Here is a 72,089-nt window from a genome sequence, read left to right on the forward strand (position 1 = left end):
GACGACATCAACAAGGCATTTTCTTCCACACAACTGCCACTCACAAATCTTTTCTTTTTTGGACCATTCTCTGTAAACTCTAGAGATGGCTGTGTGTGAAGATCTCAGTTGATCAGCAGTTTCTGAAACACTCAGACCAGCCCATCTGGTACCAACAACCATGTCACGTTCAAAGTCACTTAAATCGTCTTTCTTCCCCATTCTGATGCTCAGTTTGAACTTCAGCAAGTCGTCTTCACCACGTCTAGATTCCTAAATGCATTGAGTTGCTGCAGTGTGATTGGCTGATTAACTATTTCTGTTAACAAGCAATTGAACAGGTGTACTGTTAGAGAAAAGTGGCCACTGAGTGTATAATTTACAGTAGTGTTCAGAATAATAGTAGTGCTATGTGACTAAAAAGATTAATCCAGGTTTTGAGTATATTTCTTATTGTTACATGGAGACAAGGTACCAGTAGATTCAGTAGATTCTCACAAATCCAACAAGACCAAGCATTCATGATATGCACACTCTTAAGGCTATGAAATTGGGCTATTAGTAAAAAAAAAAAAAAGTAGAAAAAGGGTGTTCACAATAATAGTAGTGTGACATTCAGTCAGTGAGTTTGTCAGTTTTGTGGAACAAACAGGTGTGAATCAGGTGTCCCCTATTTAAGGATGAAGCCAGCACCTGTTGAACATGCTTTTCTCTTTGAAAGCCTGAGGAAAATGGGACGTTCAAGACATTGTTCAGAAGAACAGCGTAGTTTGATTAAAAAGTTGATTGGAGAGGGGAAAACTTATATGCAGGTGCAAAAAATTATAGGCTGTTCATCTACAATGATCTCCAATGCTTTAAAATGGACAGAAAACCAGAGATGTGTGGAAGAAAACGGAAAACAACCATCAAAATGGATAGAAGAATAACCAGAATGGCAAAGGCTCACCCATTGATCAGCTCCAGGATGATCAAAGACAGTCTGGAGTTACCTGTAAGTGCTGTGACAGTTAGAAGACGCCTGTGTGAAGCTAATTTATTTGCAAGAATCCCCCACAAAGTCCCTCTGTTAAATAAAAGACGTGCAGAAGAGGTTACAATTACACACAATTACAATTACACATCAACTGGCCTAAAGAGAAATGGAGGAATATTTTGTGGACTGATGAGAGTAAAATTGTTCTTTTTGGGTCCAAGGGCCGCAGACAGTTTGTGAGACGACCCCCAAACTCTGAATTCAAGCCACAGTTCACAGTGAAGACAGTGAAGCATGGTGGTGCAAGCATCATGATATGGGCATGTTTCTCCTACTATGGTGTTGGGCCTATATATCGCATACCAGGTATCATGGATCAGTTTGGATATGTCAGAATACTTGAAGAGGTCATGTTTCCTTATGCTGAAGAGGACATGCCCTTGAAATGGGTGTTTCAACAAGACAATGACCCCAAGCACACTAGTAAACCAGCAAAATCTTGGTTCCAAACCAACAAAATTAATGCCTCGCAGATGTGAAGAAATCATGAAAAACTGTGGTTATACAACTAAATACTAGTTTAGTGATTCACAGGATTGTTAAAAAAGCAGTTTGAACATAATAGTTTTGAGTTTGTAGTGTCAACAGCAGATGTTACTATTATTGTGAACACCCCCTCTTCTACTTTTTTTTACTAATAGCCCAATTTCATAGCCTTAAAAGTGTGCATATCATGAATGCTTGGTCTTGTTGGATTTGTGATAATCTACTGAATCTACTGGTACCTTGTTTCCCATGTAACAATAAGAAATATACTCAAAACCTGGATTAATCTTTTTAGTCACATAGCACTACTATTATATGAGGTCTGTCAATAAAGTAACGGTCCTTTTTATTTTTTCAAAAACTATATGGATTTCATTCATATGTTTTTACGTCAGACATGCTTGAACCCTCATGCGCATGCGTGAGTTTTTCCACGCCTGTCGGTTACGTCATTCGCCTGTGAGCACACCTTGGGAAGGAGTGGTCCCGCCCCCTCGTCGGATTTTCATTGTCTGGAAATGGCGGAATGAAAAGGACTTTTTTTCCATCAGAATTTTTTCAGAAGCTGTTAGAGACAGGCACCTGGAAACCATTCGAAAAATTTAGCTGGCTTTCGGTGAAAATTTTACGGGCTTCACAGAGAATAAAGACTGTTACTACAGCTTTAAGGACGGCCGGCGCGCCGCGCTCCAAGCTGCGACGCCGTGGCACAAACCACCGGATCATTTCTAAACGGATGGCTCTGTGGATACGAGACCGTTGTGTGCTCTTTCTCTGGTTATCACAAGAGCTGGACATCAGCCATTTTCCGGCAGATTTCACTTTTAACAAGAGATTTTGTCATGGAAAGCTGCGCGGAGGCTTTGTGCGTAACGACCGATTCGCTGTGGAAGCGAGACAAAGGAACACCTCTGTTTCAGAGTCTCAGAGGACAAGTTTGGACATGCCCAGCTCTCCACAATTTCTCTGATACTTACTGGACTGGTAAGCATTGAAAGCCGAGATAGGCATGTCCAAACTTGTCCTGTGAGACTCCGAAACGGAGGTGTTCCTTTGTGGTGTGGATTTTTCCAGGTGTGGAAAAACTCACGCATGCGCACGAGGGTTCAAGCATGTCTGACGTAAAAACATATGAATGAAATCCATATAGTATTTGAAAAAATAAAAAGGACCGTTACTTTATTGACAGACCTTGTACTGAACACTACTGTATGAGTAGCATCTAAAAAAAGTTAAATCTTGCTAAAGTTGAATATTTTTTGTCAATTTAGAAAGTGAAAATGTAATATATTCTAGACTCATGACGTCTATCTATAAAGCAAGATGCATCTGTGTGTGTGTGTGTGTGTGTGGCTCGCATATCTGACAGTTTGTCAGATCGGCCTCAGCTTTCAGATATGGCTTGCACTTGGCACGATGATGTGCATCCTTTATTATGAAAACTTTTGGGATTAATTTACAAAACCTTTTATTTTGAAGTCATCATCATTATTGGCACAAGGCCGAACGTTCTCAGGCAGTAGCTTCGACAAAGATTGTCGACAAAGATGAGTCACTCTGCTTCAAAAAGATGCCTATCTCTAAGATGCAAGAAATAAATTAAAGAAATTAATAAATAATACACAAATAGCGCATGCGCATTTTGTTTTTTCCGTCAAAGTTTTTTTTTTATTAATTGTATTCAGTGTATTTATAGTCTAGTAAGTAAAACATTTTCTGTATTTTACGTTAGGAGCATAAATGTATGTATATGTATATTTTGCCTGTCGAAATAAGCTAACTCCAAGTTAAAAATACTTGTTGTTTTACAGTGAGTAGATTTTATACATTACTACGTTCGGATGAACAATTTATACATTTACTTGCCCATCAAAACAAGCGAACTTCATCAAGTAATTTTTTCAGTGCACACAAATGCAGTTACGCGAGGAACCTCATCTCAATGACGCACCTCATCTCGACAGAACACCGGTGTTCTGTCAAATTGTGCATCTCGTCGCATAAATCTACAGTTCTGCGTTCTGACAATATTGCGCAAAGTCGCAAAGTTGCGTCCTCCGCACACGGAGGACATGAATGATATTTGACAGGAATGACATCTTGTCAGAACACTAGTCAGGGTGTGGAGTAATACATCCAAATGTGAAATGGTCAAATATTTTGCCACCGTTACTCCGATATTCTACGGTCTGAAATCTCACACGATTAACCAATCAGATTCGTGGAAAAAAAATGTAATTGGATTAGAATATAGAATAACATATCTCAAAATATTAGAATATTTCGTTTCAAGTTTGAATAACTCACTGTTTATAGCGTATACATACCATGAATCTGTCAGTCCGGTTTCAGGACTCAACAACAGTGCTCAGAAAAAAAAAACGTCAAAAAACAGCAGATGCTTCATCGAGCCTCATTTTGCCGTCATTACTTGTGTAAAGGTGGACTTTACTGGATATCCCACAAATTTCTCAGGATGACCCACAGCTTTGCAAAAATCAACACAGGCTGCAGTGCCGACATCCAAATTAAATCATTAACTGAACTTGACAGCTTGAAATCAGTATTAGCTCCACTCATTTTCACAAGCTTTAGATGGAGTTTGAGCAGACGTGAGTCACATGACATTAAATGTTTTTGCAACCTTCATTTTCCAAGATCTTACACTGCCCAGTTCCTCAATAAATAAATAAAATTTAAATAAATAGATAAAGTGCAGCCAGAGCAGATGACTGGAGTCCTAAAATAATTCCTTTCCTCCACAGATCAGACCTCTGCAGATTCTTAAAGCAGTTTCCGATGCATTTGGAGCAGCAGATGAAATGTCACCGTGTCGGAGATACAGCAGCCACGCTCTTAAAGGTCTGCCAATCAGCTGTGCGCTCTCCCACAGCACCATGACTCACATTCAGCTCTGCAGTCGCTCAACAGAGCGCGTCGGCCTCCACCTTCGCAGGAAACGCATCATTATGCACGGCCGTCCGCTCAGCAACAATCCCAGCATCCCCGGCTCAGCCTCCCAAATATGAAAGTGGTGTGTGTGAAAAGCATGTTGACAGAAACAACTTTCTGCCACGGTGTTTGCACTTTAATGTGTTAATGATGCAGCCAAAGAAAAGAAAGGACCTCAAAGTAAATACAAGCATTTTATTCACTGCAACATGCAAATATAATATTGATAATACAAATACCGTGATTGCAGAAAAGGCCATTTAGAGCATTTACTGTACAAACACCTCATATGAAATGTTTCTTTATAGTGTAAAAAATAGTTATTTTTTTTAATTATTCATTTTGTAGATGTGTTTTGGTTTCACATTTAAAAAAAATAATCAATTCTCATTATTTTCTGTCTCTGTACTGAGACACAACCCTGATAAAAGTGGACTTTAGGTTTGTTTTGGACCAAACCATCAATAAAAAGCTGGCTGCAGTCAGTGATCATTGCTCACTTTATTATAAGTGACTTCATTCACATTAAAGGAATGTTAAAGCAGGATTTACTTAATTTAGAATGACAATGTAGGCAATTCAAAAATAATGAAGCCAAAGTGTGACATAACCACCAAAATTTAAAAGTGGTCTTTTTTGTGAACTGTTATTTTAGGTACGGTTATATATCAGAGTTTCAATATTTCTATTGGTCTCAGTTCTGTCATTGCTAGAAATGATCAGTGCATATATACTATAATGTGCTAGAGCGTAACGCTTGCAACAACAGTTGGAGGTATCTTCTTTAGTCTTCAGAAGCCTGAAACAAAGACATTCTGTCCATTAGTTCCTGGTGTTATTGAACAAGTAATATAATTATTCTACTGAAGCAGAGTAGGAGATATAGCTAAGGTTTTGACACAAATAAATCAAGGACTTATTCTCAGCATTACGCTTGCGACAGTTTTACCTTGCTTTAGAAACATGATGTTCTTTCTAGGAAATGACATTTCTACATTTACAAAAATGTATTACTGTGTAATACATTTTTGTAAATGTATTACACAGTAATACATTTTTGAAGCACAAACAAACAAACTGACAAAATACAAGGTTATTTCTGTCCATTAGTTCCTGGTGTTATTGAATAAGTAATATAATTATTCTATTGAAGCAGAGTAGGAGATATAGCTAAGGTTTTGACACAAATAAATCAAGGACTTATTCTCAGCGTCACACTTGCAACAGTTTTAGCTTGCTTTAGAAACATGATGTTTTTTCTAGGAAATGACATTTCTACCTTTGAAAAAATGTGTTACTGTCAGTATGAAGCACAAACAAACAAACTGATGAAATACAAGGTTATTTCTTTAACATTCAACTTTAAATGTTAATGCTAAATATCAATGCCACACAAAATTGATGAAAAAAGTGCTACTTTTGGGGTAAATTTTGTGCATATTTCTGGAACCGTGCAAAAATTTTTCCATGAAATTTTCAGTACCTGTCAGACTATGGGCAACTCACAGATAAATCTGGATGGTGCTAAATAAAATAATGGCTTGTTCATGACAAATGCAATGCAAATCAGCAGTTAGGCTTCATTATTTTTGAACTTGGCCTGTAAAGACGCTGCTAAACGCTGTATTTAGCCGTGATGCTTATCCCCACAGAGTTCATCAGACAATAAAAAAGAACAACATCCAGTGAAACCAGTGCAGACTTCACTGTCCCCTATTTAACTCAGACTGCTTTAAATTAGGGAATAACCCTGTTGTGTGATGATTTGCGGATGTTAATGCTGGATTTTACAGTCGCAAATTGAGTTTTACCAGCTCCGCTAATGTGTCGCTGGTAAAATGGATATTTGTGACGATAATCCAGCATTAATGTCCACAAATCATCACACACATGGGCATTATTCCCATTCTAATCCAATTCCATAGTTTGCACGATTTATTTTTCTGTAAGTAATGCGGTCGGCGAAGCCTACTGTGGCTACAGCATTGTTGTCGCTCCGCCAGTTTCTCTCGCTCTCTTCTTCTTCTTCGTGTTTAATGGCGGTTGGCAACCTCTTGCTGTCATCTGACAGCGCCATTATTGACATCTGCGTAGCGGGCGCGGAGTAATGCATCAAATGTGAAACAGCTGAATATTTTGCCACCGTCAATGCGATATTTTATGGTCGGAAATCTCACACGATTAACCAATCAGATTTGCAGAATAAATGTAACTGGATTAGAATAAACAAGCTACTCCCTTAACGTCAGCGTCGCACTACTTAGGCTGTATGCCTGCAAACAAAAGATCTGATTGGTCCAAAATTACACACACGGTAACTAACTAGCGAGTGGGAAAGGAGTCTTTGTTCAGAGTTGGAAATGGAGCTCTCAAAGCCAAACTGTTGCCTGGAGACCCAAATTGCAAGGCAATTATGAAGCCAGATTTCAGAGAGGAGCAAATTGGTGATGTTGTCAATGGAGCACAATTTTGCATGTGAGTGGGTGTGTGGCTGAATGACTCCAAGTGTGTGTGTGTTTTCGAGTCTGAGTGTGGACAAATACAGTGTGGACAAATGTCGATACATACCTGTTGGCGATTTAAAATAAAAATTTGATACAACCTCTTGTGTGCGTGAAGAACATTCTGAATGTTCCATACACATCTCACGCAGGTTTTGCACGAGATGTGCACAGAACATGCATGAGACATAATACACAACATGTTTTTGTACTAGAACTAGTCATAAAACTGATGCTGCTGCAAATGTAAACAAGAGCAAGCTGAGATTTCTGACGTCCACCAAGGGTTGACAAGGTCTCAAAATAACAGATATGTGATTCACATTGTGATCCGGACTTTACCTGGATCCGGATTCCACAATGATCCAGATCCTGAATAGGGATCGGGATCCAGAGCACCTCCAAAATTTAATGGAGTCTTCCCAGGCCTAACACCAATGTGTGGTGAAAATTTGGTGGTAATCTGTCAAGTAGTTTTGACATAATCCTTAAAATCAGACAAAGTGAAGCATACAAATTGGAATCCTGATGCAGAATCCAGATCTCTCTGTGGTGCAAATGTGGCGAGAATCCGTAAAGTAGTTTTCACATAATCCTTAATAGCCTATATAAAGTGAAATATTGATGCAGAATCCGGATTCGGATCACCTCCAAAATGTAATGGACTCTTCCAAGTCCTAACACCAATGTGTGGTGAAAATTTAGTGAAAATCCATGCAGTAATTTTGACATAATCCTGCTAACAGTCATACAGACAGACTGACAAATAAATAAACACAGATGATTTTATTACATCCTTGTTGGACATTAAAATAAGTAATAAATACTGTAAATACAACAAGATCAAAATACGAGATGCTAAAAATGATAAGTCATGAAGGTTTTTGCAGTCGCTCTAAGTCCTTTGTCGAGATTTTTCTTTTAATTATTACCAATAAATTCTTACACAAGCTGTGGGCAACGTCTTTGACATTTACTTGATGCACCTCAAGGTGTGTCAGTTGCAGTGAGGTCCATATTTTTGTTCTGAAATTGCAATACTTGTCGAATCGTATTTCTTATATATTGTATCGTGATACGTATCGTATTGGGAGATAACTGTATCGTCCAGCCCTACTGTGTGCACAACTTTTGCTTAGCTGAATATTTTTTGCACAGTACTGTATATCAAACCAGAATGTACTTGGTTGAAGTAGCCCGTCTCTGTCTTATAAAACGTTCTAACAGAAATGACTAAATATGTCTCATTTGACTGGTTTTTCGATGGACATTTCACTGGTCTTGTACGATATAATAAAGTTCATAAACGAGCTGGATGCTCTCCACTCGGGACGGTGCAACATTTTCATCTAACTTTGGAGTCTTTGTGACGTTATATCCTCTGCACCTTGAACCCAGCTACCTGATTCCCTTCTAAACCCCCCCACCCCACCCCACTCCCCCTTTCAGGTTGGACCTGGGTAGCATCCAAACGACAATCCCCATCACTGCCAGGACCAAGCCGAGGCAGGAGAGCCCGATCCCAGCAGCGGTGCTGACACACAGACCCCTGTTGAAGGTGATGGCCTGAGAATCTACAAAGAACAGATCTCCTTCTCCAAACGATTCGATCTTATAGGGAGTGGAGTAACCAATGGACAGGCTGGTGACACCTGCCATCAGGACCACAAGACCCAACACCAAGGATGCCTCGAGTGGAGGAGAAAGAAACATGAAGTCATCATGGTTTTTAACTCCTCATTAGGAAAGATCTTTATATTTATCTATATAATGCTGAATTTTTTTTTTTAATATTTTTGCAGAATAGAGTTCCTTTACCTTCCAAACTGTGGTGTTCCACCGGGGCGTTGACCTCTGACTCTGAAGAAACTCCTCCGTGTCTGGTTCCCGCATGGAAGAGGAGCACTCGTCGTAGAAATGGTGGAGATATGAACGAACCCCAAACTGAAGGCAGCTCGACCCAGTCTGGAACAGTGATGTACATAAATTACAAATCGAAACAAGTCACACAGCAGAATTTGGTCCTGAAAGATGTCCTCTTTACTCAAAAGTAGTGTTAAAGTGTTTCTGCTTTCATCCATGTTACCCATGTTTAAGATAACTATTTAGTGTGTGTTTGTTTTATTCACCTAAAATCTGATTCAATTTCTCTAAATATGTTTTTCAGTATATACAACATTCACCTCTGGCGAGCGTCAAGCTATCTCCGAAGCTAATCACATAGAAATCATTTATTCATTCTGACCTATAGTCTGAATGGCTGGAGGTTCAGCCACCAGAATTCCCACTGATGAATTATACATACATTTTCCCTTAAGTACTGGACGGAGTATTTAACATAAGACTACTTCAGCCTAGGACATTTTGACCTTGTGCTAATATAACGTTAGGGTAAGGCATTCAAATACACTAAAAACCCAAATAACTAATTTTTATTATTCAACTATGGTCACCTCTGTTGATAAATCCACTCTAATGTAGTTGGAATTCTCCAAAATGAAAATGCTTAAAATGTATGTTTTAGTAAATTTATTAAATTAGTGAAAGGAACCAGTTGAGCTGGTTGGGGCATCTAGTTAGAATACCCCTTGATCATCTCACTAAGGAGGTCCAGGCACGTCCAACTGGGTGGACGCTCCGGGGAATACCCAGGACATGCTAGAGGGATTATATCTCCCAGTTGTCTTGGGAACACCTTTGGATCCCCCCGGAAGAGTTACTAGATTTGGATGAGGATAGGGAAGTGTCAACTGAGCTGCTTGGTTATGGTCCCCTTATTTTAATTAAGTTAAAGTCTTTATATATTATGTTATATAATTGGCTTGGCACTAGTTTCAGTGTTAAGGCATTGATATTGCACCCAACATTAGCTGATCATCTCCACTGTGAGCAACAGGACTTATAACCTGCTTATAAAAAATACAATCATACATAATATGGTGGTGGCCAAGTGGTTAATGCGCTTGGTTTCAGTTCAGAAGGTTCCGGGTTCAAATCACACCCCTGCCACATTTCTCCATGTAATGTGGAGTTGCGTCAGGAAGGGCATCCGGCATAAAACTTGTGCCAATTCAACATGCAGATCCACCTTGGATTTGCTGTGGCGACCCCGAGTGCAAACAAGGGAGCAGCTGAAGGGACTTTACTTTACATAATACATAATACATGCCACCATTGCGATAAATACATACATGCAAATATTAGCATGAAAACTCACTAACGGGTTATAGTTAGCATTAAAACTTGCTAACACCACATAACACAATGTTAACTGCCTATAGTGAGCGTTAAAGCTCTCTATCATCACATAACATGATGCTAAGCGGATATAGTTAGCATTAAAACTCTCTAGCATCACATAACATGATGCTAAGAGGATACAGTTACCATTAAAACTCTCTAGCATCACATAACATGATGCTAAGAGGCTACAGTTACCATTAAAACTCTAGCATTACATAACGTGATGCTAAGAGGCTATAGTTCGCATAGAAACTCTCTAGCATCACATAAAATGATGAGAGGAGGTTATAGTTAGCATTAAAACTCTAGCATCACATAACATGATGCTAAGAGGGTACAGTTACCATTGAAACTCTTGAGCATTACATAATGTGATGCTAAGAGGCTATAGTTCGCATAGAAACTCTCTAGCATCACATAACATGATGCTAAGAGGATATAGTTAGCATTAAAACTCTCTAGCATCATATAACATGATGCTAAGAGGGTACAGTTACCATTAAAACTTTCTAGCATCACATAATGTGATGCAAGAGGCTATAGTTCGCATAGAAACTCTCTAGCATCACATAAATTGACAAGAGGAGGTTATAGTTAGCATTAAAACTCTGTAACATCACATAACATGATGCTAAGAGGGTACAGTTACCATTAAAATTCCTCGGCCTCTTTTAGCAGTAACGGTACATGTAATAAGTGCAGCTTATTCGTAGCTTTGGAGGCCAGGCTGGGCGAATTGGAGGCTCGGCTCCGCACCGTGGAAAATTCTACAGCTAGCCAGGCCCCTGTAGTCGGTGCGGACCAAGGTAGCTTAGCCGCCGTTAGTTCCCCCCTGGCAGACCCCGTGCAGTCGGGAAGGCAGGCTGACTGGGTGACTGTGAGGAGGAAGCGTAGCCCTAAACAGAAGCCCCGTGTACACCGTCAACCCGTTCACATCTCTAACCGTTTTTCCCCACTCGACGATACACTTGCCGAGGATCAAACTCTGGTTATTGGCGACTCTGTTTTGAGAAATGTGAAGTTAGCGACACCAGCAACCATTGTCAATTGTCTTCCGGGGGCCAGAGCAGGCGACATCGAAGGACATTTGAAATTGCTGGCTAAGGCTAAGCGTAAATTTGGTAAGATTGTAATTCACGTCGGCAGTAATGACACTCGGTTACGCCAATCGGAGGTCACTAAAATTAACATTGAATCGGTGTGTAACTTTGCAAAAACAATGTCGGACTCTGTTGTTTTCTCTGGGCCCCTCCCCAATCGGACCGGGAGTGACATGTTTAGCCGCATGTTCTCCTTGAATTGCTGGCTGTCTGAGTGGTGTCCAAAAAATGAGGTGGGCTTCATTGATAATTGGCAAAGCTTCTGGGGAAAACCTGGTCTTGTTAGGAGAGACGGCATCCATCCCACTTTAGAGGGAGCAGCTCTCATTTCTAGAAATCTGGCCAATTTTTTGGGATCCTCCAAACTGTGACTGTCTAGCGTTGGGACCAGGAGGCAGAGCTGTGGTCTTATACACCTCTCTGCAGCTTCTCTCCCCCTGCCATCCCCCTATTACCCCATCCCCGTAGAGACGGTGCCTGCTCCCAGACCACCAATAACTAGCAAAAATCTATTTAAGCATAAAAATTCAAAAAGAAAAAATAATATAGCACCTTCAATTGCACCACAGACTAAAACAGTTAAATGTGGTCTATTAAACATTAGGTCTCTTTCTTCTAAGTCCCTGTTGGTAAATGATATAATAATTGATCAACGTATTGATTTATTCTGCCTAACAGAAACCTGGTTACAGCAGGATGAATATGTTAGTTTAAATGAGTCAACACCCCCGAGTCACACTAACTGTCAGAATGCTCGTAGCACGGGCCGGGGCGGAGGATTAGCAGCAATCTTCCATTCCAGCTTATTAATTAATCAAAAACCTAGACAGAGCTTTAATTCATTTGAAAGCTTGTCTCTTAGTCTTGTCCATCCAAATTGGAAGTCCCAAAAACCAGTTTTATTTGTTATTATCTATTGTCCACCTGGTCGTTACTGTGAGTTTCTCTGTGAATTTTCAGACCTTTTGTCTGACTTAGTGCTTAGCTCAGATAAGATAATTATAGTGGGCGATTTTAACATCCACACAGATGCTGAGAATGACAGCCTCAACACTGCATTTAATCTATTATTAGACTCTATCGGCTTTGCTCAAAAAGTAAATGAGTCCACCCACCACTTTAATCATATTTTAGATCTTGTTCTGACTTATGGTATGGAAATAGAAGACTTAACAGTATTCCCTGAAAACTCCCTTTTGTCTGATCATTTTTTAATAACATTTACATTTACCCTGATGGACTACCCTGCAGTGGGGAATAAGTTTCATTACACTAGAAGTCTTTCAGAAAGCGCTGTAACTAGGTTTAAGGATATGATTCCTTCTTTATGTTCTCTAATGTCATATACCAACACAGAGCAGAGTAGCTACCTAAACTCTGTAAGGGAGTTAGAGTATCTTGTCAATAGTTTTACATCCTCATTGAAGACAACTTTGGATGCTGTAGCTCCTCTGAAAAAGAGAGCTTTAAATCAGAAGTGTCTGACTCCGTGGTATAACTCACAAACTCGTAGCTTAAAGCAGATAACCCGTAAGTTGGAGAGGAAATGGCGTCTCACTAATTTAGAAGATCTTCACTTAGCCTGGAAAAAGAGTTTGTTGCTCTATAAGAAAGCCCTTCGTGAAGCTAGGACATCTTTCTACTCATCACTAATTGAAGAAAATAAGAACAACCCCAGGTTTCTTTTCAGCACTGTAGCCAGGCTGACAAAGAGTCAGAGCTCTATTGAGCTGAGTATTCCATTAACTTTAACTAGTAATGACTTCATGACTTTCTTTGCTAACAAAATTTTGACTATTAGAGAAAAAATTACTCATAACCATCCCAAAGATGTATCGTTATCTTTGGCTGCTTTCAGTGATGCCGGTATTTGGTTAGACTCTTTCTCTCCGATTGTTCTGTCTGAGTTATTTTCATTAGTTACTTCATCCAAACCATCAACATGCTTATTAGACCCCATTCCTGCCAGGCTGCTCAAGGAAGTCCTACCATTATTTAATGCTTCAATCTTAAATATGATCAATCTATCTTTGTTAGTTGGTTATGTACCACAGGCCTTTAAGGTGGCAGTAATTAAACCATTACTTAAAAAGCCATCACTTGACCCAGCTATCTTAGCTAATTATAGGCCAATCTCCAACCTTCCTTTTCTCTCAAAGATTCTTGAGAGGGTAGTTGTAAAACAGCTAACTGATCACCTGCAGAGGAATGGTCTATTTGAAGAGTTTCAGTCAGGTTTTAGAATTCATCATAGTACAGAAACAGCATTAGTGAAGGTTACAAATGATCTTCTTATGGCTTCGGACAGTGGACTTATCTCTGTGCTTGTTCTGTTGGACCTCAGTGCTGCTTTTGATACTGTTGACCATAAAATTTTATTACAGAGATTAGAGCATGTCATAGGTATTAAAGGCATTGCGCTGCGGTGGTTTGAATCATATTTGTCTAATAGATTACAGTTTGTTCATGTAAATGGGGAATCTTCTTCACAGACTAAAGTTAATTATGGAGTTCCACAAGGTTCTGTGCTAGGACCAATTTTATTCACTTTATACATGCTTCCCTTGGGCAGTATTATTAGACGGTATTGCTTAAATTTTCATTGTTACGCAGATGATACCCAGCTTTATCTATCCATGAAGCCAGAGGATACGCACCAATTAGCTAAACTGCAGGATTGTCTTACAGACATAAAGACATGGATGACCTCTAATTTCCTGCTTTTAAACTCAGATAAAACTGAAGTTATTGTACTTGGCCCCACAAATCTTAGAAGCATGGTGTCTAACCAGATCGTTACTCTGGATGGCATTTCCCTGATCTCTAGTAATACTGTGAGAAATCTTGGAGTTATTTTGATCAGGATATGTCATTCAAAGCGCATATTAAACAAATATGTAGGACTGCCTTTTTGCATTTACGCAATATCTCTAAAATCAGAAAGGTCTTGTCTCAGAGTGATGCTGAAAAACTAATTCATGCATTTGTTTCCTCTAGGCTGGACTATTGTAATTCATTATTATCAGGTTGTCCTAAAAGTTCCCTAAAAAGCCTTCAGTTGGTTCAGAATGCTGCAGCTAGAGTACTGACGGGGACTAGCAGGAGAGAGCATATCTCACCCGTGTTGGCCTCCCTTCATTGGCTTCCTGTTAATGCTAGGATAGAATTTAAAATTCTTCTTCTTACTTATAAGGTTTTGAATAATCAGGTCCCATCTTATCTTAGGGACCTCGTAGTACCATATTACCCCATTAGAGCGCTTCGCTCTCAGACTGCGGGCTTACTTGTAGTTCCTAGGGTTTGTAAGAGTAGAATGGGAGGCAGAGCCTTCAGCTTTCAGGCTCCTCTCCTGTGGAACCAGCTCCCAATTCAGATCAGGGAGACAGATACCCTCTCTACTTTTAAGATTAGGCTTAAAACTTTCCTTTTCGCTAAGGCTTATAGTTAGGGCTGGATCGGGTGACCCTGGACCATCCCTTGGTTATGTTGCTTTAGACGTAGACTGTGTTTCACAATTATTGTATGGCCTTGCCTTGCAATGTGGAGCGCCTTGGGGCAACTGTTTGTTGTGATTTGGCGCTATACAAGAAAAAAGTTGATTGATTGATTGATTGATTAAAACTCTCGAGCATTACATAATGTGATGCTAAGAGGCTATAGAGGGTTTTCAATCACGTGACCGATTTGCTGCAGGACAGGTGCCGTCTCCATTCTGGATTACAAGGAGGCTGGCGCGTGATAGAAAAATGGAGAGAATGTCCGGTTATTACGATGCTTTAAATCCTTGAGATAAAGCTATTTATCGTGATAGATGTGTAGCAGTTCGTTCAGTGGATCCGTATCTTATACCAGATAGTGAATTTAGTGGTGATGTAACGAACTGGCCGACAGTGTCACACTGCAATATTGTGAACTAGGAAGCTGGTGACCAGGTCAGCATCGCCGGCCTCCTGCAGAGCATCACAGCAGAGCTCTGAAAGCGGAGGTCAGTCTTGAAGTCCTGAGCGATTTCTCTCACCAGGCGCTGGAAGGGCAGCTTGCAGATCAGCAGCTCGGCGCTTGCGGACCACAATGTATATAAGCATCCGTATTGAAAGCGTTCTTGTGTTATCCTCTGCAGTATTTTTATGTATTCTTATATAATTTTATGGCCGAATAAAATAAAATAAAATTCTGGGAGCAGTGGATTTCTGGTAGCAGCGGATCTCTCTCAGCGCCACGGTTCCGTGAGGCTTCTTCACACCGACGTTGAAGCTTCTGCAATTGTTCGCCAAATGCACGTAGAGTAACACAGCGGCCACCGCATGGTAATCCAGAATGGCCACGGGACACAAAATGACGTGACCAATACATCACATGAAAACCCTCTATAGTTCGCATAGAAACTCTCTAGCACCACATAACATGATGCTAAGAGGATATAGTTAGCATTAAAACTCTCTATCATCACATAACATGATGCTAAGAGGCTACAGTTAGCATTAAAACTCTAGCATTACATAATGTGATGCTAAGAGGCTAATGTTAGCATTTAAACTCTCTAGCATCACATAACATGATGCTAAGAGGTTAAAGTTAGTGTGACCGCAGGACCTTTGTGGCCGGGACGGCGGTGGGATCGAACCCAGACGGCTCGCACTAAAGACCATTCCTCTACCAGGTCAGCCAAAGGGGAAATCCCCATTAGCCAAGCTAGCGGGAACGTCTTTTCAGTCAGGACCCGGGACCTTCATCCCGCTACATATCTCCCCACCATTTTTGACTTCGTCCCGAAGTCACAGGTGCATTTAAGCATGTTCTCTAACTACCCACATCGTGTTTGTGACACCAGATTGTGACCGCAGGACCTTTGTGGCTGGGACGGCGGTGGGATCGAACCCAGACGGCTCGCACTAAAGACCATTCCTCTACCAGGTCAGCCAAAGGGGAAATCCCTGTTAGCCAAGCTAGCGGGAACGTCTTTTCAATCAGGACCCGGGACCTTCATCCCGCTACAGTTAGTATGAACTGCCTCCACTGTGAGCAATGAGATTCATAAAGTACTTAAAAACATACTTTGTTACAATTTTGCTTCTAAAATTCTTACTTCACATCTTCAGGTAATTTTACATGTTTCCTGATAAAAAATGATGATGTAACTATTTGTGGTTTTTGAGTTTTTAATCGGACAGACTAACTAACAGACACACTGATCTGAGAGATTTATAGTCTAGATGCTTATAGTAAACTACATTTTTATTTCTGTTTAAACAGAGGGTATAGCATTACAGCTAATTAAGCAAATGAAAGATAATTTCTGGTCAAAACATCCACGTTATGGCATGTTTTTGAGGGAAATGTACTAGGTTGGAACATCCTAGGCAGGAATGTCATAGCCCGAAACGCCCCTGGCCAAAACGTCCAACACTCCACACACAGAGGAGCACACAAACACACACGGCCGTTCACAACGCCCTGTTCCAATCCTCCAGCAGTGATCTACGGGCGTATGATCACCACTCAGGGATACTGAAGCTCACCTCACTTCCAGACGATTCTCCGGCTGAGCTCGAACCACCGGCCTCAGAGCACAGCGCCATCGCAGCTCACACACCTAAAAACACACTGTAAGTACAACAAAAAACAGACACCTGTAAGAAAATACACTTGCGTCTCCGAGCTGCACTACATACTGCAGCTGCTGAAGGCTGCTGTGGTCCTGAGATGACTCTGTTATCTCCTACGGATGAGTCACCTAATTTGAAAAAACATGCACATAATAGTATTCCACATCCTGTACACAAGCAGCAGTACACACAAATCCTTCTCTTGTTATTCATGAGGAGTTGACTTTTTCTGTTTGACTGCTTATCTTCAGCAGTTCTACAAAGGTTTGTCTCATTCTGTAAGAAAAATTTTACTTATTTTCTACTGAACTACAAACAAACAATGTCCACATCCACCAAATTTAAAATTTTAATTACAGGACACTCATTCTGTTTAGTTTAAATGATAAATAAATGACACTTCTGAGTCTTTTACTACATGTTCTTGAGGTCAGGCTTTACCTGAGCGTCCTCTAGGGGCCGTTTTTTTGTCGGTGAAAACATTGCTGAACTCAGTACAAATATATGTAATTTTGGGGGTCAAACTCATCAATAAAGCCAATTTAACAATGAAAGATATCAGCTGGCTGACAGAAACAAGTCAGAGACAAAACCAAACTGGCTGATTTCAATAGAACAGCATACAGACCAAGCTAGAGGTGGGCGATACCGGGAATTTTGGTATTGAGCCGATACCAAGTAAATACAGGCCCAGTATTGCCGATATCGATACCAATAGTTTTTCATATTTAAGCTTCATAGATCCAAAGGATCCAAAAGACCTAGGATAAAATTTCGCCAAACATTGTAACAACAAAATACTTTATTATCACAATCAACATTTTTGTTTAAAAAAAATATCACTCAACACAACTTAAAACAAAATCTCCTGAGGTAGAGAGCTGACAAACCACAATACAAGGGTGCGGTGCTCTGTGTTGTGTGACACAGCGCTGCTCTTACAGACAGAGAGTAGGCTTTGATGAATCTGCGTGCACAGCAGTAAGTGCATGCGGGAGAGAAAAAGCTTGAGTATCGATCTTTTTACACGAGGATTGTTCAATATCAATACCAGCGTTGGTATCAATATCATCGATATTAGGATTGATCCGCCCACCTCTAGACCAAGCATGTTCTCACCGAGCGGCCAGTCACGGAAGTACGAATTCTTGCCTTCGGATTGGCGACTTCACCGAAAGTGAGGTGGTGCCAATCTCGAGAATACTATGACTCTTAAGTGGAATAAACGACATAGAGCCCATGTCTCGGGGGTTGGACTAGGGGGACACCCGAAAAACCCTCAACACATGCCCCTGAGTTTCCCCTCAACCCCCTGCCCCCCTCTGATACTTGCCCCACTCAGCCCCCATCAAAGCATTTCGTACTCACAAACCTGGCGGGACTCTGTTTATTAACATTACCTAGAAAACAGAAGGAAATCAGCCTCAGCAGATCTCAATTGTGGAGTCCCACAGGGCTCAGTTTTGAGATTCTTATCAATCTCCATTTTCATCTTTCTTTTCTGACTGCTTTGATTCTTACAAGAATTTTTTAAATATATTAATTTTGCACACATTTTCTTTTGGTGTACATCTTACTAAAGCACAGCATGAAAATATTACTATTAAAATGATTAGAACCTTACTGTAGATTATATTATTGCACACCTTTGAAGGCTCTAAAGTGTCCATCATATGCAAATGTGACAGTGTGCTTAAAACGAGCGCTGCCTTCAATGACTGGCAATCCTGTGGAAGCAGTAGCTCTCATTAAAGGCACACCTCATACAGGAATAATGTTCAAAATAACAACCCCCCCCCCCACCCACCCACTCTCTCGCTTTCTCACCCACACACATGCACGACAATCCACAATTGCATCCTGCCAATATGTGTTCTGTAAATATTTCAGTGTTTCCAGAAGATGCATTATTTATGCAGACTGTCATAACAGATCCCAAATGAAAAGAAAACAAATACTGTCATTTTCACATATTTATCCGAGCTGTGTGAAAAGCACATTTCATACTCTGTATGTATGTGTGTGTGTGTGTGTGCTCCTCTGTATCCGATCATATTTGTTATTGAGACACAGTACGATGAACTATAAAAGGCAGGATAATGCTGTTTCCAAGGTGCCCTGGTGAGAGAAAGACATGAAAAACACATGCACACGCTTTGTATGACCACGCTGTGGTCTATCAGTAAATTTCCATGGTTACGACTCCAGCAAGGTCAGAAACAGGAACTCAGTGCTGCATGTTGATTGGCTGGTGGATAATTACAGTTCCCTTTAAGATGATGTGCAAACAGGGCTTTTTTTTTTTTTTAATCTACTCTATTTAAATTAGGTTGTAAGGCGCTATCAGTCATTTCAGCTACATTCTTTGCTGGCTGCCCTTAATTTTGCCTTTTTTTCCCATTGGCTTGGGAGGGTTGTCCTCTTGGTGTAATAAATTATGCATTGTGCTGGCTGGCATCTTTAAAAAAAAAATCCTGTGAATTTAACCCACATCATGCAAAATCATCAATTAACCCGGTTGCAATCAGGGTTAATAATATTGAAATTGAACGAGTGTATGAAAATAAGTTTCTTGGAGTGACAATCGATCATAAGCTTTGTTGGAAACCTCATATAAACAATGTAAAATCTAAAATGTCAAAAACTATTGCTATACTTTATAAAGTAAAGGATGTCCTTAACAAAAAGTCAATATACATACTTTATTGTTCATTACTACTTCCATATATTACTTATTGTCTAGAGATATGGGGTAACACATATAAAACTAACACTCTTCCTATTTTTAAGATGCAAAAAAAGCTATACGAATTATTAATGGATCACATTATAGGGAATCAACTAAGGCTTTATTTATTGACAGTAATGCCCTCAAATTTTATGATTTAGTGGAATTTAAAATGGCACAGATAATGTATAAAGTACACAATAATTTACTTTGCCACAATATTCAGAAGCTGTTTGAAATCAGAGACAATCAATATGATTTGAAGGGAACAAGTATTTACAAAAAAAATGTAAGATACGAACAAATATAAAGCAAAGATGTTTCTGTAAGAGGTGTTAATTTATGGAATAGCTGTGACAATGAATTAAAAAGGTGTACTTCATTTTCAATATTTAAAAACTAAAATATTACAGAACTACATAAATCAAGTATGAAGAATGATAATGTAATTAATGTAACTTTTGGTTATATTATTATTATGAAATTGTATTTATTTATATATTTTTTCTATAGTGCTTCAGGTTTTTTCTTTGTTGCTCTTATATTTCATATTATCTTGTTGAATTTGTTTTTGTAAAAAAGGTTAGGCATAATAAGCTTGAGCTTCAGCCTATACCTTTTTGATTAGCGTCATCCCTTGTTGAAATGTTTTTTGTTGAATAAGAGGTCTGTGATAAAAGTAACGGACCTTATTATTTTTTTCAAAAACCATATGGATTTGAATCACGTGTGATTACATCAGACATGCTTGAACCCTCGTGGGCATGCAAGAGTTTTTTCACGCCTGTCTGTTACGTCATTCGTCTGTGGGCAGTCTTTGAGTGAGGAGTCGCCCACCCTCTTGTCATTTTTTCATTCTTTAGGAATGGCTCAGAGACTGCTGCTTTGTTTGATCAAAATTTTTTCAAAACTGTAAGGCACAACTGAGTGGACACCATTCGATAAATTCAGCTGGTTTTCGGTAAAAATGTTAACGGCCGATGAGAGATTTTTGTCTGGTAGTGTCGCCGTAAGGACGGCCCACGGTGCCTGATGGTGATCTGCGCTTTGAGGCGGCAGCGTCTCGCTGTTTCAAGTTGAAAACTTCCACATTTCAGGCTCTGTTGACCCAGGAAGTCGTCAGAGAACAGAGAACTTTCAGAAGAAGTCGGCATGAGGAGTTTATTCGGACATTCCATTGTTAACGGACATTTTGTAATAAAAGAACGTGCGGGCAGAGTCGCATGTCGGGCCGGACCCGACCGCGGGGGGTTGCGACAGGAAAAACACCTCTGTTGGAAACCTTAAAGGGCAAGTTGGAACATGCCCAAGCTGTTAAACAATTTCTCAGTTACTCACTTGTTGAAAGCCATCAAAAGCCGCCTGAATTTTACAAATGGTTTTCAACACGGAGGTGTTTTTCCTGTCGCGGCGCACACAGATTCGCCGAGTCGTCACGGAAACAACTCGCCGAATTTGCGCGCACGTCTTTCATTAAAAAATGTCCTTAAACAGTGGAATGTCCGCATAAAGTCCTCATGCCGGCCTCTTCTGAATCTTCTCTGTTCTCTCACGACGTCCTGGGTGAATTAAGTCTTAAATTAGAATGTTTTCAGCTCGAAACAGGCCGACGACGGCGCCTGGAAGCGCTGTGTGACGTCCCACTCCGTGGGAAGTCCTTACACCGACAGAAACACCCCATAATCTCTCATCAGCCGTTAAACTTTTCACCGAAAACCATCTTAATTTCTCGAATAGTGTCCACTCGGATATTCCTCACAGGTCCAGAAAAAATGTTGATAAAGCAACGCGCGCCGTCCGCAGTGGCTATTCAGACAAAGAGATTCCGACGGGCGGGATGGAGCACTCCTCACTCAAGGCCTGCCCACAGGCGAATGACGTCACCGACACGCGTGAAAAAACTCACGCATGCGCACGAGGGTTCAAGCTTGTCTGACGTAAAAAATATGAATCAAATCCATTTATTTTTTGAAAAAAATAAAAAGGAACGCTTTTTTCATCACAGACCTCATATGTGTATGTATGTATGTAATTGTATTTCATTTGGGGGGTTGAATGCTAATCAAATAAAAAGTTTTCATCATCATCATCATATCAAATCAAATAAAGTAGGTCATGTTGAGAAACTCAAAGCAATTGTGTTAATTTGTTGCTTGCAAAGTAACCCCTCTTGATCGTGTATGTCCCTGTTGAGATGCGCAATGGCCTTTGAGATCGGGAGGCATCTGGGAAGATCATCTGGAGTCAAGAGGTTGCTTGACAGAGGTGTTTGGTGAAGCCGATGTCTTTGCAGGTGAACAGAAAGTTGTGCTAAATGGTTGTGAGACATGGACACTAGTGACCCAATACTTTGGTACTTGGTGTCTCTGGATGATCCTTGGGTACCACTGGAATGACTTTGTATCAAACGAGCAGTTACTAAGAGAGACGAGGATGAGGTGTATCACGTGTATTGTGTGGGAGAATCAGTTTCAACATTTTGGCCATGTGGCCCGTTTCTTTGTGCAGGATCCAGCATACAGGTGCCTGACTGTGGAGGAACCCAGCAGCTGGAGAAGACCAAGGGGACGCCCACATTTCACCTGGCTGCCGTGGATAGATGGTTATTTTAGAGATGTGGGAGTGGATGTATGAGTGGGGTGGTTGCCATCCAGGACCCAAAGTGGTTTTATTGTGTTGTGGATGCAGCTTGACTTGACTTGAACCCCCCTCCCTCCCCCCCAAAAAACAAACAAACAAGCAAACAAACTCAAAATCCTTTCATTTATTGGCTCATGGGATAGAAACGATGCTGTATACCCAAAATATCATTCATTTTCTCAGAAGTGAAAATTTCTGGTGGAATTTCTCCCCTTGACAAGAAATATAACACTAAAGTTGATGGCGTGTTCACATATGTGGTGCACGTGGGATGCTCACATGACGAATGAAAACAACCTCTATGGCAAAAGCAGAAGTTCAAACCTCAGGTGAGGTAGAAGAGTTAATCTGCCCATACATGATGAGATGATGCGATATGATGCCGCCGCATCATAGATGCATTAATGTAATGCAGAAGCTGATTGTAGAAGAACTGCACAATAACAGCATACTTGTTATGGTGTTTGTTTCCGTACCTGCTCTGTGCAGCAAAAGAACAAATGGCAGTTGAGCAGCAGGTTCTGGTTCCAATTGTGGTGGATGTGGAGCTCCAGAGTGATAAAGATAGAAAAATAAAATAAGGCCATGAGTTACTATATAGAGCATTCAAAATACTACATATAACCTGTTTACACAGTTTGAGTAATTAATCCAGTGCTGTTGAATGCACATAGAATGTGCTAAACTGAGAGAGCCAACAAGTGACAGACATAATTATTGCATTTTTGTGCAGATAATAACAAACACAAAAATACATTTATTGAGCACAGAAGAGATTTTGTTTGCCAAGAGTGACAGCTGCATGCAGATGAAGGAATTAATGTGTTGGGCATGTGTATTAGCAAGATTTTTTATTTATCTCATAAGGATGCTTTCATCAAACCCTGCAAATAGATTGTTATGCATTCGCAATAGCATTTTGAGACCTGCACAATTTATTTCTATTTTTTTTTCCTTTCTAAGACCACTCCAAGGCTCCTGTATCACATGCAAAGGTGTAGTGTGTCATGACCTATGTAGCCCTGTCTCTCTTCATTCATGGCATTATCACCGAAAACACCATAACCTGTCGTCATGTAATTTTAAGTCCAGTGGGAATTTTACACAAAAGACCTACATTTCAGTGAAAACAAACCCATATTATTTTTTCATGTAACTCAAGAATGCTCATCATTGCTCTACTGTGCCGCTCATGAAATGAATATCAAGCCAATTCAATTAATTTATACAACAATAAATCATAGCATAAGCAACCCAAAGGTGTTTCACACGAGTAGGATTTAACCTTATCCACCTCTCCAAGCAAGCACAATGACAACAGTGGTCAGGAACATGTCTGTTTTTTTTGTTGTTTTTTTTTAAATTAGAGGAAGAAACCTTGAGCAGACCAGACTCAGTGAGGTGAGCATCTGCTTTGGCCATACTACCAATTACAAAATAACAAATAAAGCACAACAAAATGTTATCACAGTGAGTGACCAATGGCTCAGAAAACATCCAAATGGTGAAGAGTAGAGTCTCAGAAGGAATATTCTCCAGAATTCCTCCATAAGATGCTTCCAGAAGTCCTTGGTATGCTCTGGATTTCCACAGTTCCCTGTACAGTACAGCCCTACGTGGGACTAATTTCTCCATCCCGCTCCCGCTAAATGTCAGACCATTACCGCCTGCACCTGCAACGTTTGTGTTACATTCCCGCCCGTTCCCGCAATGTGCCTGTCCAGTCGCGCCCACACCCGCGAAATGCTGAGAATTTATGCACTTACAATAATAGACATGCATTCATTTTGTGTCTCTTCCCGTCTCGTGGGAAAAAATACATCATTTAGGCTTTTATTAAAGAAATTGTTGTGGTGGTTTGTTTTGATCCCCTGGCCTGTACTGGTTGTTTTCATTTAGTTCAAAGACAGTTTCATGTGACAGTTGAGTCACCGCATGCCCAAATATGGGCATGCGGTGACTCCGTCTCTCTCTGTTCGCTCCTGTTTATGTCCACTGCTCCTGTAAAATGATATAAGATGAAAGTAGCATGTGGCCACACATACTTTACACTATTCTCCTTTGTTGACTGAGTCATCGTGTCTATTCTGTTCCCGCAGTGTTTTTTTTAGCTGCCGGTTACTGCCCACAGCAAAGTTCTGACCGCCCGCTCCCGCCAGATTTGAGTTGGATCCCGCGGAACCGGCGAGACCAAATCTGAATGCAGCCCTCTACTCACAAGTTCCACTCCTGGAAGGATCTCAGAGGATCAGATGGATGGCTGATGAACATACAGAAGAACCTATGAAGCAATACAGTGTATCCTTGTATGTAAAGCATCGCAGTATAATGCCAACTGAATCTAAAATACGTATGTCCTATATAGACCATGAGGTCCATGGTACACTAGTTTTCATCTATAGATTCTGTAGCATGGAGTGGACAAGAGTCTACAACTCCCCCAGGATGGGACACCAGTCCAGTGCAGGTTACTTTCCCAGCCAAGACGGGTACCAATTTAGAACTGGGTGGACTGAGACAGTGCAGCTTGTCTTGTCCAAGGACTCAAACGGGTAGCATGAGCAGGATTCAAACCCAGGCCAACAGATTGGAAGGTCTGTAATTAAAAGCCTGTTAAATCCACACTTGCTTTTCCTATCACACTCCTAAAAGCAGGTATTAAGTGTACAACTTGGGATGTACGCAAGCTGTGTTAAACCCTCAAATCCTCCGTTATCTCGAATGTTGCTGCACTGTTAGTGACCACACATTTAATTGCATAATAAAGACCCAGTAAAGCACACATTTTTGCTCTTATGAATGTGTTTTATGAAGCAGTGGTGTAGGCAGGGTGGCGTTTGTGAACAGTTCAGAAGGTCACTGGATGTGCTGCTGTGCATGCTGGGAAGGGCTGCTTCACTTCGTGGCACGTTAACATGAATAATGCATCCCATGTTGACAAGTAGAAGAAAACACACAGAGACTAAATTTTCTATAAGGACATGAATTGCACAATGGAAGAGCAATTTTGGAACTAATGGGCTGTCAGGCATCACATCCTATGATGAAGAGGAAGCATCTTGTGTGTGATTTGGCTGATGCATCTGTGTGACCATACTGCTCATTATCAGTCAGAATGGACTGTTTCAAAAAAAAGAAAAGAAATATATTCCCATTTTGGGCTTTGAGATTCTTCAAGCTTGTTGCTGGAAGGGAATTTTACATGCCCCAGCTGCCAGTGCTGAGAAATGAAGCCAATGTGGAAGTGCCAAAACAAGTATCAGTTCCTCCAATGAAGACTTGACGGTGGCTCAAAAAGCAAGTTATTGTCCAAAAAAGCCAATCTTAAAATGTCTAAGTTTAAAACAGACTGGCTAGTTTCTTTCTAGACATAGCTGGTTTAGCAGCAGACACTAGCTGGACTCTACCTTTTTGTATTGTCATTTCTGAACATTTTATGACAAATATCTGACATAATATAACTTGCTTTGCAGTTCATTCTGCTAATGAACCATCTAAGAAGTTGATGCTCCAGTATTTCTGTTTTGTGAAATTTTAGTATATTTTTTGAATTCAAGAGTTAATAATAGTAGCAGTGTGGGTGCTAATTAGCCAGTATTGGTAGCTTGGTGACATTTGTTCCACTGATGGTGTCACAGTTATTGGGGTGATATGTTGATCACACTCTTTAATACCCTTAAAATATTTTTGGAAGAACTTCCCACACGGTCTATGGAAAGTTATTCTAGAAATATGTTAGGCTAACCTAGGTTTTTATTATTACAAGCTGCCTATTTTTTTCACTAACAGCAGTAATAGGACCTAATGTAGGACGCTACCAAGGTCAAAGGTGATGTGATCAATAGAAAGGTAACATATGGCTACATATTCATATTTAGCAGTAACAATTAGTGAATCTGTGACCAATTCCTCAAAATAGCAATTAGAAATGAGTTTGACCTTTCAAGATCACTGAAGGTCAAAGGTCATGTGGCCAATAGAAAGGTGATAAATGGCTTCATGTTAGTGTTTAATGGTAACCATAAATGAATCTGTAACCAATTCCTTGAGTATCAATTATAAATGAGTTTGACCTTTCAAGGTCAAAGGTCATGTGGCCAATAGAAAGGTGATAAATGGCTTCATGTTAGTGTTTAATGGTAACCGTAAATGAATCTGTAACCAATTCCTTGAGTATCATTTATAAATGAGTTTGACCTTTCAAGGTCAAAGGTCATGTGACCAATAGAAGGTGATGAATGGCTTCATGTTAGCATCTAATGGTAACCATAAACAAATCTGAAACCAATTCCTTGAAGTATCAATTATAGCAGCAAGTAACAATTATAAATGAGTTTGACCTTTCAGGGTCACCCAAAGTCCTTGGCTGAACCTCAATCATTCCAAAAAGTTTGTACCAAATCAGATGAAAGCTTTTTGACTTATTTTGTTGACACCTAGATGAATGGCTACAAGGGGACCTAAAAATACATCCACATGCGTGACCGTGCATGGGTGCAAACAGTTACTCTATAGCTTACTGTACCTATGGTGTAGGTGTCAAGTGATGAGCATATAGTGTTTCCTGTGTTTGACAGACTCAAGCATGACAATGCAGTGTCCCAAATCCTGTGCACGTAGCAGTGAGACAATCAAATGACCGGAACCGATAATTCTATGATCTGGTTTCAGTAGTTCTAAAAGAGATTTGGCATCAGGACAGAATTGATTTGATTTCAAACTGTTTCCGTCATGTTTAAGCTGCAGGGGAAAATGTTTTACATATCCACTTAAATTTTGCATGTTTGAAGATGTAACACGCCCAAGTAAAGCCCTCTTCCACAAGACCCTGAAGCATAGCTTCCTTTCATCTTCTGCCCTGAGCACACGCATTTCATCATCCATCTGCTGATTAGCATTTGAAGATGTTATCATCCATATTTAGATTTGGGCCAACGCTCAGAACATACCCACTTACATAATCCTCCTAAGGATCAGGCTCAATCTATATGTTTCAGGTTACATTATTATTACGCTGCTCACGTCTCATTTGTCGCGTCTCAGACAGACTGACCCACTTCTCGTTCTTTGACTCGAACAGACTGTGCCTGGAGGGGAGGCTGTCCACAAGACAGAAGGCCACTGCAGAGCTGACTGGTTCAGAGGAACACCTCACCGGTCTCCCCTCATGTGTGTCTTAAGACATTACAGCAGCAGACAGCAGACAGAGGGGACGGATGGACGTCATTTGAACACACCACTTCAACTTGTCTGATCACTCAAGGTCATAACAATCACCGATCAATAGACGAGATTGATGCATAGACGTGTCTGTGTGCGGCTGAGCCAGTCGGACTTACACCGTCCCTGGGTCAGACACAGTGCATTATCTCACTTCTCCTGTCTGTCACTAGATGTCAGTGGAGTGCAGTACAGCTCCATGTATTTGAGTTCCCCTGTTACCCAAGAACCTGCACAAGATAAAAAACAGATTTGAAGATACACAATGTGTGTATTTATTGGAAACATTACAGGCAACCATGTCATTAAGAACCTGAACACAAGAAATAACTTAAAAAAAAAAAAAGAAAAATCACAAGAATTTGAATGGAATTTTTCAAAAAATATAATCTTTATTCCCAAGTGGAACAAATACAGTCTGTCCCACTCAGTCAAAAAAAGAACACATCCAGAATGTTTAAATGGCACAAAATTTTACATATTTAATTTAAACCAAAGACAATTATCAGCATCAACAAATCAATAGATGCTAGAAAATGTGTTGCAAGTGACGCTAGTAACCTCACCAGATTTCCTTACTATTCTCAGAAACTTTATCAAACATAACATTTTTTGTGTACGAGGTCTGTTAGAAAAGTATCCGACCTTTTTATTTTTTCAAAAACTATATGGATTTGAATCATGTGCACTTGCATCAGACAAGCTTGAACCTTTGTGCGCATGCCTGAGTTTTTTCACGCCTGTTGGTTGCGTCATTCGCCTGTGGGCAGGCTTTGAGTGAGCACTGGTCCACCCCCCTCGTCGGATTTTTATTGTTTAGGAATGGCAGAGCAACTGCCGCTTTGTTCCATGAAAATTTTTTCAGAAACTCTGCCAGACAGCCAGATGGAAACCATTTGGAAGATTCAGATGGCTTTTGGTGAAGATTCTATCGGTATCACACAGATTAAGGACCATTAAAACTGGATTAAAAACAGCCCACAGCAGCGGAGGGCGCACCGCGCCCCGAATGGCCATCGACAGGCTGGAACGCGCAGATCACTTCCAAATTTAAGGCTCTGTTGATGCAGGATGTTGTGTGACTAGCAGAGAAGTTTCAGAAGAGGTCGGGATCAGCACTTTATCGGCACATTCCACTGTTAAAGGAGACTTTGTAATGAAAGACGTGCGGACGGATTCGTGCGCCGGGACGCACAACACCTCCGTGTTGGAAACCATTCGTAAGATTCAGACGGCTTTTGGTGGCTTTTCAGTCGAGTGAGTATCCAAGAAATTGTTTAACAGCTGGGCATGTTTCAACTTGTCCTGTGAGACTTCCAACACGGAGGTGTTGTTTGTCCAGTGCCATGAGCGGCTACGTCCCGACGCGTGAATCTGTCCGCACGTCTTTCATTACAAAATCTCCTTTAACAGTAGAATGTGCCGATAAAGTGCTGATCCCGACCTCTTCTGAAACTTCTCTGCTAGTCACACGACGTCCTGCATCAACAGAGCCTTAAATTTGGAAGTGATCTGCTCGTTCCAGCCTGTCGATGGCCGCATGGGACGCGGTGTGCCCTCCGTCACTGTGGGCCATTTTTAATCCAGTTTTAATGGTCCTTAATCCGTGTGATACCGATAGAATCTTCACCAAAAGCCATCTGAATCTTCCAAATGGTTTCCATCTGGCTGTCTGGCAGAGTTTCTGAAAAAAATTTCATGGAACAAAGCGGCAGTTGCTCCGCCATTCCTAAACAATAAAAATCCAATGAGGGGGGTGAACCAGTGCTCACTCAACGCCTGCCCACAGGCGAATGACGCAACCGACAGGCGTGAAAAAACTCACACGTGCGCACAAAGGTTCAAGCTTGTCTGATGCAAGCGCACATGATTCAAATCCATATAGTTTTTGAAAAAATAAAAAGGTCGGATAGTTTTCTCACAGACCTTGTAAATAACAGCAGGAATACAATTTTAAATGTTTTAATACTTTTATTATTTTATTGTTAGATTTTTGTTATCTGGCGGTGAGGTTGGTGGGTGCTGTGATGCCTGCTTTCCCAGCACCCCTACTGCCCATGGCCATGCATTTTGCATACCTGTTTTTTCCCAGTTAAGGGCCTGGTCACACGGCATCCGGCATTAGCTGAATGAAGGAATAAAGTCCCAAAATCACAAATCGTTGAGAAAAAGTGGACGAATGAGCCTGGACTTGTTCCATCACTGAAATGCCTGAGAGTGCAGAACGCACAAAAGGCCAAAACGAAACCAAAACTAACAAAAGAAAAATGAAGCGAACGGCGACCTTGTCGCTTTTAAACAAAATCAAAATGAAGCGCCAGCGTGTGATCATTTCTGCAGCGAGTCTGTGCTGTCCACAGCCACCTGCAGCTCTGTTGTCTTGACAAATCAATTCCACGCACATTGCAGCCAGAGATGTTGAGAGGCAGAAGAGAAAGAGAGAGAGAGAGAGAGAGGCTGGAGGTTTGATGAAGTTGGACGACAATCAAACCGAATGCTGACGGTACGGGAACTACGCAAAGGATGAGGAACCGCCAAGACAGAAACCAAAGCGGAATGCGGACCATTTGAGGTTGTCGTCGGGATTTGTTCACATTTTTCAACAGTTTGAAAATTCCGATGAAGCGCCAGCTACAGAAACAACACCAGACGACGGTTAAACAATGTCTCTGAAAGTCCATGTAAGTCCAGATGTCTTGTTTCGTTTTGGCTTCAGTGTCCTTCGTTAGTGCCATGTGACTGGGGCTTTAGGGTCACGGGACAGCTAATTTAAATAAAATGATCAAACACAAACCCGTGATAGTAATGGATAAAGATTAATACCTTTAACGTAACACAACTAAATCGTATAGTTACTCTGCTTTGCCAGTCACACACTTAAACTCTATTCAGACAGGATTAGTTTTATATGTACAGATTGCGTTATATAGTTTCACCACAGGAATTGATAAAACTGGTCAACACGATTTTTCTTGCATGGGGTTTTTTAACCGATTTTGGGTAATTTGGTGGCACTGATTCTGAATCTGGTGTTAGTTTTTGCCAATCACATCACATTTTTGAGATATGAAAACATATTTCTTGTATCAAGCATTGAAGCAAAAGCTGCAGTCTCGCACACCTCTTTGGCGCCATAAACGATATTATGGCTCTTTTGCAAACCTGGTTTAAAACCTATGCTTTTGAAACTGCTTTTGTGCAGGATTAGTGGCATCAAACTTGTGAGTGAATGAGCAACATGCAGAACTGTAAAAAAACGTGATGTGATACAGGAAATCTGAGCTCAGATTTGGACTCAGCACCCCAAAATGACCCTAAACCAGTTCGCAAAGTCCATGCAAGAAAAAAAAAGTTGACCAGTGAATATGTTGTGATATTTATTCAAAAGGGATAAGAAATCTTGATCTAAATGGCAAATGGGAGAGGCCGCATACGCAACCATCACTGATTAGCATGTTTGGTGGAGACTACTCCATCTGAAATATTGCATCTCCAATTTTTTGCATGCCTGCACATGTATGCAACTACTAGCTATATTTGACATTGCCTTTGGCTTGTTGGACTGAACCTGCTGGTGTCTGTAGGGGTGGATGGTCCAACGTGTGATAGACTTTCCAGGCAACTGAAAAAAAAAAGGTTGATCAGCACAAGTGAGGGATGGATTAAAAAATGAAAATAGTGTGGCACAATATCAAGTGTGGGAGCACGCACGGGTGCTGTGCATCACCGCATCCACCATGCTACTGAACCAAGCTGATCCTGGATGGTAACCACTCGGGCAGACAACTAGTCCATTGCCAACTCTCAGAAGTAATCATCCATCTGTCACAGACAGGTGAAACATGGGTGTGCCCTTGGACTTTTCCAGCGACTGTGGTCCTCAACACTGGGGACAAACACTTGTGCGTGCTGGATCATGCCCAGAGAAACACACCACATGGACAGAATGATGTAGCTGGTGACACAAAGGTGACATAGGGATCCTCAGGCAGACCGCCAGACATCCAGTCCTAGCTTGAGGATACTGGTTAGTCCACTTCTTTGTGTGCAGGTCCTGTTTTGCAAAGAGATTTGGCACTGTGTAAACAGTATTATGACACTGGATGTGCCCCAAAAGCATTTGCACCAAACGTTATGCGTCTGCCATCAAGATGGAACCAAAAGTCACTTATCTGGGATCGGGTCGCAGGGGCAACATCTCTAACAGGGGACCCCAAACTTCTCTTTCCCGGACAACATTAACCACCTCTGACTGGGGGATCCCGAGCTGTTCCCAGGCCAGTGTGGAGATGTAATCTCTCCACCTAGTCCTGGGTGTTCCCCGGGGCCTCCTCTCAGATGGACGTTCCTGGAACACCTCCCTATGGAGGCGTCCAGGGGGCATCCTTACCAGATGCCTGAACCACCTCAGCTGGCTCCTTTCAGTGTGAAGGAGCAGCTGCTCTACTCCGAGCTCCCCACGGATGACTGAGCTTCTTGTCCTATCGCTAATGGAAACACCAAGCCCATGTCTGCCGCTTGTACTCGCGATTTAGTTTTTTAGTCATGACCCGACCCTCATGACCATAGCTGAGAGTAGGAACTAAGGCTGACCAGTAGATCGATAGCTTCGCCTTTTGGCTCAGCTCCCTTTTCGCCATAACAGTACAGTAGAGTGAATGCAATGCCGCCCCTGCTGCGCCGATTCCCCAGCCAGTCTCACGCTCCATTGTCTGCTCACTCATAAACAAGACCCCAAGGTAGTTGAACTCCTTCATTCGGGGCAAGACCTCATTTCCTACCTGGAACCAAAAGTGTGAATGTTAATTTCAGGTGTGATTAACTTGAAGGCCATTACATAGTCTGGAAACCTACCAACTGCAGCAAGCCTCTCTTAGAAACTGAGAGCTAAAGCAGGATGTAGACACACATCAGAACTCCAAAGGATTTACAAGCTTCAGTAGCTGAGTTTGTGCATACAGTAACTTTTGTTGGTTGCTTCGCGAGTCAAACCTTTATGGACAAAGTGACAAAGATCAAAATACTGCAAAAACAAATCTCAGCCAGAGTCTCCCCTTTGCCTTGTGACAAAGTTGCACTTGGATTTAATCTGTTTTACAATATCAATTCCTGTGTTTCATTGGAATCATATTTCCACACTGGATCTGGAAAAGAGTCATTGTTACATCAATAAAACCATTTATCATTGATATAAGTAGGTGGCTGATGTCATTACACACTGGCACATATACAGTATAAATTTTATCCTTAACCCCCATCAAAAAGTCATTAAGAATTCCTAGTGCAATATTATCACATGGCGACATTCGTCTTCTCTATCTAATATAATTCATCAGTGTAATAGGTCATAATTAATGGCTCCATTATTAATGGAGTGATGTCATACCTACACGCCTGGGGCCGCAATCAACTGTCCATCACCACAAGGGCCGTTTCAGGGCTCCTGTTGATTAGAGCTGTCATTGTTTGATCTTTGCTGCTGAGCGTTTTACTCAGTGATGTCAAAAAGCTCATTAGACTTTAACGGTATACACATCAGATTTATCACTTTCCGGTGTGACCGAACAATTACGACTGCATACCTGAGGGCAAAAGGTTCCGAAATCACTGAGGAGGATATTACACCATAGTGGGATATGAATATTTAACAGTCTCATTCTGATGATCTCCTTGACGTTCTGTCTTTGGATAACTTGAGCCCGAGGAGATGAGGATTAGCCCTGCAGACAAGGCCAACGACGCGGGATAGATCGAAGCACCGGGCTGTCAAATACGGCAAAGACACGGAGTTGAACAGTCTCCTTCACACGAAGAAGATATAAGGTAGAGCGAGTGAATGTGAGACCTTAAAGGAGTCACATTGTCAAGTTTTATTTTAAAAAACATGGTTGGGATTTCATGTTAAATATTTCACGATCTCCAGAATTTCATCTACGTGCAGTCGTGCACACATTCTTCTACTATAAGCAAACTTTAAGTGCAAAATTATTGTGTTTTACACTTCTGTCACATACGTTAGTGGAGCTCTGCATAAGGACTCAGCGGGTCACCAGGCGTTGCTTTAATATTTTTAATATCCCAAAGATTGTTTCAGATCATAGCTTAGTTTGTTTCTATTCAGCTCCACTGTGCTGGTGTCACAGAGCCGTATATAGGTACTAGAGTCCGCAGTTGCACTGAGACGCATCCCAGCAAGGGGGCGTGGTCGCCATTTTGGATCAGACCAACTCAGTGGGCAGCACACACTGACGCGCAAAGAATCTCGTCAAGAAACAGGTGCAAAATGCTGGAAAGCTGCGCATGTTGGCAAAGTCACAAACGGAGGAAGAAGGGAGACAAATTTCCTTCCATAATTAAGCAGTTTTGGTTCTGTGACTTTTGGGCGATAAACTGGTGTAAAGCATCATACCTGTGTACCAAATCTGAGATTTATAAACCACCTGCAATTTTGTTCAAAGCTGAATTTATTCAGTACGATACAAAAATGGATTTAATTAATGCACTCTGTGTGCCCAATCTGGATTGTGTGACATTGCGCCTTCACGTCTACAGAATTTGGAGGCTGGAACATATCGGATCTGTTTAAACTTTCAATACTAAAAAAAAATTAAATAAAATAATTTAATAATTTTGTAGCCAATGACGCATTTGCTTAAACAACTACTGGGTGATGAAACCATTCGTTCATAGAATCAGAAATCGTTTACAGCTGCAGGTGTCTTGTCTGCGTTGTGCGGTGGAGAACGCATTTGGAATCCTCTCAAAGTTAATTATTTCTAATATATATATTGGATTGATGAGTCGAGCTGCACTGAAAGCAGCAGTAGTCTCAGGCTCAGCTGATGATTTATTGCAGCTGGATCGGATCCGCGTAACTTTCAACACCACAGACTCCACAGACCACAGTTTGGTCTTGCTGGACTTTTTAGAGTGGTGCCATTCATCTTTTCTACATATAAATATGGATAAAACCAAAGAAATGCACATTGACTTCAGGAAAACACCACCTGGTCTGAATCATATGTCCATTGATGGGAAGCGCATAGATGTTGTTGAGAATTATAAGTATCTGGGCACCCAAATTGACAATAAATTATCCTTTGAATTGCAGGTTAATGCAGTGTGCAGTAATGCTCGTCAGAGAATGCACTTTCTGCGAAAACTTAGGAATTATAATGTAGATGGTGTCTTCATGAAAATGTTCTACAATTGCTTTGTGGAGTCTGTGTTAACCTTTTCCTTCCTGTGTTGGCTTAACCTATTGAACCTTAAGAATCGCAACCGTCTTTGTAATATTGTCAAGGATGTGGTAAAATGATGGGAACTCAGTGCACAGACATTATGGACCTTTTTAAAACAAGGGTTGTGTCAAAAGCCAGGAAAATTATGGCCGATTCTGCACACCCTCTGCACCCACAATTTAAGTTTCTGCCCTTGGGCAGACGCCCGGTAATGCCCAAATGCTGAACCAACAGACTAAAAAACTCTTTTATTCCCACAGCCATTGCTCTCCTAAATAACACCTAAGGACTCACTGTTGCACTTAAGTTTACACTGACTCGCACCTTATTTCTGGGCTCGTTTTGTATATTTATTCTTCTGTGTTTTTATGTTTTTTATGTTTTTATGGTTTTTATGAATTTGTATGATGTGGTTTTATGAATGTAATGTAATTTTTACTGCTGACTGCACCTGAATTGCCCCCATGAGGACTAAATAAATGATCAAATCAAATCAAACACCAATATTTCAGAATATGCACGTGTCAGGGTAAGTTTAATACTTTCATTATATAACTGAATGTAAGTTAATTTTATTGGTTCAATATCCAGGTTAGAACAGTATTTTAACATGTATTTTGCGAGCTTTTTTCCGTGTGTGTTCTTCCTGTTAAAAGGGAGTTTTTCCTTCCCACTGTTGCCAAGTGCTTGCTCACAGGGGGTCGTTTTGACCGTTGGGGTTTTTCTGTAATTATTGTATGGCTTTGCCTTACAATATAAAGCGCCTTGGGGCAACTGTTTGTTGTGATATGGCGCTATATAAATGAAATTGATTTGATTGATTTGACTTGCGTATCCGCATTTAAAATGCACATGAAACATTTCACATCCGGGCACTTCCTCAATACTGTATTTTGCTTGTTTAGGAGGTGTTGTGTCGCTCTCCATGAAGGGACATTCACCTTAAGTAGGCAGCACTGGGAGTGCGCTCTCTGTGGCTGGTGTACAGATGCAAAATGATAAATATCCCATCTTTATCCAAATACTTATGGACCTGACTTGCTAGATAGAAAATTTCAAAGTAAACTAATTCCTGGCAAGTGTTGTTTTGTTTATGACTGAAGAGGCTGTCGAAAGGGCCAAAACCAACACATATGGATCATAAAAACACACTGGGACAGTTTGAGACTGGAGTTACAAACTGAATGTCCACCACAGACACATCTATAAGGACTAATTCAGACACACACACACAACCAGAAGTGTATGTTTTAACCACCTAAGTAGTGCTGGCAGCGTATCACAGTCAACCATCTGCCCCTTTGTTTTAAGCAGCATTGTAACCTTTCCCAGAGTGTTTGTGCCACTGTGTGTTTCTGTTGTGTGCCATTGCTGGTTTGCACACACACACAGACACACACACATGTATATCCAGTGTATGTTGTAGCTGCCAAACGTCCATTTGGTCGAGGAGCATTGCCAAGGTGAGGTTGAGGTCAATTCTACACAGCTGAATCACTGAACAGCAGCGCGCTCGGCTCTTGCCAAGCCTGGCAAAGCGGCACAGAACATAATGTCATCATCTGCGTACAACAACAACAAAAAAATCTCATTATGCCTGTAAATGTTAGCCGTAACTAAAGATTCGTATGTACGAAGGGTTTTATTTCATGTCGTAAAAATTCTGTTTATTTACTTTTCTCATTTTGATTCTCAAGCTCGGTTAGACATGAATTAAAAAAGATGTTTCCTTATCTGCGCTCACGCGGAGTTGGCGGTCAAGGCTGTTATTTTTTTTTCTGTGTGGGGGCCAAAGATGCTCAGTCCCCACTGAGTGTTCTTGCTTTCATCGTTGGGTCTGATCAATAATGGATGGAACTCCCACAGCCTCACAGGCAGGGATTTGCTCGGGGGGAAAAAAAAAGTCTTGGAAAACTAGCCCAGAGAGCCGTGCCGGAGACCGGGAAGAGCCTGGCCGCCAATTAGCACCAGCATTTTACAGTCACTAGCTGGGCATGACTGCTTGGTGGCACGCTCAAAGACACGTGCACACACTGACAGGCACCTCTGGAGACCCGCTGACCTACTCCCCTAACCACGTTATTGATCTGCAGGCCAAAGATGTGAAAGCGTATTGAGGTCATCATTAATGATTCATCATATCTAGAAAATGTCAAATGTGGCTTGGGAGCATGCACATGAAGGCATCAGATATTATGGGCTCATAAACATGTGAACGCTTTGAAGAAATGCGCCGTGTTTCTATGAATGATACGTGTGACAGGACAGGATGCGGAGTATTGGCTGTTTGATCGGGTGATGCAAAGATTTCAGCAAGATTTGTTCACGATGCTGTCAGTAATGTATCAGAGGACTCCTGCAGAGAGCTGGAAAGAGCCGTGAAAAGTATTTGACAGATTCCTGCTATTTTTATGTGTACTTGTTTGTAAATTGTTTCAGATATTCATAGTATCTCTAGTGTGAAACAAAGGCAGCCTGAGTCAATACAAAAGTTTTTAAATGACGGTTTTAATGAATCTATCACTCAGGTGAAAAATTAATTATACACATCAATTAGCTGATTCTCCCACATTGAGCAGAAATACTGTAAATACAACCAAATGTTCTGATTCCACCACATCACTGTGGTGGAATTTTAGCTCAGTTTTCATTAAAAGTCATTTCTCAAAGTCCAGAAGAAGGTCTGAACCAAGGTTCATGTTTGTATATGCTTTGTCAGGTTATTAATGTTAATGTTAATATGGCCTGCTTGTGAGATTTTAGGAGGCCTTTACCCAAAGCAAAAAATTATCAAAATAAATAAATAAAAATGCAGTTTTTATTCTTGTTTTAAGAAAACATTGGTTTTGGCAGCTGCAAAATACGGGTTGCCAAAAACACTTTGGGATCAAGTGGAGTTATTCCCACTATAATTTGGTCTGTTTTAGGATATCATATGTGTAACAATTATCTAAAACTAAAAGGAAGATGCAAATATAGGCAGAATTTCTTTCTCTCTCTCTCTCTCTCTCTCTCTCTCTCTCTCTCTCTCTCTCTCTCTCTCTCTCTCTCTCTCTATATATATCATTAACCACAGCTTCATGGTGGAGTGGCAAAACAGGAGGAGTTTCTTCACAAGAACAAATTTCAGTTGCAGTTTGTCAAAAGGCACATGGGAAACCAAAGCCTATATATGATCAGTTTTGTTGTATAAAACTCTTTCTTTGACCCACTCCATCATGAAGCTGTGACTGAGGATGGAACAGTCAAAGTTGCGCTTGCTTAGCATAGCTTCTCCAAACACAACCACAGAAGAATTGTCAAGGGTGTCTAGGTGGCTTTCCCTCACTATTGCCCTTCTAGCACACTCACTCATTTTTTGAGAAATGTAGCACTGTACAAGTTCTACCTGGCGGACTCACTTTTTTAAAGCTTTCACCCAGAGTCCCCTAATCAGTAACAGCTGTATCTCTAATAGGAAGTAGCTGGTTCTTATCTCAGTCATCAATTCATGACCAGTAGGAAACAGACACATGACTTAAAAATATCAGTTCTAACTCACCTTGCTGCTGTTTGCAGTTGCTTCCAGAAGTGCAACTTCTTCCACCCTACCGCCACCAAATGATCCCTGTCTGATGCCAAGGCTAGGCTCCTCCCATGCCTTCTTCCACTGGCAGGATTCAAGATCAAGCTACCCCTTCATCTTCATCTTACCCCTTATCTTCAAGTCTACACTGTAAACCCAAATGCTCAAATTAATTAAACAGATTAAGTAGTGTAAACTCAAAGTTAAAACAATGTTCTACTTACTTAAATATTTCAAGTTTGTGTAACTTGAAATAAATACATTTAATAAATTTGAGTATTTGGGTTTACAGTGTATAATCTTGAACACTGATTTCTATTGGGTTAGCACATTTCAGTTTTCAGTGACACAGACATGCAGTATCTTAGATGTCATCCTTAGTGTTTTTAAAAGATCCAGGGTGAGTCATCATTGGACTTTTGGAGGAATTTCGGAAGGCTGATCACTTCTTGAAAGATTCACCATTGTGCTAAGGTTTCTCTGTTCACTGCTTTTCATGCCTCTTACATTGCAATGGACACACCAAGTATAACCAAATAACGTGTAAAGTAACGCTCCAGTTCAGCCGATTCTCCGCTTGTTGACCTTACAGTGGAAGCATTCCCATGTTGACCTTACATTCCAGGAATGATGTGATAAACTCCCCTCTTATTTTCCTATTGGACCACTTGTGAAGAGTCTGTTCCGCAGTTTGAGTTCCTTCATCTGCAGTTGTGTAGGCAGGCACTGCTCGGTCTAACACAGACTGTCCATCCACAAAGGGTTTATGGATAGAGTGAAGCACAGGTTGGCTTTCTGTGGGAACCCCAAACTACACACCAGCAGGGGATGTCAGTTTGGTTTTATGACAACTTGCTTTCTCTGAAACACTAAGTTTTTTTTGTCAAAAGCAAAACGTAACGTACGCATTAACTGCATGTCAAGTAAATTACAATTCCTCCAAAGTGCACCGCGATGCTGTTGCAGAAGGACTGAGTGTGAACAGACTTTTTACGGCAATTTTATCCCTTTCTCATGTCTCCACCCCACAGTGGGAACTTTTATTAGATGAGGGCCATATCTCTGGCTGAACAATGACTTCATGTCTCTGCAGTTAATTATGTGTCTGATCCATAGCACAGAGAGGAAAGAATGAACTCCAGTGCTGTGTTCCCAGCCCAGTCTCACATTTTTTTTGTGCACTCATCACGAAATGTATTAGAATAAATTTGTGCTCCCATGACAAAAGGTTTGCACTTTCATGACAATATCACAAACCAATAGATTAAAATTTAGTATTAGTATATTTTGTGCTGCTGAAGGGCCACACTAATGCACTTTCTACAGGCGGGCATGAGCACAGTCACAAGACAGAGCTATTAGCCGGGTGTAATGACTTCACCTGTGAGTAACAGCTCCACACTCACTTGATCAGAGAGCTCCTTCCTCACTGTTTCCAAATCAGATTCTCTGCTATTCCAGACAAGAATACACTCATGTTCAGAGCATGGCTGGGCTCGTGGATTACTATTGGCTTGATCACTTTAGTCAATAAATTAGGAGACAATCACTAATGCATGTCTTTCACGTGCTTATTCTGGATTTGGAAATGAAAATAACGAGAGCTCTAAGCAGTCCACCACATTGGGATTTGGGTAAATAGAATACTGGCAGTCCTGATTAAAACATTTAAAGTTGGAAGGTTTATCATTTATGAAAGCTAAATACTCGTGAGTTTTATTGTGGCTGTTCAGGTCAAGATATGAAAAAGAGCCAGGCTGTTGTGAAAGTGTAGTGACACGGACCCACAACAGGGGGCACAAATGAACGGTCAATAGATGAGCCAAAAAGTAACAATTTAATGTTGTGAAGGTGCACAACGAATATACAGACAATCTCAGAATATGATTACAGTCAATCCACAAAGGTGACGTGTGGGCAGGCTCGAGGATAGAAGACGTCTGTCCTGAGAAGAGCCGGAACCACACGATTTCCGCCGCCACCGAACCTGGTGAATACTGGAGCCGCCAAGTCCCGAATTCCCAGGTGATCACCGTCCCCGACTGTCGGATCTGGTACTGCTGGCGAAGAACAAAGACAGTCAAGTGTGGGTGTGTGTACACCCCGTAACAACAACGGTGGGAATGCCACCTCCACCTCTAACACAATATTCTGCAGAGTACCGCAGTGATTCCTCAGGGGAAAAGAGTGCCGTCCAGCACTCACTCAGCTTCCACAGACAGAGGGACCGGTACTCCTGCAAACACTCACAATATACAGATTATACTGTAAAACACAAACGGCTGAGTCTATTACCTCCAAAGAAGTACGATATCTCAGCGATGAGGTGGAGATGACGTCTGGGTTTTATGGAGTGAGATGATGAAGAATGAGTGACAGCTGTCAGGAATTAATGAGTGACAGCTGTCACTCCTGGCTGTGTCCGTAGCAGCAGCGCCCTCTCGTGCCTGAAGCCCGCACTTCAGGCAGGGCGCCCTCTGGTGGTGGGCCAGCAGTACCTCCTCTTCTGGCGGCCCACACAACACATGCGATATAAAAACAAGTAAAAATACACCTGCCAGAGGATAATAAATTCCATGAATCAAACCTTTTTAAAATCAAGTGGGTGATCCTTAGAGGGTGTTTGTGAAACCCAAACTCATATTCATTCTCTTCCAAGATACTTGAAATTAAGTAAAAACTACATACATTTTGATCAAGTTATAATGTACACAACAAACTGTAACCAACGCATAAATGCCTGCATGGGCAGAGTGTAATTCAAAAGCAGAGAATCTAAATTTCCAAGTACAAAAACAATCTTGAGAAAATAATCTGCATTGTATGATCGATGTGATTCGAGCAGGTTCACCACTCCACACGGAATCTATGACTAGTGACACAACCTGCATAAGATACACCGATTGGACACCCATAGAAGTCTAGAACTCTTTCTGACTTGTCATGAATGTCTTGGTGGCTTCCTTCTTGCATGGTTTGTGAGAACTGGCTACCCCAGACAAATTTACCATACAGTAACATACGAGGAATATTAGAAAAGTATCTGACCTTATTATTTTTTTCAAAAACCATATGGATTTGAATCACGTGTGATTGCGTCAGCCAAGCTTGAACCTTCGTGCGCATGCATGAGTTTTTTCATGCCTGTCGGTTGTGTCATTCGCCTGTGAGCAGGCTTTGAGTGAGGAGTGGTCCACCCCTCTTGTCGTTTTTTTCATTGTTTAGGAATGGCTCAGAGACTGCCGCTTTGCTTGATCAAAATTTTTTCAGAAACTGTGAGGGACATCAAAGTGGACACCATTCGAGAAATTCAGATGGTTTTTGGTGAAAAGTTTATGGGCTTCAAAGAGATTACGGACTGTTATTGTCGCTTTAAGGACGGCCCAGAGCGACTGGTGGTGCGCCGCGCTCCGAAGCCGCCATTGACAGGCTGAACGACCATTTCATTTCTAAACGGATGGCTGTATGGATCCGTGACCATCGTGTGCAATTTCTCTGGTTATCACAAGAGCTGGACATCAACCATTTTCCAGCAGATTTCACTTTTAACAAGAGATTTTGTCATGGAAAGCCGAGCGGAGGCTTCGCGCATCACGATGGATTCGCTACTGGAGTGAGACAAAACCACCTCCGTTTTGGTCTCACAGGACGGCTTTGAGATGGCGTTCAGACAGCTGTAGGTGGTTTTTCCATTGCGTGATTATCCGAGAAATTGTGAATGTGCCTGGACATGCCAGAACATGTCCCGTGAGGCTTCATCACGGCATTGCTTTGCGCCATGCGGCACCGCCGCGACGCGTGAAGCCTCCACTCCTCTTTCCATGACAAAAACTCCTGTAACAGTGGAATGTGGTGTTCATTTCCAAACTGGACGTTGTGTTTTATCCGGGATGTCATCTGGCTAGCACAGGAATTGTGAAAAGACGTGGACATCAGCACTTTTTCGGCACATTGAGACAGACGTGCGGAGGAATTCCGTGCGTCGCAGCGGTGCCGCATGGCACAAAGCAACGCCGTGATGAAGCCTCACAGGACATGTTCTGGCATGAAATGGTCGTTCAGCCTGTCGATGGCGGCTTCAGAGCGCGGCGCACCACCAGTCGCTCTGGGCCATCCTTAAAGCGACAGTAACACTCCGCAATCTCTTTGAAGCCCATAAAATTTTCACCAAAAACCATCTGAATTTCTCGAATGGTGTCCACTTTGATGTCCCTCACAGTTTCTGAAAAATTTTGATCAAGCAAAGCGGCAATCTCTGAGCCATTCCTAAACAATAAAAAAACGACGAGAGGGGTGGACCACTCCTCACTCAAAGCCTTCTCACAGGCGAATGACGCAACCGACAGGCGTGAAAAAACTCACGCATGCGCACGAAGGTTCAAGCTTGGCTGACGCAATCACATGTGATTCAAATCCATATGGTTTTTGAAAAAAATAATAAGGTCGGATACTTTTCTAATAGACCTCGTACTGCTCGTATTTTTTAATGATTCATGTAAATGACGTCCGAGACATATCCAGTGACTGGGAAATGTTCATGTATCCATCCCTTGAGTAGTCTAAACGGCATGGATGGTCATGAACTGGAAATAAACTAACTGCTTCCTCCTCTGAGTGTCCCAAAGCAACAACTTGTTTAACACAAAGTCATTGCATCAGTATCTTATGATCCTCCCAGTAGACCGAATACCAAAGGCATCCAGTCATCGCCTTAGGTCACACGTTAGCATCCATAATCTCACAACCATACATTAAGACAGAAAGCACCAGAACCCCAAAAGACTTGGACATTCTTTCTTCTGTGAAGATATCGGCATCTCCAAACACCTTTGTCCAGGCACCCCATGAATCCATGAACTCTCCTCAGGTGTTGCAAAGGGTCCGGACTGAGAGACATGAACGTCACTGCAAAGAGAAGTGAAAGTCTCTCCAAGTTTGACATTTTCGCTACATACAGATTTACGTCTGCTGGCTGAGACCAGGAAGTCATTGAAAGCCTGGATCTGACTCCTTACCCAATACAACACAGACACATCAAATGCTCACTTTGCTCCTCTTTTGTTGAACCCCTTGAATCAAAGCTGAGGTCTACTCTACAAACAGATCTGGATTGTTTCTTTTAAACTCTACTGTGGTGGTGTACAGAACAAAAATTACAAAAACTGCCCAAATACCTATGGAGATCTAATACCTGTGCATTGCATGGGGCTGAAATATTGTAATGGCTCCAGTTGTGAGTAAGTACATGTGCTCCTCCTGCCTCAGTGGTCTTAAACACCTCAGCCGTCATTCTGCAGCACTGGTGCTTATTTAAATGGATTTGGCCTGCTTAGGCTGTAAACAGAGAGCATAAAACACCGACGGCAAGTGAATTACCAGCAATAAAGCTGTGAGTGTGGCCTGTGAAGATGTTAAGATGAGGTGGGCCAAACTAGCCCATGCAGGACTACCAAATCCCAAAGCCAGCTTCTAACAACAGGCTGAATTCTTGCTAATTGTCTATCCTTGTCATCCCTGTTTACTCAAGCCTCACCACTCTCTCTGCCATAATGGATTCAGGGGCCTGACAAGCCATGTTTGATTGATTTCTCTCCCTGACCGTTCAGTGGAAGTTCTCCTGGCTGCATGCCAACCATACAGTGGGCTGTCCCTCATGTCTGTCACTTGCACGCAGGCACTTGCAAGTATCCCTGCAGGTGCATGCAATTACACATAATTCTATGTGTGCATGCACTTGTGCGTGTATCCTTATGTGTGCATTCACTTGTACGTGTATCCTTATGTGTGCGTGCACTTGTGCATGTATCCTTATTTGTGCATGCACTTGTACGTGTATCCTTATGTGTGGCTGCACTTGTACGTGTATCCTTATGTGTGCGTGCACTTGTGCATGTATCCTTATTTGTGCATGCACTTGTACGTGTATCTTTATGTGTGCTGTGTATCCTTATGTGTGTGTGGGTACGTGTCTCCTTATGTGTGCATGCACTTGTACGTGTATCTTTATGTGTGTGTGCGTACGTGTATCCTTATTTGTGCATGCAGTTGCACGTGTATCTTTATGTGTGCGTGTGTACATGTATCCTTATTTGTGCATGCAGTTGCACGTGTATCTTTATGTGTGCGTACATCTATCCTTATTTGTGCGGGCACTTGTATGTGTATCTTTGTGTGCATATGCAACCTTATGTGTGCGTGCACTTGCACGTGCATCTTTATGTGTGCCTGCACTTGTATGTGTATCTTTATGTGTGTGTGTGCGTACGTGTATCCTTGTGTGCGTACACTTGTGCATGCACTTGTACGTGTATCTTTATGTGTGCATGCATCCTTATGTGTGCATGCATCCTTATGTGTGCATGCACTTGTACGTGTATCTTTATGTGTGCATGCGTATGTGCATCCTTATGTGTGCATGCACTTGTACGTGTATCTTTATGTGTGCATGCGTATGTGCATCCTTATGTGTGCGTGCACTTGTACGTGCATCCTTTGGTGTGCGTGCACTTGTATGTATTTCCTCATGTGCGCTGCACAGATGAAGCCGCCACAGCATAACTGTGTCATTCTAACTCTGCAGTAGGATATACCGCGGCGAGCAGCGACTTGCCTGGAGGGGGTCATTAACATTTAGAAACAAGCCCAGCGTCGGTCACACTGTCTCTGCTTCAGGTGTGTTTAACCTTTCTGTGTGAGGGATCTAGCAGCCTGAGCAGAGGAGATTTAACAGAGAAACAGACCTGGAAGAGTGGTGAGAAGAATTGAATGAAAAGTGAAGTTAACAAGAGGGCAGTACAAAGTAACAGCATACTTCCAATGAGTTAGTTTGAGCAGCCTTTTCTTTAATACAGTCAAATAACAGTCAGGCAGGAGGACTACCTTTAATCATGACAAAATGGAAAAAGTTGAACATTAATATTTGTGATATGTAAACTACTGTTTGAGGTATCTGAAACTCATGGCCCAGGGGCCAGATGAGGTCCCGGTGCCAACGACTGAACGCCCCCCCCCCAAAAAGCTGCCTGTCTTTTGCATCTGTGCATGCGTCATTAGCCGCGGTTCACGGATTAACACCTCGTTTCTGCTTCAAACTGCCTCCAGTCATCATCTATCTCAGCGACAGATATCTGAAGCTTTTGTACAACAATCATTTCCACATAAATTCAGCATTATTTCATCATAAAAGGCGGCGAAAGTGATCAGAGTGCTGTGGCTACAAGAGCTGCTCGTTGATGCATTCACTGTGCGTCGGTCATTTCAAAGCGTCACGGAATTTCACAGAGTTTCTGCTTAAAACAGCCTCGTTTCTGCTTCAAATTGACTTTAGAATGATTTAAGAGGTTTTACATCATCATCTGATGGTTATTAATCCCATTAATCCATCTGATTGCTTTGGGTGAAGACGTGCTGCTGTGGTCCGAAATAATGCATGCGCAGATGCAAAAGGCGGATCAATTTTTAGGGGCAGACTATTCAGTCTGCGACACCGGGACCAGCTGTCTGTGGCCAATGGGTGTGCGCTGATTTATGATATAAAAAAGCCTGTGTGATAATTAGCTCCAGCTCCTGATGGAGGTTATTCATTCAATTTTTATGTCTTATTGACCTGTTTGAATATATCAGAAAATAAGGGACAGAGTTGGATGTGGACAGAGAAAACAAAGCCATGGAAATGGAAATGTTCACATTTACATAAATGTCCTGAGTCCTTCAATTACTCTGTAGGACTCTGTGTTAAACATGTTTGCTGTGGATGTTGCACTGTTTGAGTGGCCCTTCTTGCCCTCATGAGGGATGAGTTGGGCTGTCATCCCCAGATCGCCTCAATTAGGATGAAAGAACTAAATCCCTCACCGAGGTCAGTTAAAGTTCACAACTATGGAATTAACATACGCTTTGCTTTGCCTCCAGTCAAATTGCTGTGGATGTGTACTTGAGGTCGAACATGTGGCCCGTTGACTTGATGGGCAGAGCTGGCAGAGATGGTTTAAATTGCCCTCGTTATTGAACATCTACAAGATGTGGCCCCATTTGAGTGTTTGTAGAAAGAAACTGGGGGGGGGGGTCTCATTATTGCTGAATAAGTAAGCATGCCCCGGCGTGCCAATTTTGGAGTGTGACTGTCAAAGCAGTTAACACATCTGTGTGCACATGTGGCAAATCATACAGTAAATGACTGAAGAGCAAAATACACAAGAACTGTATTCATTGTTTTCCATGTCATATTCCCTGTGATGAACAGGAAGAGTGGAGGATTCATGGAGATAAAACACTCAGATTCTGCAGCCACATTCAAGTCCCTCTCATATTGCCAGCATACTATGCTTCTTATCCTGTTAAATGAATTTATGAGCAACAGAACAGGTCTCGACCTCACTTCATCTAAATTCTGGGTCTGTTCGTGAAGCTTAGGGTTAGTGGGCAGTGATCACCTTAGTATTTTCTCTGCTTTTCTATCAATTTACTGCTGGTGAATTATACCTTAGGTGTAGTTTTCCCTTAGGGCCCTGTCCCACTGACATCCGCAGTATCCATGTAACATCCCTGTATGAGTCAGCCGTCATCCGAACACGCCCGTGATCATTCACAGAGGCACGCATGTCCACAGCCAGGATTTTTGAGCTGTTCAAGAATCTGAATGCGGATGACATCCGCCTTACATACTCAATTCATACACAATACATACTCACTCTATGCGCTGTATATCTGCCGTTAACCGCTGATATCCGCAACTGACGGGGATTTGCGGCTTGTCAGCGGACTGGGACAGTGTGTAAAACAGATATACCGCATGCCCATCATGTCCACATCACAAACTAAAATAAGTTGTAGCGAATGCATACAGATTGGCCACAAATAAAGCATTTTTATTACATCTGCTTTGCAGACAATCTGTGAATGCATAACAAACACGTCACGTAAACCCAAAGTACTATATGTGGCAGAACGCGACATACCTGCCAGTCAGTGCCGGTCCGGCTGTGTAAATCCACAAAGACGTAGCTATATAAAATGAAACCCCAACCCTAATGCTAATGCTAATCTTAACCCTAACCCCCTAACACCTAACTCTAACCCTGATACTAACCCTAACCCCCTAACCATATCCCTAATCCCAACCCTATGTTCCTAACCTTAGCCCCAACCTCTAACCCTAAACCTAACTCTAAACCCTATCTGTAACCCTATCCCTAACCCTAGGTGCCTAAATCTAACCTTCACCCTAACCACAACTCTAATCCTAACCCAAAACCTTAACCTTAAACCCTAAACCTAAACTCAACACCTAACCCTAGTCCCCTAAACCTAACCGTAACCCTAACTCCAAACCCACACCTAACCTTAACCCCTAAACCTAAACCCTAAAAACTAACTAACCTCAACACCTAACCCCAGCCCCTAAATCTAACCATAACCATAGCCCTAACCCCAAACCCAACTCTAACCTATAAACCCTAACCCCAAAACCTAACCCTACGCCCCAAAATCTAACCCTAACCCCTAACCTTAACTCCAAAAACCTTAACACTAGCCCCAACCACTAATCCCAAATGCGTGGGTTGGACTCTGTCGCTGGGTTCATGGTACAAGAGCTCCAAGGTTAATTTCTCCCATTGGTATAGTTATAGATATCATTTTGATTCCAACAATCCAAAATCAGCTAAATATGCATTTAATATTTATTTAATCTTACAAGGTTTCTAATTATTCTAGTGATTATGTTGAGTTGCAGAAAAAAACTATGCAAACCTCATATTGATTGAATAAACTTGCACCAATTTAATTTTGCTGTCCTTGGGGAATATTTCTTTCATAATTTATATGCTGTTTAAGATCATTAATTATAAACAACCTTGAATTATTGACAGTTTTTGATTGGTCATTTAAAAAAATGCATTCAAATATTAAAATGCACCACAAAACACTATATATACAATGAAACAAACATTCATTGATGCAATACATCATTGCCCCCAAAATACATTAATTAACTCAATGTCACAAAGAATATAAATTGTAGGTTCTCATGTTTTGTTGCATTTGCACTGTGACTATAAGTATTGTGAACAGGGAGACATTTGAGTGTGAATATAAAAGACTTAACTAATCGAAAACATGCACCTTATATAAAACTGTGACGAGTTGATTGAATGCATAAAACAGATTCAGACATTTGTGATGCTTTATTGTTCATCATCTTACAGTGATTGAATAACATATTCCTGTACTGCATATCCACACATTTTAGTGCGCAATTAAAATTAACAATAATATAAATTATAAATATTGCAAAATGAGTTTTTCTAGTCTACAACTTGGAAACAGGACTTCTTTGATAGAGAAATTGCTTTTGGTATGGACTGTAACGGTCACACTTATGAATTGCAGTATAAACGTTTTTAGATGTCATCTCTAAGACTCCACTTTAAAAAGAAGAAGTTTGGGTCCAGGCTGCCTTAAAATTTCAAGTTGGCTGAATTTGAAAAGGAAAGCTGAGGGAAGCTTTATTAAGATTCAACCAACACAATGTTATAGTCAAGAATGACTGAGCTATGGATTTGTTCTGATAGACATGTTTTTATAAAGTATTCCAGTGTGTTCTACATAGACCCCGAGGCCCACTTGATGGTGTTTAAACATGTAATCCACAACATCCTTCAACTCCATGACTCCTCGTTCATAGGATGCAGGATACTTCCCCAGCTGAGGCTGGTACCCATTTACAGCTGGATGAGCTTACCAATAAGCTTACCAAACCAATTTTGTGTTCCAATAATCGCTAAATGTATTAAAATCAATAAAATAAGTTTACCAAATTTATGCATTTTGTAAAAACTTTTATGTATTTTGTTTAAATAATTATTGCACACTTACTGTAAATACTACAAACTCCATTTCACTTCTCAAATATCATTGTGTTTGTCTACTATATGATATATTTAACTGAAATTTCTGATCCAGACAACCAAAGATTTATAAAGGAAAATCATGAAAATTATCAGGGGTGCCCAAACTTTTGCATACAACTGTATGCGTACATGGGGGAGCTGACATTTGCCATTTGGTTTGCTTATGTATTTTGGGTCAAGGATGAACGCTGCCAACGCAAATCATTGCTAGGACATTTTTTTCTTTTAGAAATAATGGATATAACACTATGTAACAAATTTTTATTTTTGTTTTGTTCCTGGGTACACAGTGTGTTTTCCTAACCTGTTATGCCTTAAATAAATAGAAAATAGCTGTTATTCCACAGAAACTTTGCTTCTGTGATCAGGACAATGATATTTTGAAATTTGTCTGTTTTCAAGAATATTCTCGATTTGCCTTCACTACTACTGAGTAGTCTTCTAGAATATTCTTTAACTGCTAGAACTGTCCAGAATTTTCTAGAAGTTTCCAGAATTATCTAGAAATTTCAGGAAACTTTTAGAACTTTCTAGAACATTATAAAAAAAAAAAAAAAAAAAAAAAAAAAATTCAAAGTTTGTGCTGAATGTAGTCATTTTTCCATAGACTTTAGACATAAGCAGTTGAAATATAACACTTAGAAGCCAGGAACAAAAATTGTGTTACATAGTGTTATGTAACAACAGTAAACAATGGACGTTATAATTACATTCTGGACTCATACACAATTACAAATCATTATAGAAACGTTTTATAATTTATTATCACCCTTGAAAAAATGTGAGCTACCTATTTTATAAACACTACCCAATCTAGAGTCCATGGATGCCCATGGGCAACGCGCTAGTAATCGCGTGACATCATGCTGGATTCAACTAGTCTTACAAAGTTGATAAACTCAAAATTTTATTGTCTTACCAAGCTGAACTGACTCAAAATTTTATGTAAATTTTCTTGTTTGTTGTTTTTTACTTTAGTTTATCCAACAATGATGAGCAACTTTGCAAGCCATTTTGTTGTCACATCCTTAACTTACAATGTGATCTGACTGAGGAGGAGGGAAGGTGAGAAGGCTGAACGCCAAAATCCTTACTGGAAGAAAGAGTAGGTAGAATCAACAAAAGGAAGAATATTTTCAACAAGCCAGCCGGGAAAAGGAGTCACTAACATTTGTGGAGCTAAACACACAAAAACACGAGGTTTGTTGAATGTAGCTAAAAATAAAAATGTCCTTTTTTCCGTAGTATGAAAAATCTTCCTTCACTGCTGCCTGTTTTTTGTTGATTTTTCCTGCACTCACATTTGAGATGACTTGTGGGATGACAGACGAAGATCCACAAACTTGAAGGTAGTCAAGGCCTTTAGAGAACCATAACTCCACCACTTTAAATGGATAGTTCCCAAGTGGACTCGGCCTCTTTGATGACTTAGTTACGACTGCACAACAACAGTTCTCTGCATGTTGCAAGATGTTTTTTTTTTTTTTTTAAATTTGAAGTGCATTTGTACGAAGATAAAATGGACGTGGCAGTTAAAGCCCAGTTGGAGAGTCTTCATGATGTGCACAAAGACGAGAAGAACAAGAGCAAATGATAAACACGAGACGCACACGGCGGTTTGAGGAGTCGAACCAAGACAGCCAGTCTCATGGGATTTGATTATAAATGCTGTGAGCTTTTTTTGTCATCACAAACAAACAAGAACCACTTGAAAGAAGGAGTCTAATTCAAAGTAGAACAAGGCTAACTTTTATCTTCTGCAGCCTTCATCAGCATTTGATGAGCAAAAAGGTAATGGCTTTGGTTCCGAAAGCATTCGTGCTCTCAAAGTTCTGAATGTGAAAACGACTTTTTCCTTTTGCTTTGACATAATGGGAGGAAAAAAAAAAACTTAGATGGTAACTGAGGATGGTGAAAAAACCCTTCAAATTAAATCTCATTGTTTGTTCAGAAACTATGTGACTTTGTGGTGATTTGCATGATTAACTGGAATGGTGAACTGCACTCTCACCAAGTCAGGTCAAGTCTGGGCACACGCACTAGTGCCGCGCTTTGCTGCATACAGTACACCATGGAACTGCCTTGGGTTCCTGGATGGCAGCCAACCAGGCAGACAAAATGGTCCATTCTCACATCTCTAAAATAACCATCTATCTGACATGGCCACATGAAACATGGACATTCCCTTGGCCTCCTCCAGCTACTGGGGTCCATGATGCTCAGGCATCTGCTTTCTCGATTATGGATATAGAAATGCATCACATAGCCAAAATGTTGAAGCTGACACGCCTTCACAGTGCAAGTGATCCTCCTCATTGTAGTCTCTCTTAGTAACCACTCGTTTGACACACTTTCAATCCAACTGATTTCATTTATATAGCGCCAAATCATCGCAAAGCTGTCTCAAGGCACTTCAGACAAGTAAGGTCTACCCTACCAACCCCTAGATCAAGCACACAGGTGACAGTGGTAAGGAAAAACTCCCTCATGATTTTGAGGAAGAAACCTCAAGCAGACCAGACTCAGAGAGGTGACCCACTGCTTAGGCCATTCTAACAGTTACAAGGTTTTTACAAAGCTGAAGAAACAGAAAAAACAGAATAGCATCAAAACAAAGGGTATTATTGAGATGAGCATGCAGTCATTTAGACCGCAGGCAGGTGGTCATCCAGCACCCTGGGGTGCAGCAGGGCCAGAATCCATCCATCACATCATCAGTAGGCCACAATGCAAGCATCCTCAAGATAACATTCTGAAGGCAGACAGCAGTGTGTTGTGTCAGTTTCAGCCAGGGCATTTTGTGGTCAGTCCAGCACCCTGTGGTTGATACAAAGTCATTCCAGCGGTACCCAAGGATCATTTGAAGACTGCTAGTACCAAAGACATCCCTGGTTCTCAAGACCAGGCACCTAAGTGGCTCTACTCTACTCTTTTCTACTCTTCTATTTTACTCTTCCTTTTTAGATATACCTTAGTATACTAGCATAGTCCCACGTTGTTGCCTTGGGTTACTGGTCAGATGACGAGTCTTTGGTACTAGGTGTCCTCCATCAGTGCTGAACAATTCAACTATCTCCAGCAATCCTGAAAAATTTTGATTATGAACATTATTAGATTTTTATGCACTATTTCTTACAATACAGCAACTTCAACAGGATTCCCATTTAGTCACTTGGAGATTTGCAGATCCTTATGCAAATCGGCAAGGTATTTCACTTGTTCATCTTTCATGTGGTATCTAGTTGTGTAACAGAGTGTGATGTCATTAATTTTTCAGAACTGCATGGAAATGTCGACAAAATCAGTTTCACTATGCAAAAGAAAATGAAAATGCTCCAGTCTCCATCTGAATCCCCTAAATTTTTTAAGATTGATAAATCCATGTAGTTTTGTGGGATAGAAGTTTAATACTTTAAGAAATAACTGGAAATGTAAAATGCCCAAATATTGCTTTGTTAGAAAAAAGAACAAGAATCAATTTTTTAAAATACCAATCAACGATAACTTTAAAATTTGTTAATACTGTCATACAGGTACACAACGGGAAAGTCATGCCGGGGTAACAACCGCTGTCGTCTTCTTCCAGGATTCTTTTATGCTGTGTTTTCTGCTACTGTATGTCATGCTGTCAGTGGTGGTCAACGAAAGAGAGGAGAGGCAGCACCAGTATGCTGCAACACAGTAGTAAAAACCCAAAGGCGGCCTCTAGTTTTTCATGAAATATGCATTTGAACGTAAGCATTGCCAATTTTAGCTGATTCAAATTCATCATAGAATATAAATGTCTACATTTAACAAAAGGTTGTATTGCATTTGATTCAGTGTGGTACACACTGAATCAAATAATTCCACAAAAAAAGAATCGTTCTGGAATTGTGTCATGGCCCATGTACAGTAGTGTTCAGAATAATAGTAGTGCTATGTGACTAAAAAGATTAATCCAGGTTTTGAGTATATTTCTTATTGTTACATGGGAAACAAGGTACCAGTAGATTCAGTAGATTCTCACACATCCAACAAGAACAAGCATTCATGATATGCACACTCTTAAGGCTATGAAATTGGGCTATTAGTAAAAAAAGTAGAAAAGGGGGTGGGCTGTTCATCTACAATGATCTCCAATGCTTTAAAATGGACAAAAAAAAAAAAAAAAAATCAGAGACGCGTGGAAGAAAATGGAAAACAACCATCAAAATGGATAGAGGAATAACCAGAATGGCAAAGGCTCACCCACTGATCAGCTCCAGGATGATCAAAGACAGTCTGGAGTTACCTGTAAGTGCTGTGACTGAAGATGCCTGTGTGAAGCTAATTTATTTGCAAGAATCCCCCGCCAAGTCCCTCTGTTAAATAAAAGACGTGCAGAAGAGGTTACAATTTGCCAAAGAACACATCAACTGGCCTAAAGAGAAATGGAGGAATATTTTGTGGACTGATGAAATTAAAATTGTTATTTTTGGGTCCAAGGGCCGCAGACAGTTTGTGAGACGACCCCCAAACTCTGAATTCAAGCCACAGTTCACAGTGAAGACAGTGAAGCATGATGGTGCAAGCATCATGATATGGGCATGTTTCTCCTACTATGGTGTTGGGCCTATATATTGCATACCAGGTATCATGGATCAGTTTGGATATGTCAAAATACTTGAAGAGGTCATGTTGCCTTATGCTGAAGAGGACAAGCCCTTGAAATGGGTGTTTCAACAAGACAATGACCCCAAGCACACTAGTAAACGAGCAAAATCTTGGTTCCAAACCAACAAAATTAATGCCTCGCAGATGTGAAGAAATCATGAAAAACTGTGGTTATACAACTAAATACTAGTTTAGTGATTCACAGGATTGTTAAAAAAGCAGTTTGAACATAATAGTTTTGAGTTTGTAGCTTCAACAGCAGATGCTACTATTATTGTGAACACCCCCTTTTCTACTTTTTTTTTTTTTTTTTACTAATAGCCCAATTTCATAGCCTTAAGAGTGTGCATATCATGAATGCTTGGTCTTGTTGGATTTGTGAGAATCTACTATATCTACTGGTACCTTGTTTCCCATGTAACAATAAGAAATATTCTACCCCTACTTGTGATAATGTCTTCTCATTGGCTGAGAAGATATCACATGATATGATACAGAGTGACTGTTGCCCTGTCAGGAGGGCAACAGTTCTTAAATTTCCCGCACTGTAGCCCTGCATATCAACCAATCAGAATGCAGCATTATCCTAGTGCATATCAAAGTAGAACAAGCATGACCGGTTGCAACCAGTTTGACGCTGCTTCTTTCTGCAAGTGAGTCGTTTGTAAACACACGTCGATATGGATCATTCGGGTAATCCAAGGTTTCAGCTGATGACAGACGATGATTTAAACAACCTGCTGGAAGAAAAGGATTCCAAAAACACTAAGAAAATTGTGAAAGGAGCAAAGAAGGCCTTCGATGACTACTGCAGTGCCAGAAATATTAATTTAGCAGCTGCTGATGACCTCACCAGTCTCCTTGCTGAAACATTGAAACGATTCTACGCAGAAGTTCACCAGACAGGCTTATTAATATGTGGTGAACACAGGTGACAGTTATTCTATAGGCATAAACAACTATGAAAATTAAATTACATACATTAAATAGTAAATTTTCTGTGTTTTCAGGTGAATGGACAACTGTATTCGAAGAAATCTCTCGTGTCGTTGCGTTACGGTCTGCAAAAACATATGCAAGTCGCCTATGATGTGGACATTATGCATGACAGTAACTTTAAAGAAGCCAATGACATTTTTAAAGCTGTTATAAAACTGAAAAATGAGGGTAAAGCAGTCGTGAAACACAAAGCAGCAATTCCAAAAGATGAGATGCATAAACTGTACACATCAGCATGTCTGTCACCCGATACACCTGCAACTGTGCAAAACCGAGTGTTTATTGACATCAAGTTCTTTGGTAACAGAGGAAGAGAAAATTTACGAGAAATGTAGAAGGATGACTTCACGATTACAGCAGATGAAAATGGAGAAAAGTATGTTCAGATGAAAGACAAAAAGACTAAAAACCACACTGGATCTCTGCAAGATGATGGAGAAAGTACTGGTGGGAGGATGTATGCCCCTGTGTCCAATCAGCTCAGTGGAGAAGTATATGAAATGTCTCAATCCAGAGTGTCCTGATTTTTGGCAGCGCCCAAAGAGGGCATCTAAGGCAACTGATGCTGTCTGGTATGAGAATGCACCGTTGGGGAAAAACACTCTTGGTGAAAAAATGAAATTGCTGTCAAAAGAGGCCGGTTTGCACATGAGCTACACCAATCACTGTCTTCGGGTTACCACTATAACAACACTGGATCGGCAAGGATTTGAATCAAGACATGTAATCGGTGTCACTGGTCACTTGCCAAGTTGGAAGTGAAAAAAGAAAACAGATGAGTGATGCTCTGAGCACACTAGCATCATCCAGCATTGTTACACACTCACCTCGACTACAAGACCTAGTACAAGCTGTGCCGTCCAGCTATAAACCTATGTCACCAGTGACACAGGTGGGACAGGTACTCTCCTCCAAGATCATCAATATTAAAGATTGTGTGGTCAGTATTGTTGTTAAGGACTAATGTGTTTTCAAGACTTTAATCCAAGCATGGAGCTAAATGTTCTAGCTCCATATCAGTTCCAAAATAAGAAATAGACTTTAATCAATGTTCACAGTTAAAATAAGAGTATTTGTTAAGTTTATGGTATACAACCCCTGGCAAAAATTATGGAATCACCGGCCTCAGAGGATGTTCATTCAGTTGTTTAATTTTGTAGAAAAAAAGCAGATCACAGACATGACATAAAACTAAATTCATTTCAAATGGCAACTTTCTGGCTTTAAGAAACACTATAAGAAATCAAGAAAAAAAGATTGTGGCAGTCAGTAACGGTTACTTTTTTAGACCAAGCAGAGGAAAAAAATATGGAATCACTCAATTCTGAAGAAAAAAAATTATGGAATCACCCTGTAAATTTCCATCCCCCAAATTAACACCTGCATCAAATCAGATCTGCTCATTGACATTGACCCTGTGTGTCTTTTTGCAAGGAATGTTTTTGCAGTTTTTGCTCTATGGCAAGATGCATTATCATCTTGAAAAATGATATCATCCCCAAACATCCTTTCAATTGTCCAAAATATCAACATAAACTTGTGCATTTATTGATGATGTAATGACAGCCATCTCCCCAGTGCCTTTACCTGACATGCAGCCCCATAATCATCAATGACTGTGGAAATTTACATGTTCTCTTCAGGCAGTCATCTTTATAAATCTCATTGGAAAGGCACCAAACAAAAGTTCCAGCATCATCACCTTGCCCAATGCAGATTTGAGATTCATCACTGAATATGACTTTCATCCAGTCATCCACAGTCCACAATTGCTTTTCCTTAGCCCATTGTAACCTTGTTTTTTTCTGTTTAGGTGTTAATGATGCCTTTCGTTTAGCTTTTCTGTATGTAAATCCCATTTCCTTTAGGCGGTTTCTTACAGTTCAGTCACAGACGTTGACTCCAGTTTCCTCCCATTCGTTCCTCATTTGTTTTGTTGTACATTTTTCGATTTTTGAGACATATTGCTTTAAGTTTTCTGTCTTGACGCTTTGATGTCTTCCTTGGTCTACCAGTATGTTTGCCTTTAACAACCTTCCCATGTTGTTTGTATTTGGTCCAGAGTTTAGACACAGCTGACTGTGAACAACCAACATCTTTTGCAACATTGCGTGATGATTTACCCTCTTTTAAGAGTTTGATAATCCTCTCCTTTGTTTCAATTGACATCTCTCGTGTTGGAGCCATTATTCATGTCAGTCCACTTGGTGCAACAGCTCTCCAAGGTGTGTTCACTCCTTTTTAGATGCAGACTAACGAGCAGATCTGATATGATGCAGGTGTTAGTTTTGGGGATGAAAATTTACAGGGTGATTCCATAATTTTTTCCTCAGAATTGAGTGATTCCATATTTTTTTCCTCTGCTTGGTCTAAAAAAGTAACCGTTACTGACTGCCACAATCTTTTTTTCTTGATTTCTTATAGTGTTTCTTAAAGCCAGAAAGTTGCCATTTGAAATGACTTTAGTTTTGTGTCATGTCTGTGATCTGCTTTTTTTCTACAAAATTAAACAACTGAATGAACATCCTCCGAGGCCGGTGATTCCATAATTTTTGCCAGGGGTTGTAAATGTGTTCTAGTTTATGGTATAAATGTGTTCTGGCCTAATGAAATAAAACTACAAAACTATGTTTATTTATTGAACCAATAATTTTTTTATTATAAAGGTGCCCTATAAAAAGCCCAGTCTGTAAATTTTTAGTCTACTAGAGAATCAATGGGGTAGAATAAAACAAATGTTGACCGGTGATTTCGGGCTACAGCAACCTCCCTCGGGTGACAAAATGACTGTTGCCCGAAATCACCAGTCAGTATTTGTATAATATACTCAAAACCTGTATTAATCTTTTTAGTCACATAGCACTACTATTATACTGAACACTACTGTACCTATAGGCATCGTATCGTTTTATAAGGGAGAGATGTGCACCCATAGTTTGCAGAAAACATTCAGATCTTTTCATTCATTTATAAGACTATTCCTATGAATAAAACACCGATCATCTCTGAACAGAATGCGAAGAAACATAACGGAACCACGTGTGAAAAAGGTGTGGGATCACAACTCTAATCACACCTTAACACCATGACAACCCTGAGTATTCTTGGAAATGGAGTAAATGGGACTAATTTTCTTTCTGAAGAGCTTTTGCTTAAACCTGTGAGGCACTCTCACACTTCTGGTGGATAGTAAGATGACATCATTGCAGGTCACATACACAAAGCAGCAGAAGCGCTAAAGGTCCTAAAAGCATCTTTCAGATGCACTCAAGTCAATTCTTTTTTTTTTCATATATTTGCTGCCTGTCTGACTCGCCGCTGTGAATTATTGGTATGGTAATTTTTGAGAAGCTATACATTTAAAGGAGCCCATTCCCATAGCTATGAAGAGATACAGCCAGTTTAGATCTGAATAGCTTGTGTGCCCATTTTCTCCATCAAACGCCCCTCTGAGTGAGCCATTCAAATCTATGCAGCCTCGCCTGCTTCTCTATTCACTGCTCACTTTAGCAATAGAGTGACGGGAGGAGATGAGGCGGAGAAGAAGAAGAAAAAAAAAAAAGCCATGAGCCGTCCAAACGGTGCACTTCGTCTAAACGATTATTACGTCTGCACCTTAAAGCTGGAGAACGGCGGGCATCCAAAAGAGTGGAATTCCACTTTTAATCTGTTGCTCACTCTCTTCCACAGTATTTTCTGTTCAGTCTCACTCTTTCCTGCTCCATCATCTAATCTGGCCTGAGGGCAGAGGCATGAAATTTAGCCACAAACGTATGTAAAAATGCAGCTCCTTCAGCGCGTGTGTGTGTGCGCACTTTTGCAATGGTCCGCTTACAGCGAAAACTCCACCTATAGTGCAGCAGATAAGTGGAAAAATATTTAAAATGGTGATACAAGCATCAATGTTCTTCATAAATCAGTGTTTGAGAAAAACGTGGGGGCCAGTTGAAAATCCAATATGGCGGCCAGATCGGGGTCAATGAAGAATTACACAGGGGTCAAAATTTAAAAATGCTCCAATTATATTGAAAGCTATACCACATTATGTGTCTGATCACAAAGATTCCAAAAAGGTATAGTTTGGACTATATGACTGAATGTTCTGGAGTTATTGGGTAAAAACAGCAAGAATAGTGACAAAGGTTAATTTCAGTTTGCACAAGAGTCAAAAGTTAAACTTGCTCCAATTGTGGTAAAAGGTGGTGCAAATTATTGGTTGAGCTAATAGGATTAATAAATGGAATAGTTTTGACTGTGTTGAATGCTTACCTTGCAAAGTACATGTCAAACAATGTTGATGTCCATTGGATCATCAACATTGACGTGACATATGTTACCTGTAATGTGACAACTGGGCATGACACATGGTGCAAACTATTCCTGTTTAAAACCCTATTAACTCGACCAATAATTTGCATCACATTTTACAAAGATTGGAGCAACTTTAACTTTTGACCCCTGTACAAACTGAAATTGACCTTTGTTACCATTCTTGCTGTTTTTACCCCATAACATTCAGTCAGACAGTCCAAACTATACCTTTTTGGAATTATGATCAGACAAATAATGTGGTATAGTTTTCAACATGATTGGAGCATTTTAATATTTTGACCCCTACTTGACCGCCATATTGGATTTTCAAGTGGCCTGTACTTTTTTCTTCATGCCAATTCTGATGCTTGTATCACCAAGTGAACAATTCAAAAATCAAACTTATCTGCTCCACTACTACACACAATCCGACTGACTTGCACATCATATCCACACAAGCACGCATGCACCTTTGGCACTGCCTGTTAGATGAGGGCACGCTTTGGCTATGAGGGTAGAGGTTATATGATCTAGGTGCTGAGGTGCACTGCCACATGTATTATACATAGAACAATGAATCTTTAACCAGAGCTCCATACAGGGTTAATGCAGAACTATGACAGAGTGAGTGGCTCGTTTGTCCATGCAGTCTTTGTGAAGCATACAATATATATATATATATATATATATATATTTATTTATTTATTAACAGATGGAGGACAAACAGAGGATTATACACAATAGCATGTCTTATCATGGCTACATTGCCAGAAACTAAAATTAATGTGCAACTGTCTGTTGTGGTGTGTCCATTGTCTGTACCTTACAGGAGACAGACTACAACAGGCCGTGTCTTATGTCTTGTCTATTAGCTATGGGGTTTTCCTGTTTTGCACAAGTTCCACTTTAGTTGTTAGTCTTTGTTACTTTTGTACTCAGTTCATTTGTGGTTCCCCTTTGGTTTGGTTAGTATTTATGGTTTGTTTTAGGTTCTACTTTCCACCAGGGCTGTTTGTGGTTTGATGTTTCACCCTGTCTTTAGCAGTCCCTGTGTGTGTGTGTGTGTGTGTGTGTGTGCGTTTGTAGCTGTGGCCTTGTCACTTGATGTTTCTTCACAAAGTGTCTCATTGCAATCACCCCACCTGTCTCGTCTTCTCATTACATGTCACTATTTAAGTTTGTCACTGTTCTGTTCTCACTTGCTGGTTTATTCTGGTTGGTTGTACTCCTGTCTGGTTAGTTAGTTAGTTCGTTCATGCATTTATTCATTCATTCATTTCTGTGTCATTTAAACTCCACTTGCCCTGTTGCTGTTGCCTATTCTCCTCTATTTTGGACTCATCTCACCTCCTGGTAACTAAAGCATAAACTTATTTCTACTCCTGTCTCATCCCCGTCTGCAATCTGTAAACCTAACTAAAGCCAGGTGTTCACTATGCAATGATACAATATAACAGTGCTGTGTAAAAGTAATGCATCAACACAATCACATAAAACAGTGTGCATCACAGTATGTGTCAAGGATATCATTAAAAGTCCAAAATAACATTCATGCCCATCAGTGCATGTAAACATCAGACCACAACTGTACATTTTATGAAACACTATGCTACTGTGTGTATATAGGCTGCACCCACTTACGACTTGAAAATCTTTGGCCATTTCAAATTTTTATGGAACTGTTGTTTTGTTGTGATTTGGCGCTATACAAGAAAAAAGTTGATTGATTGATTGATTGCTATTCCTTCAACAGTTTATCTTCAATCTTCACAAAATGGGGCATGTACAATGTTTTAACCAATCCAAATAAAGTTATTAGATGGATCTTTTATGGATTTTCCTATTTTGCTGCAATTGCCTTCCAAATTTGACTGGTGTGGCATAAATTTGACTGGGCATGGCATATTCAACTAAACCCTCCATAAAGGCCTCTTCAGACATAGTGTGAATTTGGTCGATTTGGGCATAAAGTGTGCATGAAGCAGCAATCGTGTGCAAAACATGTAAAATTGCAGCTGCCTCGTACACCTGTTGCTACAACTATTTGCACACACCAGTGGCTGAAAGACAAAGTGTGAGCTGTGCGAACCCATTGAACCCTCTCATTGCCACACTCGGCCACACTCCAGCTGACACATATGAACATCTAACACCGCTTGTGCGCACTTAAAAAATGTGTGGCCATTCGCACTATTAACATGACAGCAGTCAGCAGACAATCACTGTCATGCTGGTAGTAAAATTTCTCTCAGTGCCCCATGAGTGTGGCTTTGCAAACACACACACACTGACACATTGGTGTGTGCACTGAAGTGACAGGAGGTGTGGCCGCCGATAGAAGCAGCTGTGGGGAGTTGTGGATGTGGATGTCCCAGCTGGACAACACATACTATGTTTGGACAGATCTAAACTAACAACTGCTCACTGTGATGCATGTGTGTCTGCTTGGTGTCCTTACGTGGACATAAATAAAAACATATCGCTGTGGCGACAGGCTGCAACGAGCGTGCGTGTGATGCGGACATTGTCAGGCTGCTCCCAGGTTGAAACAGACCATCAGATCAGAACACACAACAGGCAATCTGACTGTCACACCACCCACATGAGCTCTGTTCCACATGACGTGGTGTCAGTCCTGTGGCGCGGATGTTGTGTTGTAGGACAGATCTAAACATTACAGAGGAAGATGCAGGGGACAGGAGACGTTTGTCACGGCCGTATTATTCGTGGGTCGAATTGCGCAACTGGACCCCATTAATAGCTGCTTGCGGCTATAGTTTACTCGTTTCTGCAGCTATCACAAACAATTGGGTTCATGCCATTAAAATGCTGCTCCAACAATGTCTTCCTGCAAGAATCATCCAAGGAGAATGCTGTGACACTGACTGGGATGAGGACATACAAGAAAAAAAAAAAGTGAAATATTTGATCAGACCTAAAAACTGAAGGATTTCAATCCAGCAGGGGGCAAAAGCCATGCGATCAGGTCATGGCTAATGCACACAATCAGACAAAGACAGCCACTGCACACAAACAGCATCTCTAAAACTTATTAGGCCTCATCCCATCATATGTGGGTCCACCTCATCACTGACCTTATGCTATAAAACTTTAACACACCTTAGTGTGCATGAACACCTCCACAGTGTCATTACAGCAGCTCTAATAGGGTTGTGCTTTTGTTGTCTCCTCGGGGTTTATTTGCTGTGTGTTTCCTCTGCAGATGGAAGCTTTACAAGCCCAGGAGCCTGTTATTGGCCTGCTGTCACTGTCCCACTGAGCCGTGTTAAATCTATAACCAGATGACAGTTAAGCAGATATTGGAGGACTCTCTAGGAACAACAGCACAGCAAGAAAAACACTGTTGCTCTACACTGAACAAACCAAGGCTTCATGAGCTACTTAGTGGACAAAGCAGATGATTTTTATCTTTGGACCTTAGCTTTCTGCTGTCTTGCATTGATAGATACCACGTGTGCAGCCATTTATTGTGTTTGTCACGTAGGACACACTTGCATTCTGGCTGCTATATCGCAGAGTAAATTTCAATCAATATGTATACGAGCCTACCTGGAAAATATATATATATATATATATATATATATATATATATATATATATATATATATATATATATATATATATATATATATATATATATATATATAATTTTCCTCTCATGGTGTTATCGGTGTGTTTTTACTGTGAGATTTTCCTTGTGTTCACACTGGTTAGTTTCACCAGTGGGTTTTTGATGTTGGTTTGGTGCATGGTTTGTAGGATGACTTTATAGGTACAGAAGAGGAAGAGTGAGAGCTCAACAAAGGAGCAGATGGTGGAAGCTGAAAGAAGACTGTTGTGTGAAATTCAGTGAGCTGGTGAGAGAGGCACTGGATGGAGGGGAAGCAATTTTGGACAACTGGAAATGTACTTCAGATCATGTGGTGAGGGAGACAGCTAGGAACGTACTGGGTGTGACATCTGGACAGCAGAACAAAGACAAGGAGGCTTGGTGGTGGAACGAAGATGTCCAGGAAAGCATAAGGAGAAATGATTAAGAAGAACTGGGATAGTCGGAGAGATGAAGAAAGTAGACAGGAGAACAAGGAGATGTGGCGTACGGTGAAAAGAGAGTGGCAAATGCTAAGGAAATAGTATATTTCTAACTGTACAAGAAACTGAATAGTAAGGAAGGAGAAAAGGACTTGTACCGATTGGCCACACAAAGGGACAGAGCTGGAGAGGATGTGCAGCAGGTTAGAGTGGTAAAAGATGCTGATGGTTATGTGCTGACAAGTGAGGAGAGTGTGTTGAGAAGGTGGAGGGAATATTTTGAGGAGCTGATGAATGAAGAAAATGAGAGAGAAAAAAGGCTGGATGATGTGGAGAGAGTAAATAAGGAAATGCAAGAGATTAGTAAGGCTGAAGTGAGGGCAGCTATGAAGAGTACAAAGGCAGTTAGTCCAGATGACATTCCAGTGGAGGTGTGAAAATGTCGAGGAGAGATGGCGGTGGAGTTTCTAACCAGAGTGTTTAATAAAATCTTGAAAAATGAGAGGATACCTGAGGAGTGGAGAGGAAGGGTGCTGGTTCATATTTTTAAGAACAAGGGTGATGTGCAGTATCTACAGAGGCATTAAGCTGATCAGCCACAGCACAAAGTTATGTGAAAGAGTAGTAGAAGCTAGGCTTAAAAAACAGGTGAAGATCTGTGAACAGCAATATGGTTTCGTGCTGAGAAAGAGCACTACAGATGCAATGTTTGATTTGAGAATATTGATGGAGAAGGTCAAAATGACTTACATAATGTGTTTGTGGATTTAGAGAAAGCTTATTACAGGGTGCCAAGAGAAGAGATGTGGTATTGTATGAGGAATTCTGGAGTGGCAGAGACAGAGAAGTGTGTGAGGGACATGTACAAGGATAGTGCGACAGTGGTGAGATGCACAGTAGAAATGACAGATTCATTCAAGATGGAGGTGGAATTACAACAAGGAGCAGCTCTGAGTCCTTTCTTGTTCATAATGGTGACCGACAGGTTGAAGGATGAGATCAGACAGGAGTCTCCATGGACTATGATGTTTGCAGATGACATTGTGATCTGTAGTGAGAGTAGAAAGCAAGTTCAGTCTTGTCTGGAGAGGTGGAGATATGCTCTGGAGAGCAGGGGAATGAAAGTTTGTAGGAGCAAGACTGAGTACATGTGTGTGAATGAGAGGGAGCCCAGCGGAATAGTGTGGTTACAAGGAGTTAAAGTGGTGAAAGTAAATGAGTTTAAATACTTGGGGTCAACTGTCCAAAGTAATGGACAGTGTGGTGAAGAGAGTGCAGGCAGGGTGGAGAAAAGTGGCAGGAATGATTTTTGACTGAAGAATATCAGCAAGAGTGAAGGAGAAAGCCTACAAGACAGAAGTGAGACCAGCTATGTTGTACGGCTTAGAGACGGTGGCACTAACAAAAAGACAGGAGGCAGAGCTGAAGGCGTTGTGATTCTCTGTGGGAGTGACGAGAATGGACAGTATTAGGAATGAACATTACAGAGGGACAGCTCAGGTGGGACGGTTTGGAGACAAAGCCACAGAGGTGAGATTGAGATGGTTTGGACATGTACAGAGGTTGGTGGTTGGTGTGACAGACGAAATTACAGAGGACAGGGTAAGATGGAAACGATTGATCGGCTGTGGCGCTCCCTAACGGGAGCAGCCATGATGAAGAAGAATTTTTGATGTGTGTTTGCGTGGTGCAGCACTTCTGGATTTAATTGATCAGTGTCCTTTATAAAAGCTGTTAGAACATTTCCAAGTCACCAGATTGTATTAGGTTCCACCTTTCTTTCTAGCTTTCTAAGTCTCTGTGTTTTTGATTCAACATTACCAACCTTTTGTTGTCATGTTGGATTGCTGTTTATTACCTGCTGTTATGGACTGTGTGGAATGATACTCTCTGGTTATTGAACTCTGTGTATCAAACCCTGGGATCTGTGGGTAGAGAAGGGAACAGTTTGAGGCAAGCCTACAGAGTGTGAGGTACACTCTGGAGAGAAGGGGAATGAAAATCAGTCGGAGCAAGTGCATGTGTGGAATGAGAGAACACAATGGGATGTTGATGTTGCAAGGAGTAGAGATTGTGAAGGTACAGTAGATGAGTTCAATTACTTGGTATCAACTGTACAAAGTAACAGAGGTGAAAAAGAGCGTGCAAGCAGGGTAGAGTGGTGGAGAGGCAAGAGTACAAAAGAACACAACCTTCTCTTATTGTGCACCCGCTTTGCGGAACAGTCTCCCTACGACTGTGAGGCACTCAAATTCCGTGGAAAATTTTAAGTCAAGACTAAAAAACGTATTTTTACTCCCTTTCTTATGAATAGTTTTTATTTTTTTTAATCTGTTTTATTCTTTTACTTTTAATTGTGTATCTGAATATTTTAATTTACTCACTTATTTTAAATTTGATTTCGAACTGTTTTGTGTGAGGCACCTTGAGGCAACTTTTGCTGTGATTTGGCACGTTATAAATTGATTAAATTGAACTGAACATTATCACAGGTCGTGATAATACAAATTAATTAAAGCTTACAGGTGTGATGTTTGACATTGATGTGTGATTATAAGGAGGCCTTGCAAGATGCCACTACAGCACGTAACTTTCAGCTGTGGCCATTCTGCTAATAGAAATTTGTGTAGTCACTCCATTGTGTAGCTACTTCGTTGCAATTTTACAATATTACACATTTGTGTCTATTTTCATTCTCCACACACACACACACACACACAAAGCCTTTGCTATCAGTTAAAATGTGTTTGCACGCAGCTGGCAATTCATAATATTGCGTGCAACACACAATGGACAGACAGTCCTGGTGTGTGTCCACGCACATTACTGGGGATAACTGCTTATGCATATTTCCTCATGTATGTTCACTGGTCTCCTTTACTAGCAGTGGATTGGATTCCAGCGCCAGTTGCAGAACCATTAATAGAAATTAAGTGTCCCAGAGAGCTACTGGAGGGAGACCAGTGTAACCAGAATGGAGTTTATGTGAAAGATAAATACATCGCTACAGAAGAGTGGCTCCGTTTATTGGTTGGGAAATGCACTGCGATATGAGAGGCAACAAATGAGCATGGAATGGGGCGATATGGCTGAGAGAGACCAAGATGTTGTGGAGTTAGAGGCCTGACTTGAATGCGAACTCCAGCAAATGAAGTTAGTTTTCGGTTTCATGGTGTTAAAACCATACACTGTGTATGTTCTGGACAAAAACCTCTGTAATGTCACCCACCGGTTTTCTAAAGAGCTGGTTTGAAGCTTAAAAGCGACCGTTCCAAATGTTGCCATCTTGGCAGTGCCTGACTCCGCCTAACTCCTGTCCCACTCAAAAACAGGGAAAAAGGTCCAAGACTGGTATGACCTGGGTGGGATGAATGAAGCCCAAACTCTCAACCCATCATGAAGCTAACAAACAAGCTAAAGCTAACAGTCTAATCTTTGATTGGGTGCTATATTAATGGGTCCACTTGTGCACTGGGTTTTAGTTTTCACAACAGGCTTTGGTGCAGACATTAAAAATTATGACCGGCATATTGCCTCAGTAACCATGGAGTTACAGTGGATATAATGTCACAAAGCCATCGATACCTGTTAATTCTTGCTAAAGTTGCTAACATACAAATTAAACAATACCAAAATTTTAATCAATGGAAATACTGGGGCACAGACTTCTTAGATGGTCCAACAGTACAGTTTAACAAACAAAGCCATGTTATCTCAAATATTTTCAATAAAATGCTGAGAAACGACCAACAGGGTGGAGTCCACAGCACCTAGCAGCCGCTGCTAACTACATCTGCACACTGCATACACTAACTGTCACGCAAAGGGACCATGCCCAGGCTGTAAATATGTTTATTTTTGCTGTAAAGTTGGAGATTTTAATGTAGGGTTCTTTGGAGAGTGACTCACTTTTGGAGTCAGTGTCAATTGGCTGTGAGGTCGAAGAAGCACTTCCGTGTGGGCTTTGTTTTTCAGCACAGATGATTGGTTACAAAAGATAAATGAAGTGCATCACTTCACAATGATGCCTCACATTTACTGATTCTCTTTCTCACACACACACACACACACACACACACACACACACACACACACACACACACACACACACACACACACACACACACACACACACACACACACACACACACACACGTCAGGGTCCTGCCATGCAAGGCGTTTAAATACATACCGGGAGCAATTTGGGATTAAGATGCTCCAGAACCCATAGTAAATTTCCAATCTGATGGGGATTTGAACCAATGATTCTGTGGTCACAAGTCAACTGCTGCAACCACTTGGGCATCAACTGCCACCAATATAACAAAAACTAAAACAATTATTTGCCTCTGACAAGCGAGTTCCAAACATTAAAGACCAATTTCGTAATTTGAAGTGCGACGTGCCGCACCGCTGCCGTCTGCTCACTCTGTACTGTGAACGCCCGACTATTATCTGCCGCCCCTCGAGTGTCGTTCGTGGTTGTCTGGTGTCACAAAGATTACATACTCATCAAAAACACACAAACAATTCAGTTGAGCTAATGAAAATTCAGGCTCGTCCCCAGCTGTCTAATGGTCCTAATAACAGAGTCACTGGGGGCCACGTACGTGTCAGGCAGATTACAGGACGCCCGTGGCGTGGACGGACAGCTCCTTGGCGGCAATACACACATGCAAACACATATACACACCAGGAAGTGCACGCTTCAAGCGGTGCAGCTATCTGCCTGTCCACCAGGAGGCAAGGATGAGCTTCACTAAGTGCAGTCAGGGTAAACTCCTCCTCACAGTGACACACACACACACGTACGGGTGGTTTATGAGAACTTTTTTCACAAACCAGTATGATCCTGCATTATGGGGACACACCCTTCCTGTTGTGTTAGACATGAGTGAGAGGTATCAAACAGCTCCTAAAAATGTGGGCTAAAATTCCCACTACTCGGTATTCAAATATAGTGAAAGAGTCCAGAGATATTAAGACCTGAAAGCACACAGTGTTATAAGGATGGGGGCGGGAGTAGGCGTTTCTTGATTTTTTGACATCCCAGGATTATGTGGACATCAACCATACACACACACAAGGGTTGACATAAACCTTAATTATGAGGACAAACTAGGTTAATAAGCACATAAACCTAGTGTGTATTAGGCTTAAAACTTTCCTTGTTGCTAAAGCTTATAGTTAGGGCTGGATCAGGTGACCCTGACCCATCCCTTAGTTACGCTGCTATAGACTTAGACTGCTGGGGGGTTCCCATGATGCACTGAGTGTTTCTTTCTCTTTTTGCTCTGTATGCACCACTCTGCATTTAATCATTAGTGATTGATCTCTGCTCCCCTCCACAGCATGTCTTTTTCCTGGTTCTCTCCCTCAGCCCCAACCAGTCCCAGCAGAAGACTGCCCCCTCCCTGAGCCTGGTTCTGCTGGAGGTTTCTTCCTGTTAAAAGGGAGTTTTTCTTTCCCACTGTCGCCAAGTGCTTGCTCACAGGGGGTCGTTTTGACCGTTTGGGTTTTTCCGTAATTATTGTATGGCTTTGCCTTACAATATAAAGCGCCTTGGGGCAACTGTTTGTTGCGATTTGGCGCTATATAAATAAAATTGATTTGATAAACCGTACACACGCCTATCTTCAGCTTGATTGTGAGGACAGTCTGAGTTTATAAGGACATGAACCATACACGCACACACACCTCAATTATAAATTAATAGGACATCCTGGGATTATGTGGACATTAACCATACACACACAAGCAAGGGTTGACATAAACATTAATTCTGAGGACAAACTAGGTTTAACAGGGAGTCAACCATACACACACATATGGCTAACCAAACCTGAATTGTGAGGAAAATCTATGTTTATAAGGACATAAACCGTACACACACATGCTTAACTACAGCTTGATTGTGAGGACAGTCTGAGTTTATAAGGACATAACCCATACCCACGTCTAGCTAAATCTTAATTATGATTATATTATATACACACACATTATAATAGGCTCAGATGTATGCTCTCTATCAAGAATGTGGACCACGCTGGCTAAATTAGTCACAGACTCACATTTCTGTCCCGTCTGTTTCCCATTTTATTTTTCAAGTCTCACGCTGTCTTTCATTTCAGGCTCCTCAACTTCCCTTCCTCAGTGTATGATTGCATGTCCCCGCTCGAATGTGATGCACCCAGCCTAAATGTCATTGTATTCACATGGTGTAACTAGTATATATATATTAGGCTTCAGTACTTTTTCTTGTTGCGAGTTCATCCGTGTTTCCAGAGCAGTTTGTTTTGACTGTACACCCTGCCTAATTATAGGATTTTGTTCCGTTTGTGTGACTAAAGGATCTGGATTTTCTAGTGCTGCCTGTTCTGCTTCTGACCCACGCTCATCTGCCCAAGCCTGGGGATCTCTTCACACGCAGTCTTTGCTGCCCCTGACCATTGCCCTTCCTCACTCCCTATTTGCTTTAATAAACATAGAAAGACCAGTTCATTGCATCAGTGTTGTGCTATTAGGTCCTCATACCTGTGACAAAATTACTTGCAAACTATGAAGTTCTGATGCATCAGCATCAAGGAGACCTTGGAATTAAGATCAAAATCATTACTTTAGAACAAAAAACATTTATTTTGTTCACAACCATTGTGACACAAAGTAATTTCTTGAACATAAACACGGCCAACAATAATAAAATAAAATCTCTTGACCTTAACATATTCAAGGAAAATCTGCCTTAAGGTAAATAAAATGTTCTCTTTACAAAAATTAAAGTGTAGTGTTGTTGAAAGTAAATAAAAAGTTCTCGGCTAACTAAAGATCCATTTTGCTAAAATTAAATAAATAAATGTTCAAGTATAATTAAAGCACTGCTCACATTCTTTCATTGTTGCAAGATGACCCTTTAAAATATGGGTTTTGAAATGTTTCATAACTGCATTCACTTCATTGTCATTCCATGGCCTTTTCAAATTCCTCCTCCTGCAAAATCACAACATTAGAACATTTTCCTTTTTAGACTCAACATCATTCGAATTTTTTTTCCACTATAATGTGTCTTGGGATTATTTTTAACACACATGGGCCTAAGTTCAGTCCTCAAGATCTGCCTTCCTAAATGTTTTATATGTCTCCCTGCCCTAACACACCTGGTTTGTAATAGTGCATTATTAAACTCTGCAGAAGCCTGATAATTTCATTTAATTCAGGTATGTTGGAGCAAGGAGACATCTAAAACGAGGTACGTGTCCACTGTTGCACTTTTTTGCCAGATAAAATGCAGCCACATCTGAAACCTATAAGCATGGTGGGTGTTTCCATGTAATGGTGCATTTACACATAGGCAAGACACATTATGAATGTCATATTTGCATCCTTCTTGGCATATTCCTGACATTCTTAAAGTGACTTAACGCATCTGAATAGGTTTCTTAATAGTGCATAATATTCATGATTTTCGTGGAGCATGTTTTTGGCTGTCAAAAAATCTCACACGAATGTCACGCACCACCCTCATTTTCCCTCATGTCGTGGAGGTCGCAAATGAGCGTATTGATCCGTCTTGATTAGTGGTGATCCTTAATAGAGCATGACAGTGTTCTTCTCTGACGTGCGCACAATTAAACTCTGCTGCAACATGCCGAAGGACAGTGACCCAGAGTCAGCTAAAAGTCTTGTTCCAATGCTCATTAGCACGCTCCTGCAGGTGTTCCACCTGCTGCTGCTGTTGTGCCTGATGTTTGGGAAAACGAGCGATGTAGCCACACATCTGGCTCTCTCAGTTTCCTCCTCCATTCTAAGCCTAACTAAGCATGCAGTCACAAAGTTCTTCTGCTGTGGCTTTTGAGGAGTAAACTGGAGTATCTGAATTGTTCAGCAACTGACAGTGGGATGAATATGGGGGTGTGTGTGGAGACAATTCGCCTCATTCACAATATGGCAGAACGTAATGATGCACTGTTACGCACAATAGTGCGCAACAACGCGGAACATTATTCTTGACTGCGTAATGGTCCCTGATAATTCTCCAGCAACGTGCCATTAATCGTAATGCATGGTAACACTTCAGCTTGGGACTCTGGTGAGGGCGGTTGCATCTCCTTCTCTATCCTCGATTTCTGCTCCAAACTTCTAAGTCCCTACTTCACCGGACTGTGAATTCTTCAAACTATACTTGGATTAACCATGGAAATGATCAGCTCGTCTGTGAGTGTTACTGACACTATTTTTTCAACAAGGAAATCAGGGCTGGGTGACCCTTTGTGCCCAGATGGAAACTACCCTGCGGGTTACGTTCTTGACACCTGGGAGAAGTAGCGTGTTGCGTGCTTAGTACCACTCTCTGTGGAGGATGTCAAAGATTTATTTATATTTGGCTTTATTGTGGAAGGGCTGGTACTTATTGGTTTATGTGCTGCTTGTCCTACTGGAGAACTGGCAAGATGGCTGCTACGAGAACCACGACCCCTCACCTGTCCATCATGATTACTGAGTTGGGCAAGGAGATACATTCTCAAACTTGAAGTCAGATGCAAGATGGTTAACATATTGGAGCTAATGTATGCCTTGCAAAGGAAGATGTCGGAGACCAGGGAATACTCAAATTGGATTTGGTCAGTCAGAGGAGCTGCAAATGTTTCTCTGCTGAACCCTAAACATGGCAGGCTTATTAGCCTCCGAAGGTCAAAACATCCTGCTGTTTTCCTCCAGAAGAAGTTCTACGGCCTTGGTGAACCATTCGGCTGCCCTCTTATCTTCTGCCCTCCCCGACAGTCTGATGTTGTCAAGGCAACTCCAGACATTATGCACACACTGACAGAAACATACAAACTCATCTGACTGATGCAAACTCATCTCATCTGCACACATGACACACGCC

At 41.1% G+C, this 72,089-nt stretch overlaps 1 protein-coding gene across 1 annotated transcript; it reads right to left on the bottom strand.

Moving 5' to 3' along the window:
* Positions 1 to 8,079: 8,079 nt before the first annotated feature.
* On the bottom strand, positions 8,080 to 16,939 carry nrsn1l (neurensin 1-like). The gene is made up of 3 exons (XM_034161029.1): positions 16,817 to 16,939; positions 8,773 to 8,919; positions 8,080 to 8,643 (listed from the first exon to the last, which is right to left on the bottom strand). The coding sequence occupies exons 1-3, from the start codon at positions 16,874 to 16,876 to the stop codon at positions 8,368 to 8,370; spliced, it is 483 nt and encodes a 160-aa protein (XP_034016920.1). The 5' UTR covers positions 16,877 to 16,939; the 3' UTR covers positions 8,080 to 8,367.
* Positions 16,940 to 72,089: the final 55,150 nt, after the last annotated feature.

The sequence above is a fragment of the Thalassophryne amazonica genome, chromosome 20 (genome assembly GCF_902500255.1).
Source record: "Thalassophryne amazonica chromosome 20, fThaAma1.1, whole genome shotgun sequence".
Classification (NCBI taxonomy): domain Eukaryota; kingdom Metazoa; phylum Chordata; class Actinopteri; order Batrachoidiformes; family Batrachoididae; genus Thalassophryne; species Thalassophryne amazonica.

What these genes read in the sequence shown, in the direction of transcription:
- nrsn1l (XM_034161029.1), bottom strand. Translation starts at nt 16,876, where the DNA reads ATGGCGCTGTGCTCTGAGGCCGGTGGTTCGAGCTCAGCCGGAGAATCG. An exon ending in GAGAATCGTCTGGAAGTGAG is followed by an intron (nt 8,920 to 16,816) that starts GTGAGCTTCAGT and finishes TCACTGTTCCAG; the next exon opens with ACTGGGTCGAGCTGCCTTCA. An exon ending in GGAACACCACAGTTTGGAAG is followed by an intron (nt 8,644 to 8,772) that starts GTAAAGGAACTC and finishes CCTCCACTCGAG; the next exon opens with GCATCCTTGGTGTTGGGTCT.